The following is a 72,089-nucleotide window of genomic DNA, read 5'->3' on the forward strand; positions in this document are numbered from 1 at the left end:
ATTATCAGATCATATGTGATCAGCGGTGCCTATTTATCTACTTGCACTGGTGTGCTTTCAAACTGCTAGGTTGGCAAGAGCTGGGACAGAGCAATGGGAGCTCACCTTGTCGCGGGGATTCGAACCACCAACCTTCTGACTGTGAAGCCCAAGAGGCTCAGTGGTTTAGACCACAGCGCCACCCACTTCCTGAATAAACAAGCATCACTGATAGGTCCACCGCCATTGTGAGGCTCAAAGCAATGAAGATGATGCCTCCCCAGCTGTTGCCATTGGCTGTGGGTTTCTTGTGATGTCACAAAAGCACTTGGCAACTGAGTGGATATGAAGGCAGGCCAAGGGGAAAGCCCTTTTTATTTCCAACTGGACACACCTGGCACTGGATGTGACATTCAGCACTGCCCAGGTTTCTTCCACTTGGAGGAGGCAAAGTGGTGAATGGAAGGAGACAATCCTCTGGCACAGGGGTGTCAAACTCAAATTCATCGGGGGCCACATCAGCAGTTTGGTCACCCTCAAAGGGCCGGTTGTGTCTGTAGGACTATGTGTCCACTCTTTATTATCATAAATTATTGTCACTGCATTTAATTATTCTTTTTTTATGTAATAATGTAAGCTCATTCCCGCCCCCACGCGGATCACATTCCTGCGTCATGGCGCGTGTGTAGGAGGGGATGTAAACGAGGGAATTTTGAACAAAAGGTGGGGATCGACGGCTTGCGGGGGGGGGGGGCTCAACTAAACCTTCGGCAGGAAGGAGAAAGCCACTGCTGGGATTAAAAACCTGCAGATGGCTTCCCTCTCCTGCCCTGCGCACACCCAAACCCCGCTAGGCAGGATGCCACACGCTGCAGTGCAACCCACCCCATGCTTTGGAGAGGGGTAGGAACATGCAGTGCAGCGCCAACTCCCTGCTTTGCTTTTGCATCCTCCCTCATCAGCGCCAGAGTCCCTTCCCCTCGCGCTGAGGGAGGGCAGCGGATTTCCTGAGGAGGAAGGCGGCGGCAGCCCCAGCGGACGTGCATATTCGCCTCAGAGCTGCTCTTCCCCCCACCCGCGCTGTTGTCGTCTTCGCCGCCGCCTCTCCCTACCGGGACTGCAGGCAGAGGAGGCTTGAAAACCTCCCCCCCCCAAAAAAATTCCCCTCCCACCTACTCAAACCGCGAGGCGACTCCATCTGGAGCCCTACATCACGAGGGGCTGAGAGGAGGCAGCGGCAGAGCGGGAAGAGCAGGAACCCGTGCCGTCGTCGCCGCCTCCCTCCCGGCCGCCCCCCGGGGAGCAGCTCCGCCGGAACTGAGAAGCCAAAGGGCGGCTCGGGGGTGGGGGGCAGAGCAAAAGCCAGGCACCCTCCCGAGTGTCTATGAGGAGAAAACGGGGGAAGAGGGAAGAGAAACCCAGCTCCATCAAGAGAGCGGCTGTTGCGCTTCGCCTACTTCCCCCTCAGGCTCACTCCGCGTCCCTTTCGCCCGCTCGCTCGCCCACCTCCCGGATGCAGCCGAGGAGAGGAAGGGAAGCGGCGGGCGGCGGCTCCCCAGTGCCGCCTCACTCGCTCTTGGAGACAACAGCAAAGCCCGCCAAAAAAAAATCCAGCGCTGCTCCGTCCCGGCACCAACTTTGCCGGCGGCGCCTGTAGTAGGGCTTTCCTACCTCCTCGGCGGGCTTCCTCCTCCTCCTCCTGCATCTCACTTCCCCGTCTGGCCGCTGTGCCACCGCCTCCCTCAGCCTCATTCGAAATTGAAATTCCCTGGCCAAGGCCGTCAGCGCGGCTCCAGCGCCCCGGCCTCCGCCTGCAGCCCCGCCCCCGGTTTTGACCCTCGGCCAATCGCAGGCTCCAGAACTACTGTCAGTGGCTACTGGCGGCGGCTACGCGGGCCACATGACGAGGTCTGGCGGGCCGGATTAGGCCCCCGGGCCTTGTGTTTGACACCCGTGCTCTGGCAGTAGGATGCTATGGAGTGATAGTAAGGCACGTTTGCTTGCTTGAAGGCTGCTGGTATCTGTGGTTGGAAGTTGGCGGACGTCTCATGATGGACCTAAGAGAAGCTGGCAGATTGTTGGTGGATGGAAGCCAGTGGCTTTTGGATTCGGAAGTTGGTGGAGGCTACAAGGCTAAAGCAGGCTGATGTTTGTGGAAGTTGGCTGATGGAAGTTCACCTTTGGAAGACAGTCAACAGAAGCCAGTGGATATTTGTGGATTGAAGCCAGGGCACAAACGGCATGTTTTTGGATGTCGGCTGGTATGTCTGTGTGAGTACATGGAAGGTTTCAAATGTGGTTGAGGCAGAATGGCGTTTGCATGTGCACGAATGTGATGTGCAGAAGGTAGATATTCATGAATAGATGGAACCCATGGGAGGGGGGGATATTGGTTTCATGGAATCAGAGAATCAAGTTTTGGAGGGACTCCGAGGGTCATCTAGCCCAACCCCTTACAATGCAGGAATCTTTTGCCAAATGTGGGGCTCAAACCCACTAATGTGCTTCTGAACTGCTAGGCTGGCAGGAGCTGGGGCAGAACAATGGGAGCTCACCCCGTCGCAGGGATTCAAACCGCCAACCTTCTGATTGGCAAACACAAGAGGATCAGTAGTTTAGACCACCGCACCACTCACTCCCTGGATAAGTGAAGTGAAGACTGACTTGCAGTGAAAATCTCAGGAGCTTTGGAAGACAAAGCTTAAACTGGCTATTTTTTTCAACCAGGGCCTACAGCAGGGGTGTCAAACTCAAATTCATCGGGGGCCACATCAGCAGTTTGGTCACCCTCAAAGGGCCGGTTGTGTCTGTAGGACTATGTGTCCACTCTTTATTATCATAAATTATTGTCACTGCATTTAATTATTCTTTTTTTATGTAATAATGTAAGCTCATTCCCGCCCCCACGCGGATCACATTCCTGCGTCATGGCGCGTGTGTAGGAGGGGATGTAAACGAGGGAATTTTGAACAAAAGGTGGGGATCGACGGCTTGCGGGGGGGGGGCTCAACTAAACCTTCGGCAGGAAGGAGAAAGCCACTGCTGGGATTAAAAACCTGCAGATGGCTTCCCTCTCCTGCCCTGCGCACACCCAAACCCCGCTAGGCAGGATGCCACACGCTGCAGTGCAACCCACCCCATGCTTTGGAGAGGGGTAGGAACATGCAGTGCAGCGCCAACTCCCTGCTTTGCTTTTGCATCCTCCCTCATCAGCGCCAGAGTCCCTTCCCCTCGCGCTGAGGGAGGGCAGCGGATTTCCTGAGGAGGAAGGCGGCGGCAGCCCCAGCGGACGTGCATATTCGCCTCAGAGCTGCTCTTCCCCCCACCCGCGCTGTTGTCGTCTTCGCCGCCGCCTCTCCCTACCGGGACTGCAGGCAGAGGAGGCTTGAAAACCTCCCCCCCCCAAAAAAATCCCCTCCCACCTACTCAAACCGCGAGGCGACTCCATCTGGAGCCCTACATCACGAGGGGCTGAGAGGAGGCAGCGGCAGAGCGGGAAGAGCAGGAACCCGTGCCGTCGTCGCCGCCTCCCTCCCGGCCGCCCCCCGGGGAGCAGCTCCGCCGGAACTGAGAAGCCAAAGGGCGGCTCGGGGGTGGGGGGCAGAGCAAAAGCCAGGCACCCTCCCGAGTGTCTATGAGGAGAAAACGGGGGAAGAGGGAAGAGAAACCCAGCTCCATCAAGAGAGCGGCTGTTGCGCTTCGCCTACTTCCCCCTCAGGCTCACTCCGCGTCCCTTTCGCCCGCTCGCTCGCCCACCTCCCGGATGCAGCCGAGGAGAGGAAGGGAAGCGGCGGGCGGCGGCTCCCCAGTGCCGCCTCACTCGCTCTTGGAGACAACAGCAAAGCCCGCCAAAAAAAAATCCAGCGCTGCTCCGTCCCGGCACCAACTTTGCCGGCGGCGCCTGTAGTAGGGCTTTCCTACCTCCTCGGCGGGCTTCCTCCTCCTCCTCCTGCATCTCACTTCCCCGTCTGGCCGCTGTGCCACCGCCTCCCTCAGCCTCATTCGAAATTGAAATTCCCTGGCCAAGGCCGTCAGCGCGGCTCCAGCGCCCCGGCCTCCGCCTGCAGCCCCGCCCCCGGTTTTGACCCTCGGCCAATCGCAGGCTCCAGAACTACTGTCAGTGGCTACTGGCGGCGGCTACGCGGGCCACATGACGAGGTCTGGCGGGCCGGATTAGGCCCCCGGGCCTTGTGTTTGACACCCGTGCTCTGGCAGTAGGATGCTATGGAGTGATAGTAAGGCACGTTTGCTTGCTTGAAGGCTGCTGGTATCTGTGGTTGGAAGTTGGCGGACGTCTCATGATGGACCTAAGAGAAGCTGGCAGATTGTTGGTGGATGGAAGCCAGTGGCTTTTGGATTCGGAAGTTGGTGGAGGCTACAAGGCTAAAGCAGGCTGATGTTTGTGGAAGTTGGCTGATGGAAGTTCACCTTTGGAAGACAGTCAACAGAAGCCAGTGGATATTTGTGGATTGAAGCCAGGGCACAAACGGCATGTTTTTGGATGTCGGCTGGTATGTCTGTGTGAGTACATGGAAGGTTTCAAATGTGGTTGAGGCAGAATGGCGTTTGCATGTGCACGAATGTGATGTGCAGAAGGTAGATATTCATGAATAGATGGAACCCATGGGAGGGGGGGATATTGGTTTCATGGAATCAGAGAATCAAGTTTTGGAGGGACTCCGAGGGTCATCTAGCCCAACCCCTTACAATGCAGGAATCTTTTGCCAAATGTGGGGCTCAAACCCACTAATGTGCTTCTGAACTGCTAGGCTGGCAGGAGCTGGGGCAGAACAATGGGAGCTCACCCCGTCGCAGGGATTCAAACCGCCAACCTTCTGATTGGCAAACACAAGAGGATCAGTAGTTTAGACCACCGCACCACTCACTCCCTGGATAAGTGAAGTGAAGACTGACTTGCAGTGAAAATCTCAGGAGCTTTGGAAGACAAAGCTTAAACTGGCTATTTTTTTCAACCAGGGCCTACAGCAGGGGTGTCAAACTCAAATTCATCGGGGGCCACATCAGCAGTTTGGTCACCCTCAAAGGGCCGGTTGTGTCTGTAGGACTATGTGTCCACTCTTTATTATCATAAATTATTGTCACTGCATTTAATTATTCTTTTTTTATGTAATAATGTAAGCTCATTCCCGCCCCCACGCGGATCACATTCCTGCGTCATGGCGCGTGTGTAGGAGGGGATGTAAACGAGGGAATTTTGAACAAAAGGTGGGGATCGACGGCTTGCGGGGGGGGGGGGGCTCAACTAAACCTTCGGCAGGAAGGAGAAAGCCACTGCTGGGATTAAAAACCTGCAGATGGCTTCCCTCTCCTGCCCTGCGCACACCCAAACCCCGCTAGGCAGGATGCCACACGCTGCAGTGCAACCCACCCCATGCTTTGGAGAGGGGTAGGAACATGCAGTGCAGCGCCAACTCCCTGCTTTGCTTTTGCATCCTCCCTCATCAGCGCCAGAGTCCCTTCCCCTCGCGCTGAGGGAGGGCAGCGGATTTCCTGAGGAGGAAGGCGGCGGCAGCCCCAGCGGACGTGCATATTCGCCTCAGAGCTGCTCTTCCCCCCACCCGCGCTGTTGTCGTCTTCGCCGCCGCCTCTCCCTACCGGGACTGCAGGCAGAGGAGGCTTGAAAACCTCCCCCCCCCAAAAAATCCCCTCCCACCTACTCAAACCGCGAGGCGACTCCATCTGGAGCCCTACATCACGAGGGGCTGAGAGGAGGCAGCGGCAGAGCGGGAAGAGCAGGAACCCGTGCCGTCGTCGCTGCCTCCCTCCTGGCCGCCCCCCGGGGAGCAGCTCCGCCGGAACTGAGAAGCCAAAGGGCGGCTCGGGGGTGGGGGGCAGAGCAAAAGCCAGGCACCCTCCCGAGTGTCTATGAGGAGAAAACGGGGGAAGAGGGAAGAGAAACCCAGCTCCATCAAGAGAGCGGCTGTTGCGCTTCGCCTACTTCCCCCTCAGGCTCACTCCGCGTCCCTTTCGCCCGCTCGCTCGCCCACCTCCCGGATGCAGCCGAGGAGAGGAAGGGAAGCGGCGGGCGGCGGCTCCCCAGTGCCGCCTCACTCGCTCTTGGAGACAACAGCAAAGCCCGCCAAAAAAAAATCCAGCGCTGCTCCGTCCCGGCACCAACTTTGCCGGCGGCGCCTGTAGTAGGGCTTTCCTACCTCCTCGGCGGGCTTCCTCCTCCTCCTCCTGCATCTCACTTCCCCGTCTGGCCGCTGTGCCACCGCCTCCCTCAGCCTCATTCGAAATTGAAATTCCCTGGCCAAGGCCGTCAGCGCGGCTCCAGCGCCCCGGCCTCCGCCTGCAGCCCCGCCCCCGGTTTTGACCCTCGGCCAATCGCAGGCTCCAGAACTACTGTCAGTGGCTACTGGCGGCGGCTACGCGGGCCACATGACGAGGTCTGGCGGGCCGGATTAGGCCCCCGGGCCTTGTGTTTGACACCCGTGGCCTACAGTGATCCTTTGCATAGGACTGCATTTGCCGCCTTAGATGCTTTTACTGAAGAATTTAGAGGTGGAAATAATCCTGAAAACAGTGACGTTTCCCTGTTCTGTTCCAAATGAGTGTTAGAAAGTGAACAAGTGTACTCCATATAGAGGAATGAAGTGGATGAAAAATGGAACACAACAACAACAACAATTTATACCCCGCCCATCCGGCTCCCAACAGAATATTAAAAACATGATAAAACATCAAACTTTAAAACTTCCCCTAAACAGGGCTGCCTTCAGATGTCTTCTCAGATAGTTGCTTATTTCCTTGACATCTGATGGGAGGGCGTTCAACAGGGTGGGCGCCACTACCAAGAAGGCCCTCTGCCTGGTTCCCTATAACCTCACTTCTCGCAGGGAGGGAACCGCCAGAAGGCTCTCGGAGCTGGACCTCAGCGTCCGGGCAGAACGATGGGGGTGGAGATGCTCCTTCGGGTATACTGGGCTAAGGCTGTTTAGGGCTTTAAAGGTCAGTGCCAAAACTTTGAATTGTGCTTGGAAATGTACTGGGAGCCAATGTAGGTCTTTCAGGACCGGTGTTATGTGGTCTCGGCGGCCACTCCCAGTCACCAGTCTAGCTGCTGCATTCTAGATTGATTGTAGTTTCCGGGTCACCTTCAAAGGTAGCCCCACGCAGAGCACATTGCAGTAGTCCAAGCGGGAGATAACTAGAGCATGCACCACTCTGGCAGGACAGTCTCCAAGCAGGCAGGGTCTCAGCCTGCCTACTAGATGGAGCTGGTAGACATATTTCACAATGGAGCCAAGCAGGCAATATTCAATACCTGGATGATACAGAAATGTCTGAAGAACCCACAGATGTAATTAAGTGTTGAACCTAATGCATTCTCAGCTGTCATGTCTAGATCATGACAATGTGGCATGCCCTTCCTGAAAAAGATTTGGTTGGCTCTCCTCAGCTTGTCAAGCTGCAAAGAGTCCCACTGCAGAAAAGGGTGGGTATCACTGGATGTCGCCATTAATTTCCGTTTATCTGCAATAAGGTTACACAGATGGGTAATTGCATCAATGACTATGCATTTCCCATTCATCATAACAGAGTGAATTGCTTCTATGCTAAGAAATAGGAAATCTTTCGGAAAGAGTCATCCTATGTAGTGAAAGATAAAGTTCCTGCTCTTCCTGCAAAGGTTGGTTGGCCTTATTTTTAGTTTTCCAGTGCCAATATCTTCCCCCCTATTTACAAAGGAAGTGTAAGGAACTGCCAGTACTAGAAATTAAATTGCCTTATTTACAACTCTAATACAATGCAAACCATTGCACTTCGGCTTCATACGGTTGACAGCAATCCAGCATTTTTCAGGGGGGGGGGGGAATTGCAGGATTGAAAGCTCATGCATATTGAAGTGATATTTTAAAAGGTGCTGCAGTATTTGTCCTCTGAGCCAAGACCAAGGGAAGCTGAATTTAATTGTTCATTAAATCAGTACTAGGTAACTCATAGTTTATAGTTTGTTTGTTTGTTTTTTTAAAAAAACCTTGTGAATATTCATTGGTCTCTCAGTAGAGACGCCAAGAGCAAGAACACTACGTATTTTTGGCAGTTGCTATTAAAAGAAAAAAAAACTGCTCAAATTTGATTGAAAAATAAGCAAGAGCATAGATTGTTCTAACCAATCATTTAATGAGTGCATCGAAAAAATGATGCTATTAACTAGTCTCTTCCAATGACTGAATCATTCTCTGCTCCACTCCTAGACAACACTGGTGATTTTATATGGATAGATATAGACTGTGCTATATAGAGAACTATAATAAGCAAACAATCAAGCAAGACCAAAGTCAGAAAACATAAAAAGGTGCATTGTGGGTCAGATCCATGGGAATAATAATAATACCGTAATACAGTTTTACCTCCCAGCTAGAAGAGCAAACTATACACCATGAAATCGAAGTTCTACGTAAAATGATTAGGAGCCCAATAAGATTCACTGATAAGGATGGCACACTTTTAATAACATAGAATCCAGCATTTTATGTGTGTTTTAAATTAGATTTTACGACATTTCCATTTTTACTTCAAAACTTGGCTGAAATGTGACACATTTCCTTAACAGGGGAAATTCTTCAGAGAGAGAGAGTTTGATAAAATTTCATACTTGATCTTTGGGGTGAAAATATAGATTTATGAAGTAAAATTCTGAAAGAGGATGGTCTAATGGCCAGATATGGTATCTTTAAAGTCCGGGGATCAGGTTTATAAGCATATGCAACAGTGGCTGTCCCCGTTGCCCCAGGGCAAAGCTAAAAACAATGGCTGGGGTTAATACAAGTTGACTGAAGAATGCGCATGATGGCCTGTTATTGTGCACATTCACCAGAAAGGAAGAATAATGAGCATGTATAAGAAGCAAAAATAGGGAATTGGGCACATCAACACGCATAACTTCCAATTAATATTGAAAGACGTGAGAGTTTCACACCTCAGTAAGTAAAGGTATACATTGCCCAAGAAAATAATAGGCTGAATGATCAAGCAATGTGTGAAATGCCCCACATGAAATACCCAACATTTTAAGCTTGGCTAATATGGGAAATCAAAATTTATGCTGTTCTTTTGTGCACGTTCTCCAGTCCAATGATTCAGCACAATGGTTGGTTTTATGCACATTCTTCAAGGCAAATCACATTAACCACAAGTGAGTGTGTGTTTGTGTGTGTAGCAAGCACATATCGACATATCAGCCTTTTTTCTTTTTTGCCTCCACAGGGCTATTAAATTATACACCGTTTTTAAGAAGATGAGGTGATGACAGAATAGTAGACGTTAAATGCAGTAACAAAGGCACAGGCTAAAATATCTTAATCTTATTTTCGATTAGTCTACTGCAAGCTCTTGCACAGAGCTCTTCTCCTATAGCACATACCGGCATTTCAGCAAACTGAATTGCTGACAGATGCCAGTCATAGCTGCCAAGTCTCCCATATTCCCCGGGAAACCCCCGTTTTTCCAGCTGCCCCCAGCTGAAAAAACAGATTTTTTTGTTTCCCCCCGGTTTATTCTGGCGCGACGGCCATTTTAGAACTGGGCGGAGCATGCTCAGAAGAGACTTTTGATGCTGCATTGCCCAGTTCCAAAATGGCTGCAGCGCATAGCTGCCAAGTTTTCCCTTTTCTCACGAGGAAGCCTATTCAGCATAAGGGAATTTCCCTTTAAAAAAGGGATAACTTGGCAGCTATGCTGCAGCGTGACTTCTGGTGCGGCAGCCATTTTGGAACAGGGCAGAGCAGCATCAAAAGTCGCTTCTGAGCATGCTCCGCCAAGTTCCAAAATGGCGGCAGCGCTACTTCCGGTCTGCTACGTCCGGTCCAGTCCCTTATTTCTCAGGCCGGAACTTGGCAGGTATGATGCCAGTACAAAAAAAAACCATGCAAGAAACCCAGATATAAAAGATACTTATGGAAAGTCAGGCCTTGACATATGAAAAATATGGAACATAATGAACTTCTATGCTGAAGCTTCCTTGGGATATTTTCTCTCATAGCCATGAAGTACCTTTCAAATTAAGGTATCAGGCCCAAGCTTCTTTTGCAATAAGAGTTAGGCTAGGGGTGGGGAACCTCCAGCCCAAGGGCCAAATTTGGCCTCCCAGGCCTCCCCATTGTGCCCATGAGTTGTTTCGGGGGAACCATGACTACCTTTGGGCCACGTAAAAGTGGGGCTTGGCTCAAAGGAGTTGCGTAGGCACTGCAAAACCTCTTGCACACAGCTTCCCAGATGGCCAACAATCAGCTAGTTGTTGAGCATTTGGGAAGCACTGGGCAAAAAGGCAGAGCAAGTCAACCCACGTTATATATTCTATATAGGGTTGAGGAAAAGAGAATGTATGTTGCTGGGATGCTTCAGAATCAAGCATGGAGAGCCTGTGGCCCTCTGGGATGTTGCTGGACTAGAACTCCCACCATTCCTGGCCATTGGTCAGGACGACTGGGACTGCAGCAACTGGAGAGCCACAGGTTCCCCGTTCATGGGGACAGAATCCTCTATCACTTTCCCAGCAAATACCTCTCGATGCTCAAAGACACAAGCGGCAAAAAAATAGACTTATCTCTAAGTACTGTATAGGGATTAAGGAGCTAAAACAAAGAGGGCTTAAAAATAATTTGATAAATTGTGTGTCCTTGTTTCTCAATTTGATCCTTTCACATGGTTTTGTATGCTCTGTGATATTTTGTGCTGTTATTTTCATCGACGATAGTTTAGTAACTCTTTATTGTAACTGATAAGTGTCAACAGTTCAATTATTATTTGCTGATAGTTATGTTATTTTTACTGTTTACTATTATATTCTAATGGATTACCAACTATTGCTTTATTTGATATAAGTTGTTTATTTTAAAATTACTGTGACTTTTTTTGTGTGTGTGCATTGGATCAGATTGTTATTATGCGTTTGACCTTTGCTGTTTATTTTGTTGTTTCTTCAGCTTGCAAACTGCCTTGTGTATACAAATTAAAAGTGAAATGAAATTTAAGCCTGCAATCTTATTTAACCTTTCTGCGAAGTAAGCTTCCGTGAACACAGACGGGCCAACTCGTTTAATAAAATATTTCCAAACTCACCTTTTGAATTAAAGGCAGCTACTTACTACTAGGTGTAAATATGCAGAGGAAGCAGTTCTGAATTCATTTCAGAATTCGTTCCCTGAATATAGATATGGAAGAGCACCACCTGCTGTAGACATTGAGAAGATTTTTAGAACAAGTCTTTCTCAACCATCTGTTCCCACAGATACTAAAATTTAAATTGAAATGACATTTGGAGGGGGTACAGAGTTAGGGAGGGTTCTTTGTTAAGCCCCTTCAGTGATTGGCTGGCTGCACAGTTCCCCCGCACAGAGAATCTTAGCTGGCTTGTTCTCAACGCCAATCATATGATGAGAGAATTTTGTCACCTCTGCCTCTCACCTGATGTCACAGATGATGTCAGAGATGATGCCACCTATCGGGACACATGCTGGACCTGATTAGTCCCATGGGCTGGAGGTTCCCCAGGAAAGAAATCTCAGCATGCAAGGAAAGAAATCACACTACATTTAATAAGTACCATAAAACTTTATTCTCCCCAATTCATGACTTTTGCTTCGGTGTGTCGCTGAAAGGCACGTTGTCCAGAAGCAGCTCTTTTCTTGGTACAAGCACTAGAAGAGAAAAGCGTTACCTGTAAGAGTTCATGCGGTCTTTACAAAGGGATGTCAGCTGTTTGTCAAACTATAGCAACTTTCTTTTTCTTAATGGCATTTGCAGAGGGGATATATACCTATACAGTGGAACCTCGGTTTATGAACACCTCGGTTTACGAATTTTTGGTTTATGAACGCCACGGACCCATCTGGAACGAATTAATTCACTTTCCATTACTTTCAATGGGAAAGTTTGCTTCAGTTTATGAACGCTTCAGTTTATGAACAGACTTCCGGAACCAATTACACCCATGCTTCGGGTTAAGTACGCTTCAGGTTGAGTACTCCATGGACCCATCTGGAACGGATTAATCCACTTTCCATTACTTTCAATGGGAAAGTTCGCTTCAGTTTATGAATGCTTCAGTTTATGAATAGACTTCCGGAACCAATTGTGTTCATAAACTGAGGTACCACTGTATCTTGTGCGTTAGAAGCATCCATACGTTTGTGCCATGGCAATAAGTATAATTAGTAAGGACTTGACCAACTTATTACTCTGGCAGTGTGCCAATTATCTGGGGCCAAAGAAAAAACAAATTTTAGCATTTAAATCAGGCATAGGCAAACTCCGGCCCTCCAGATGTTTGGGACTACAACTCCCATCATCCCTAGCTAACAGGACCAGTGGTTAGGGATGATGGGAATTGTAGTCCCAAACATCTGGAGGGCCAGAGTTTGCCTATGCCTGATTTAAATCAAGTGCTCCATTATATAGGGAGGTTTGCTGCCAATTTATCTGCAGTTTTCTTAAAGGGGGGGGGCAGGAGGAGGGCAAGAGAGAAAGGCAGCCAGTTTATTTTGCTTGACTGCGTTGTCCTTTATCTGCCCTTGTCTCTACTGTAGTTCTGACCATCTGGCACCTTAAGCACCCTCTCGAGGGCTGGTCTCTAGGTTATTTAACCTAATCTGACAAAGGCTGCTACCCTAATATACACCTCCTTTGTAACAGCATTTAGTCTAAGGGTAGCATGCACAAATCAAAAGGCCCAGATATCCCTGTTAGGAACAAGGGGAAAGGGAAGGGGCTACGGTTCAGTAGTAAAGTCCATCATTGGCACACAGAAGATCCCAGCTTCATTTTTTGGGCCATTACCAGCAAAAGGAAAGGGTCTGTTAGCAGATGATGGGAGAAGCCAGCCAGAAACCCTGGTGAGCCTGCTATCAAACCATTGATCCACCTCAACCAGTATTGTCTACTCCAGGGGTTGCCAACTTTTTTGAACCTGTGGGCACACTTGCAAAATGGAGAAACTGTTCTGGACACCCACACACCCTGCAACCAAGCACACATCACAGTCTATTACGTTAACTGCAATATACTGCTTCTTTCGAACCTAATTTCAACGTAGGGAGGGGATCTGAGTGCCAGGAAAGGCATATATGGGCGCATGTGGACCTGTGTGGACCATGCCGATAGCTCCTGGAGTAAAAAAAGGTAAAGGTAAAGGACCCCTGGACAGTTAAGTCCAGTCAAAGGCGACTATGGGGTGCATAGCTGCCAAGTCCGGATCGTAAAGATCCAGGATCGGCAGCGCGCGCATGACCGGAAGTTGCGCGACGCAACTTCCGGTGGCGCTTCGCCCTTCTATGGGCACCAGAAAATGGCGGCGCCAGCGCCGGAAGTCGCTTCCACGCATGACCGGAAACACGTAAAAGCGACTTCCGGCGCCGCCATTTTCTGATGCCCATAGAAGGGCGAAGCGCCACCGGAAGTCGCGTCACGCAACTTCCGGTCATGCACGGAAGCGACTTCCGGCGCCGGCACCGCCATTTTCTGGTGCCCATAGAAGGGCAAAGCAGCACCAGAAAAATGGCCGCCGGGAAGAAGCGAATTTAAGGGACAATGCTGGGATTTTCTGCCAAATGGGAGACCGCCGGGAAACGGTGAGAAAAAATGGGTTTTCCCGGCGGATACGGGATACTTGGCAGCTATGATGGGGTGCGATATTCATCTCACTTTCAGGCCTGGGGAGCCATTGTTTGTCCACAGCTTTCTGGGTCATGTGGCCAGCATGATTAAACCACTTCTGGTGCAACAGAGCACCGTGATGGAAACCAGAGTGCACAGAAACATGGTTTACCTTCCCGCCGCAGCGGTACCTATTTATCTACTTGCGTTGGCATACTTTTGAATTGCTAGGTTGGCAGGAGCTGGGACAGAGCAACGGGAGCTCACCCCGTCGCCAGGATTCGAACCGCCAACCTTCTGATCGATGAGCCCAAGAGGCTACATGGTTTAGACCACAGCGCCACCCACATCCTATTAGCTCCTGGAGTAGACACTATGAGACTAGGTGGACCTGACTCTGCAGAAGGCACTTTATGAAGTTTTATGTGCCACCTGGGCCATGACAGACATCCATAGCTAGACCGATCGCGATGGATTCCTGCTTTTGTAGGAACGCAAGAGCCCTTTCTGAAGTCGAGCTTACATGGAGGAGAGAACGTCTTCAGAAAGGAAACTGCATGCAGCCAAATGGTGAATCAGATAGATTCCAGGATACTTAATCGTTTCAGCATGGGGGGGGTATCGTAATCCAGCAGCACCACTGTATATCCTGTCCCCTGAACAAGACCACTTTTAAAGGTAAGATGTCACGATGCAAGAAGGGAGATTTGATATGGTTTGGGGCCTAGAGGGGCAGCATTGCTTTTTTATGCAACGAACAAGTGTATCCCATATGTGGAAATAAGAGGCATAAGGCAGCTGCCTATGCTCTGATATTAAAGATTCTGGTTCTATACGGAGGACTCTTCGCGCTCATGCAACGTGGCATGACCCGTTTGCCGAGCTGAGTTGCAACCTCCCCGCATCTTCAGTCCATGTTTTTGTCTTGCTTTTCAAAGGGATATGGGGGAAGCCAAAGATGGACAAGAGGAATAATGGGTCGTAGTGAGCCTTATATGGAAGTAGGCAGTTGGGAGGGGTGTAGAAATGAAGAGAACGTCTCCGGTTGCCAAGGAAATGGGAGAGAAGGCAGGGAAGGGGGGGGGGGGAAATGTCAGAGCAGGCAGTTGAGAAAGGCGGGTGGGAAGCAATGAGAGGTTCGGGGACACGGGAACTATTATGTGACTTCTTCGAGTGATTCTTGCTTACTCATGTTATACAGGGCTCTTTTCTTCTCCCTTGCTGATCCAAAATACTCTGATCCCATTTTCAGCTAAGGAAATCCTATTCCTGTTTTTGAGAAAAGGCCAGTTTGCGTACTGTTGGTTTTTTTTTAAGGCCGTTTGTTGATCTGAATCCTACTCTCTCTTCAAGGATCTCAGAACACTGTTTTAGCCACTGCCCAGTGAGGTAAGCTCAGGTTATGCTCAGCGGCAGAGGCTTCTAAAACCTTTCAGGGAGTTTCAGGACTGAACAGAGATCTGGACTTTCTCCGCATTTATGTCCAATATGCTAAATGGCTGCTGACTGACATATCCATTTAGCTGATATTGTGAAGAACTGGGCAAGTTTTTGCTATGTCTTTCAAATGAATGCAACATATTGGGTAACATCCTATGATGTCCACCCACTTGCACAATGGGAACACCAGTTTCCCTTCATCCCAGAGTGCCCTGCGCACTCCTCAGAGCTGTTCCAGAGGGTCTCCCAATCCTCTAGAGCAGATTTTGGGGTAAAATAGGGCAAGGAAGACAAACATTGTTGTGTGAGTGAACACCTGCTTGAGCAACCTTGGTTCTGATCTACTGTTAGATTAAGATATTAGTGGGAAAAGTATAACAACTGTCAATATCAAGGATAACAGCAATGCCCTAGCTAGATAACAAAATAGATAAATTGAAAAATACATATATACAGTGGTACCTTGGTTCTCAAACACCTTGGTATCCAAAAAACTTGGAACCCAAACACTGCAAACCCAGAACTAAGTGTTCCGGTTTGTGAATTTTTTTCGGAAGTCAAACATGCTCTGTTTTGAGTGCCACACTTCTATTTTGAGTGTTATGCTGAAGTCTGTTTTTGCTATTTATTTTGAGGTTTGTTTTTGTTTTTGCGGCTCATTGTTTTTTGTGACTGTGTGGAACCCAGTTCAGCTACTGATTGATTGAATGATTGTGTGATTGCAGTACATTATTTATTGCTTTCATTTTATGGATCAATGGCCTCGTTAGATAATAAAATTCATGTTAAATTGCTGTTTTAGGGTTGTTTTTAAAAGTCTGGAACGGATTAATCCATTTTGCATTACTTTCTATGGGAAAGCACGCCTTGGTTTTAGAACGCTTTGGTTTTGGAACGGGCTTCCAAAATGGATTAAGTTTGAGAACCAAGATACCACTGTACAAACTAAGTAAAGAAGAGCAATTACAGACAGAACTAAGAAAACCCAAGCACAATTCCTGTGGAAGTAGAAGATAATTTCAAAGTTATTTTGGTAGGTCCCCCAAGATCTACTGTTCCTTTTAAACGTTATTCAGAAACTCACTAAATTTCATAACCAGCATTGTTTTTCTTAGCAATTAACGGTACCGCTTGCTCATTCCAAACAAACCTGGCACAAATGCTGAAGGTAATCTTATAATGGAAGTAAACAGCAGTTAAACCTGAAACCTGCTTTCATCATTTGAAAGGTTAGCAAAATTCTGAATACATTTAATGCTATCTACCCAAGAGGAAGTAGCAGTGTTTGGTGTTTAAGCAGACATGAAGCATTTACAACTTTCCAACTTAAAATATTATTTACTTACATAGTTGGTTGGAATCCACATGAACACCTTGAAGGACAGATGTTCTGAGTATAAATTCTACATCTGAACCTATTTTTACAAGCTGTTCATAAAAGGGGAGGAAAAATAGAAGTGATTGAATGCCACAGCATTATTTTTGGAAGACATCCCCTACGCTTGTCGAGTATAAAGTACCAAATCTATATATATATAAAAATGTAAAAATTGTGAAACTGCGTTTTCCACTTTTCTCCATAACCGCTTGACCTATTGTCCTGAAATTTTGACACAACGATCCAGGCCACTCCCCGAGCGTTGTTGGGGACAAAAATCCCTCAAATCACACACCTGGGCAGGTATAGACCTGGTTTTCCATCAACTCAAACAGCGCCCTCAAGTGGCGTAATACCCTCCTCCACCCCCTCCCGTCCTGTGAAATCTAAGCCACACCCACAAACCAAATGACATCATCAACCAAGCAACTGAAACCACCAAGGCGGCCATTATCAGACAGACTAGGCCGCCCCCCTAAAAAAACCCCTGATATGGTCTCAATGTTATCAGACTAAAAAACCCAAAACCGTGGGATTTTAAGACTAACAAATGCACCCCCGAGGGCTGGTTTTGAGCTGCCTTGGTCACCTCTGTAGAAAGCACAAACATCTATGATTGGTTCAAACACAGCTGTTACTGGGTGGGGAGGGGAACTTACAAAAAGTGATCTCTTCCATTGCTACAGATTCTGCAAGTGGACTCATGAACATTTGTTCAGTGTTCAGTGCAAGGTATCGTTTTACCCATCTTGTGTTTGTATGAGAGTACCTGTCCTAGTTTTGCATGCAAATTACTGTAGAGGATGATTTAGGTTTATTTTACCCCGCACTCCCCCTCAAAAAAGAACCTCCAGGAACGCCACTCTTAAGAGCTCTTCTTTCCAAATTCCCATAATTGGTGTACATTTAGAAATGGAAACCTTTGCAAAGAAATAATTCAATGAATGAAAAATCTTTCCTGAATGGGAACCTCAAAGGCTTATTCACTCGCCCTCTGCAGGTGGCAAAACAGAACACCTACCTGTATGGTTAATGTTTCAATATGATTCAGCTCATAATTGAAGTAGTAAGTTATTTAGAAATGTGTTTCATGACCCAAAGGAGAGTTTGTAGGTGATTTAGCTTTGTTTTTTTTTGGTTCAGCTTTTTCTTGCTCCCGTAGCAAGGAGCAAGACACATGGGCATCAACCGTCCGTAGGAGGAAAAAAAGGAAGAGTTCCAACATACTAGTGTACCCCCTAGTGGTAGCAAAAATAAAGTTTTATGAAGTCACTCAGAATTATCTGCTAGAAATACCCCAAATTATAATTTGTGCATTAAAAAGCTTGGAGATGGAGAGGTGGTCAAAAAGGGGTACCTGTGACAGTTAAGCCAATTTAAGCTTGCAGTGGGCTGGAAGGGATTTCTATTAAAGTACCTCAGCTATTTTTTCGGAAGAAGTCTCTTCTTTATTATTTTTGAATTCTTCATTTATCTTAAGTCTTGCAGCTGGATAAATGGAAAAAAGGGGAAATGTTAATTTCTCTACATTTGGTCTTTACAGGTTCTGCTTTCATTTGCTAACAATATGCAAACCTGTAACATACCATTGCAGTCACAGAATTGATTCTACCCCGTGAAACAAAAACCTCATGCAAAAATCTATAATTCTTTGCATGTCATATTTGCATGCACTAGGATTGGGGTAAAAAGCTAGTTCATTTCCCCAACAGACTAACAATAATACAGGGTACCATGATGTGTTTTGAGAAGTTCAAATGCTGCTCTTCAGTGTACAGGTTTAAATCTAGCTACAAATTCCACTACATGATGCAATTCACGCAACTATAACCAACCAAATTTAATCAGTCTTTGTAGAATGCACCGGTTTAAGAAGAATATGCTATTTTGGTTCTATCTCGCACCATTTAAAATGTGTAATAAAATTGCTAGTGACAAGAACTATGTATCAATGGTCAGTCAGACATCATCATGTAAACACACAGCAGTCTGCTAATATACCACCACCTATTATGGTACTTATGACAAAACGATATGACAAAATCGATATGACAAAATACCACCACCTATTATGGTACTTATGACAAAACGATATGACAAAATGCTCTTGGTAGGTAAGACTTCAGAAGAAAACAGTTCTGCATATATGGAAGAGTCACTAACATTGCTTCATTACATGCTGGTACATACTACACTATATTAAAATCATGCTATAGTAAGTAACTTGAGAGCAACACAACACTCAGTCCTTCCTCTGAATCCAAAAAAAGTGCCCGAGAATGGAAGCCCCCTCCTCCAGCCTCTAAAAAGTTACTATAAATTTTGACAGGCCAAGGATGTTTGCAGGGTTATTTGCAAATCTGTTAGTCTGGCCAACACCCCAAGAAAGCAAACTTTTAGAGAGTACAGCCATACCTCAGTTTAAATACGCTTCGGTTTGAGTACTTTCAGTTTAAGTACTCCGTGGACCCATCTGGAACGGATTAATCCACTTTCCATTACTTTCAATGGGAAAGTTCGCTTCAGGTTAAGTACGCTTCAGGTTAAGTACAGACTTCCGGAACCAATTGTGTACTTAAACCGAGGTACCACTGTAGTCATGTTTGCCTCTTGTAGTAAAGCCTGCAAAAGCATATGCCACAAAAAAGCCAATAAGGTGCTCAAAGACAGCTCTTAGTGCCAAGACAACAAAAAAAATTACCTTCTAGGGCTCTAGTATCATTTTTGAAAACGCGTTGCCTTGTTCTGTGCAAAGTTTTGAAAAGCTTCAAGACCTGAAAATTCAACAGAATATTATAGGTTTTCTGTTTTTGCGCTGTCCTCAGCAGGAGACTATTCACCCTAAGGAAGAAAAGTAGCAACTTCCACATTTTTTAAACATGCAAGATGGTGCTGTTTCTTGCCGCTCTTCCTCAAAGTGACAACACAGACCGCAAAGAGTGCAGTACAATATGCACTACTTGGTTAATACATGCCCACAGGTGCATAGACATGGTGTGTACTTCTCCACTTTGGCACGCTAAAATATGCATTACCATATAAAAAGGCCATCAGCAGAAAGGAAGGCGTAATCAGTCTCTGGCAGCAAAATAATAATAATATGAAGAGCCATTTTGGATCAGATCAAGGGCCTAACAAGGGAGGGTTGCCACCTTTGTTTTGGCAAAATACAGGACAGGGTGGGGCAGGGTGATTGGGGGTGATTCCCCCCCCCCCAATCTAGTGCTGAAGTGACTTCAAAGCAATCCATTACAATCTATTGCAGCCTAACAGGATGGCCCCTCCGGAATTTGTCGCGCATGCACACGCATACCCATGAAATTGTAAATCTGTCAGTGCTTGGCTACCCAGAGCTTAAATACAGTCAAACCTCGGAAGTCAAACGTAATCCGTTCTGGAAGGACATTCGACTTCCGAAACATTCGACTTCTGAGGTGCAGTCGAAAGAGCCATTCGGAAGCAGCATGTCTGCTACGTCGGACATTCGGCTTCCAAAAATCGTTCTAAACCCAGAACACTTACTTCCGGATTTTCAACGTTCGGGAGCCGAAACATTTGACTACAGAGGCGTTCAGCAACTGAGGTTTGACTGTACACAACATTTCACACACCCTTTCACACATGTTTGGAGACGATCCCTAACTTGGCAGAAAGAGAGGGAAGAGAGAGAGAGAGAGAATTCCTGAAATACAGGACAACCTGTATCAATACAGGATATAGCATTTTACATTGAAAGACTGGACAATCCTGTAACAGGACAGGTAGCAACCCTAGTTACTTGGCTGACACATGCTCAGCTCACAGGATGGTGTGTATGTCTCCACTTTGTGCACATTAAAATTGCTTTCCCACCTAAAGGAGGCTATCAACAGAAAGGAGAGTGTAATCAATATCTGGCAGCAAAAGCAAACACCCAGCACTCTGTTCCGACAGTGGCCAACCAGGCAGCTGCAGGGAGCCCACTAGCAAAATGCTGAGCGCAGCAAAAAACTCTTCCCGCCTGCGATTCCCAGCAATTGGCATCCCTGGCCATGGAGTGGGGTCCCCAAATCAAGCAAATAAAATACAAATTCTTAACTAACAGTAGAAACTGTGGAAAGATTTTGACAGATTTTTCTGAGCGCTTGGGGTCAAAAGAAACTAATTATATATATATATATATATATATATATATATATATATATATATACTTTTCAAGTTTATACATTTCACTAATTTTCAAGTTTATACAATTCACTAATTTTCAAGTTTATACATTTCACTAATTTTACAATCATTTTGACATTTCAAAGCTTGACTTCCTTCCCTCTCTTTCTGCGGTTCCTTAAATTTGTCTTTAATATCTTCTGCAGATCCAAATTAACTTAATTTACTTGTTTGTTCATCTTCTTTAAATATATACGCTTATGAAGCTGCAGGTTATTACAATAATAAAAAGTAATTTGAAACCTCCAGTTGTTGAGACATTTCATTCGGAATCTGCTGGAAAGAGGCAGATAGAGGTAATCCTGACTACGCCCATGTCAACAGCTAGGGATGCCAATTTGAATAAAATATTTGGGGGGAGGTAAGCCCCGCCCCACATAATCAATCACATGACATGGCACAACACACCATTTGGGAATTCCCATCAACTCTTTTTTGGGGGGTGGGGTAGCCCCCTCAAATATATATACAGTATATATATTTGGGGGTGGAGGGACCTCTGCCCCAGGAGTTGGTTCCTATGTGCCCCCCAGCTCCCCAATGGAACCCCCACTCCCAAGCTCAGCTCTGCAGGGCTCTCAAACCAGCCCCCCACCTCAGTCTGGGCATGCAATGGGGGGCATGTGACAGGTCACGTCACGTGATTGCAGGGGGTATATTTACCTCCCGGCTTCTCATTGCAAGAGCAGCAGAAGCAGCAAGCAGGCTCAGCAGCCAACGCTTTCAAGGTAGAGGTGAAGCCACGCCCACTCACGCCCACTGCCGCTTCCCCGCGACCCAATAAAAAGGGCCTCCCCTTGAGGACGGCCCCTACCCTCCGATCCTCTTCTAAGCGGCTGCGCGCGGCGCCGGAACCATAGAGCTAGAAATTAAAACTGACCGGCGCTGCCTCGGATAGCGGGAATCCCTGGAGACTTAGGGTGGGGTTAGTTTGCTTTTTTAAAAAAACAACAACACCGCGTTTGGTTGATGTACTGTACAAGGTAGAAGTTGTTGCCAGCGGCCTTTTAGTGCTTAGGAGGATAAGACCTCCGGAAACAGCAGCATGGCTCTAGGTCCTGCTTTCCAGAGGGCATGGGTCCCCTGTTTTAAGGTGATGTCTATTTGCAGAGCTTTCCGACAGTAGCCTAAGTTAAAGAGCCGTCAGAAGGGAGAGCAGGGGCCTCGAAGTTGATGGCCAGGCAGCACCTGGACAGCAGCCTGACAGCGAGTCACACGGTCATAACCTTTCCCACCAAAAGGAGATGTGTTGCATTTAAATAATAATTATTTCTTACACTTATATACATTATTTCTACACTTATATTTTTGTGATGCTCACCTGCACCAAAAATAAGCCCAGTCTTTAGCTAACTGCTTCTGGCTTGTGCAGACATTATTGGCTTTAAAATGCAGCCAGGAGGAGCTCGTCCTTTTTCTCAACTTGCCTTGAAGCATGAATGCCTTGAAGCCTTGAAGTTTGAATGAAGCACAAAGCAGTGGGGACCCTTTTCCCTAGATAAGCATTACCCCCTATTGGAGGAATAGCCAGGCCCCTTTCCCCAGTCCCAAAATCTGAATCGGAGGTAGATGTTTCATGGGGACCAAGACGTAGGCAGGGCGACATACATTTGCCTCCCCATTAGCTGTCGTCTCATTTTCGACTGAGGCCCCTTTGCAAAGTGGCAACATGTATTTAGCAACAGTCCTACCTGGAAAGCGAAGGGTTAAAGTCGTAGAGATGCGCGCTAGAAGGGGGAAGAACGAACCACGGAGAAGAAAAGGCCTAGAGCGATCAATGCGGACCTCGGCTCCCTTATCGGCTCGTTGCTCCTTTATCCCCGCCCCCTTCCCGCGAGCACGCGTCCTGATTGAGGCGTAGTTAAAAAACGGCGCGAAAGGCGGGGAGAAAGTTGATGGGCGGGAGGACAAGCCAATAAAGCCATGGTATCACCCTACGCGAGAGGCGTGGAGTGGTCCGCTAGCTCATGAAGGTCTATCATTGGTTGGATGGAACCGGAGGGGGTGGAGCCGGGATACGAGCCAGAGAGAGGGTCGCGTGAGGCGGCGGTTCGTGATGGCTGACGAGATCAGCAAAGCGCAAGTGGCGCAGCCGGGAGGGGACACCATCTTCGGGAAGATCATCCGCAAAGAGATCCCGGCGAAGATCATCTTCGAGGACGAGAAGGTGAGGAAGTGCGGAGGGCGGGACGGGCTGAGCTGAGACCCCGGCGGGGCCTGTTAGCACCGCGAAGGGCCAGCGGCTGAGGGAGACCTTCGCTGACCGGGTTGTGAGGACTAGGTAAAAATAAACCCAGGGCTACATTTAGGTTTGATGAGGCCCTAAGCCACTGAAGGTAACGGGGCCTTTTATATGACCAGCTGTCCTTTGTCAACAACAAATTGTCACTGTTTTTTGTGTTAAATATATGCTATCTGGTAATTTATGGACCTAATAGGTATCTCAAGCCATTTGCACGTAACAAAATAGGAGCCTACACAACACAAAACACTGTTGCTGTATGTAGGTTTTATTTGTTTTTTAATCTTATATTTTGGAAATGTACATCCAGTTTGTTTCCCTTTATTTTTTTTTGGGGGGGGGGCAAAGAGAGTGGGGCCGTAAGCTATAGCTTGTTTAGCTTACAGTACATGTAAATCCGGCACTGAATAAACCACAGCAACAATAATAATTGCATGCCAAAAAAGAGGAGTTAAATAAAACTCACTTTCAGCAACAATAATTGCAAGCCAGAAAAGGAGTGTTACTGTACATAAAATTCTCTTTCATCTGCTGAGATGTGACAACTCATCTCTGCAACCTGAGTCATTGATGCAGTTGTCATAGCTATATGAAATTGATTTGAAATGGTTAATAGCAAGATGGTATTAAAATGTGTATTGTGTGGCTCAGAATGGTGGACTGCATGATGTTTTATTACCCTTGTGCAAAGTTAACATGGGATTGGAGATGAATACGCTGATATTAAAATCTCCCTGGCAATGGCATGAAAGGTTTGGACAACTAACGCCAACATTGCAGCAACAATAATAAAATAGGGAAATGGGTACTACACATTTCTTCAGTACTTAGGTTAACATTTTGAAGCATATCCTTTGCATCATAAACTAACAGCAAATAATGTAATATTTGAAAAAGGAAAAGAAGTGTTGGTGTAACTGTTTTTGAATCCACAGTATCTTGGATTATTAGCTTGACTAGGAGGACACATAGCAGTTACCTACCCTTAAATCTTTGAAAACTCAGCTAGATAAGTCTGAAAAAATCTGCCACAGAAATGTGTGTCAGCCTTGGGCAGATATTGCCCAGCCCTCGCTGATACTCACCATGAAGTTGTTACAGTAAGTGCCACACTTTTAACAATTGGAAAAAGTGCCAGTTCTGAGTACACTTGGGTACCCCCAGAAAAAGCACTGAGAGTTAGGATCTCCATCCTTGCCAGCTGTAATAGTAATAAATAATGGGGTGAAACATGAAACCAGAGCTCCACTTAGCCCACAGTATTTCTGGAGATCAACTGCTTATGTCATAATTTAAGATGCTAAGTCTGTTCTGCTCCCTTGCAAAGTGACTCCATTCCCAAATACAGTGGTACCTTGGTTTACAACCATAGTCCGTTCTGGAGGTCAGTTTGTAAACCAAAACAGGTTGTAACCCAAGGCGCGCTTTCGCCAATGGGGCCTCCAAAATTTTTTGTTTGTAATTAAAAAAAAAAAGGGTTGTAATCCAAAAAAAGGTTGCAAACCAGGACACACACTTCTGGGTTTGACGTGTTTGTAATCCAAAATGTATGCAAACCAAGACGTATGCAAACCAAGGTGCCACTGTAATGAGCTCCAGCGACTCCGTAAAACTGTGTTCTAGTAAAAATTAGTTTTTAGTTATGGGAAAAATTAAAATTGCTCAAAAAATTCTTGCATGTGTCTTATCTTTGGCTTTTAAAAGAATGGTGTCTTAAAAAATTGATTCTCTCTCTCTCTCTCTCCCCTCTCCCCTGCAGTGCCTTGCATTCCACGATGTTTCCCCACAAGCTCCAACCCATTTCCTAGTAGTTCCCAAGAAGCCTATTGCTCAAGTATCTCAAGCACAAGATTCTGATGAAGCTGTAAGTATTGCACAGAGGCTTTTAAGTGGTGTTCTGCTTTTCGACTTTTCAGTAAAGCTAAGAATAAATGCTGCTCTTATCTCGCTTCCCATTACAAGCTTTCCAAACAAATCCTAAAACAATTCTGTTGCATGTCTCAAACCTTTTTTGCTCTTGTGTTGCTTATAAGAACCACAACAGAAGTTGCATCTTCCTGGTGCTCTGTGGACTATAGTTTGGCTCAATTTTTATTATTATTTTTATTTGCTTGCATTTCTATCCTACCATGCTTTCATTGCAGAAATTAGGTAGTGAATTAATTTCTGATGTTACCATCAGAATTACCATATATGTTTGCTCATGGGACAACTTTATTGCATCAGAAATTATTCTCGGATGTACCTTCAAATTCCTGAAATTAGGAATAGATAGATATGGAACCTGTGCCCCTTGAGATGTTGGACTTACACATCCCATCATTCCTGACAATTGTCCATGCTAAGTTCCTCGTCTCTGCCTTGAACCCATTCTGAGGAAGTGGAATGTACTGCTTGGGGGTGTCTGGGTTCAAATCTCCATTCAGACATGAAGCTCACTAAGTGTCCTAGACCAGTCACCAATTCTCGGCCTAATCTACTTCACCGCCTGTTGTGAGGATATTATGTTGGAAGAAGGCACATGTATGCCATCTTGAGCTCTATGAAGGAAAGGTGGAATATAAATGCAAGAAATAAAATCTTACTCTCTGTTTTGAGTTATATAATTATGAATTTTTTTAAAAAAATCAGATTATGTCCTCATGGTCAGTCTTAAAAGTGCACAATCCATTTATATTGGACAAGCTTGCATCACTACTTTAATAAACAAAAGTCAGGAGACATGAAATGTCAGTCGCTCTGATATGAGGCACTATAATGTAAATGGTTTGCCCATTTTCCAGGTATAGTTGGTTGGAACTATACAACTATTCTGTGCATGCCAGGAAAGAGGAGAGTTAAATAAATCCCACTTTCATATGCTGAAATGTGAGAACTCATCTCTGCAACCTGGGTCATGAATTTGACAATTGATGCAGTTTGAAATAGATTTGAAATGGTTAATAGAAAACAAAATGGTACTAAAATGTGTATTATGTGGCTCAGAATGGTGGAATGCATGATGTTTTATTTCCCTTTTGCAATGTTAACATGGGATGGGAAATGAATAGGTTGATATTAAAATCTCCCTGGCAATAACATGAAAGGTTTGAACAACTAACGCCAACATTCCAGCAAGAATAATAAAATAGGGAAATGGTTACTACACATTTCTTCAGTGCTTAGGTTAACATTTTGAAGCACATCCTCCTCTTTGGCCCTTTTGTATCATAAAGTAACAGCAAAGAATGTGATACTTGAAAAAGGAAAATAAGTATTGCTGTAACTTTGCTTTTGCATCCAAGATTATTAGCTTGACTAAGAGGACACATGGCAGTTGGATAGCTACCCTGAAATCTTTGAAAACTCAACTAGATGAGTCTCTGAAAAAATTGCTCCTGAAATGTGTATTTGATTTATGTATACACAAAGTCTTGGCTCAAGTTCTTTTTCCATTATTTTGGTCAACGAATGAGCCCCAGGAGTGATTCAGGAACTTCTCAAGAAGGGTGTGGAAAAACACAAAACATTAGGGGCTGCTAGATCAACCTGTGTGTGAACTTTGACGATTATGTTTCTAGCTAGTTCCATGATCTATGAGTCCAACTTTAAGCAGTGCTTGAAAAGGAGTGAATTGACGTCCATCTGAGGGATGTTGAATATCTGAAACTTCTGGTGGCAGTGTATGTGTGCACTTTTCCAACTGAACTCTTTTACTTTAGTTGCTCCATAAAATCTGAATGTTTGCATTATTGGTGTGTTTTCCTTTTCCTTTCCCCAGCTTCTCGGACACATAATGATTGTGGGCAAGAAATGTGCTGCTGAATTAGGCTTGACGAGGGGATACCGAATGGTGGTGAACGAAGGGCCGGATGGCGGCCAGTCTGTCTACCATCTGCATCTCCATGTCCTTGGTGGTCGTCAGATGGGTTGGCCTCCAGGTTAAGAAGGTGGGAAGAAAGAATGTTGCCTCCCCAACTATCTCTTGAACACCCTGAATAAATATTTTCAAAATCCAACTATGATCAATACCTTCAGCCACTTAACCTTTCCTGTGGAGTACAGTAGAAGTTTGCGCAATCATTGTTCAATAAAGTTATAAGCATGTCGGCTCATCTTTTTTGTGTTCTTCTTCCATGTTGTCTAACACAAGCTTCCCCAACTTGGTGACCTCCAACAGTTTTGAACCATTGGCCGTGCTCACTGAGGCTGATGGGAGTTGTAGTCCAAACCATCATCTGAAAGGCATGACATTTCTTGAAGGATGCTCTGATGGTTCTATCCCTTCAATACGTTAATGTCCTCCCATAGAAGAAGGTGGCATAAGGAAATTCCTGGATCATCTCCCATCTAGGTAGTGACTATGCTTTTGGTATAGCATTACTGCAGCTGAAGCCCTTAGCCTTTCCCCCTTTACCTTGTGCCATAATGTCTTTCCTTGCAGCAACCTTCTGTAATGAGTTGTTGCTATTTTACAAATGAGTTACGAAATCTCAGGCGGGTATTGCCTTGCTCCAGGTCATTCCCTAAATGCAATGGTCAGGGATTTGAACTCTGCCCCTGAGCTGAAGCTGCAGGCTTTCCTGAAACCTTTGGAGCCTCATCATTAAGAAGAAGAAGAAATCTGTGCAAGCCAGGTACTCTTTCAGTATAAGATTACTGTTTTCCCTGATTAAGGAAAAAGTTCTACTTGCCCACATCCAGAGAAAAAAGCAACTGAATATTACTTTGTTAATGGTTGGAGTGTTACGGAGTTCATATAGAAAAAGATATATACAGTATAGCCCATATCACCTAAAGGCCTTTGCGTGATATGCCAAGCAGGTGGGAAAGTATTTTATTTAATGTATTTATATGCCACCTTTCCTCCAAATTGAGATTCAGGGAAGCCAATAGAGTTTGAGGATCGTGATGCTAACAGCATTAAACAAAGTTGGACCATTCATTATATGATAGAGGTTGGAAGGGAACATGGAGATTGTCCAGAAGCTGATTGAATGTTCTGTGCCAGTGCAGAAAATGCTGGATCGATAATGACACCTGACCTGCTTTCTTCAGATGGAGGTGAAGTTCTGGGGTTAATTAACAAATGAAAAATGCACTTTGTGTCTAAAGATCACACACCTGAGTTCTTAATGTTCTAATGAAAATATGCATTTACAAAAATAGCTTACTGGATAACTGCAAACCACCCAGTGTAATAATTTGCCCACATGTGGAAAAGAACCCAGAGATATGACTTCGTAGGAAAATTACCTCAGTACAAATCATAATCAAAGTTGAAATTATTAAGCATATCAAAACTTGTTGAATAAGAATCTACATAGCCTCTGCAAAGATATATTAAATTTATCAGTTGCTTTATCTTGCCCAGGGCATCCCAAAGCAACTTACAACCAAACAAACAGACACACCTAAACCACAGAGATGCATTAAAATCTGGAGGAAAACACTCCATGGCAGTGGGGAATTTTCAGGAAAGGGACTGGGCCCCCTCAAAATTCCTCTTACAGGATACCAGATAGTGGCGCTTTCAGCTGTAGCCAATTTATTTATTTTACAAAATTTATATACTGCTTGATTGTTGTTTTTAAATGTAGTTTGACTTTTCAATACTGATGCAAACCCCTTACTAGTCTGTTGTTCCAATGCAAAGTTGTACGTGTGAATTCTGAATAAAAAAATTCCTTCAGTAGCACCTTAAAGACCAACTAAGTATTTTGGTATGAGCTTTTGTGTGCATGCACACTTCTTTCTGGTAATCCTTAGTGCTTATCTAACTTTTGGCCTTGCCAGACATACTATTTTTAGCGTTTATAGCTGTTCAGTGTGTGTGTGTGTGTGTTTTTAATTCTATATGTTTCCATAGGATGCTGTTATCATTACATTGCCATGCCTGAATATCACAGTCATGAAACCACCTGGCATTTTTGAAAGGTCTGAACTGGTTCTGCGATATTTTCATGGCGTGGAAGGTGTTTTGCACAATACTATGCATTTTGTGTGGTATTCAGAGTGTGGGCCTGGAGTAACTTCCATTTCACGACACCCCTCCACCAGCTTTTCTTTGACAGGAGGTTAGTCATAGCCAGTGTTAGAAACCGAGACATGAAAGCTAGGAGCTAAATGACACCTTAAAACTAGGTTATGGGTGCAACAACGGAATGTCTAGGAGCACTTTTTAAAATACCAAGAATACAAAGCTAAAACTGAATGAACTGCAGCTAAAATATTGTGTTCATTTTTCACATGGTCTAGTCCTTCCCCTTCCCACTCCCCTAAAATTCTTTGATAATACTTTTTATTAATTTTCAGTTACCATCCAATAAGAGCCTCAATACCAAATTATAATACAGTTACTAATACCAATCATTCAAATACCGAATTATATAATTTAGGTTCCTCCCCCCCCTGCATGCTAGAATTGATGGTTTGATTATTTTCTTTATAGGGCTTGCTGATCAGAAGGTCGGTGGTTCAAATCCCTGCGACGGAGTGAGCTCCTGTTGCTTGGTCCCAGCTCCTGCCAACCTAGCAGTTCGAAAGCACGTCAAAGTGCAAGTAGATAAATAGGGAAGGTAAACGGTGTTTCCGTGTGCTGCTCTGGTTTGCCAGAAGCGTCTTTTTCATGCTGGCCACATGACCTGGAAGCTGTACGCTGGCTCCCTCGGCCAGTAATGCGAGATGAGCGTGCAACCCCAGAGTCGGTCACGACTGGACCTAATGGTCAGGGGTCCCTTTACCGTTACCTGTGTTCCAAAATCTTGCTAATTTCAGTTACATTCCAGTCAAAATAATAATCCCTTATACAACAACTGCAATATTAATAACTTCTGTTTGTGTTGACACATTAAATGTTTTATAGAACTACAAGTGAGGCACTCAAACTATATCCTTGTTCTTCCTGTGCATGGCAATTAGTAGGCACCCCGCTAATATTCTTAATAGGGTCTCTTCTCCCGCCTTCAGAGAGTAGCTGGAAGTGGGGAGGCAGAAAAAGCTCCTCCTTTCCTTCCACTCTGCAGTTTTAATCTGAAATTTTAGGCGCAGTACTGCTCCCAGAAGCCACTCTCGCTGATAAAATGCCCAGTCACAAAACATGCCTAGAACAATGAGAGCTGGTCATAGCTCGGGTCAAAATAGTCAATGTCCTGCTTACTAATTTTTGTCACGAACAGAATTTCAGGATAGCAGCTAGTTAAATACCAAACAACAAGAAGAACAACAACTAGCAACCCTGTGAAAGTACTGTTGGTATTTTGCTGCTTGGAGGAAGCAGGGATTGTAACCGAGTGTGATGACAGCCATAGAACTTTTCTCAGTCTGAACACATTCCATCATTGCTGTGGACACAGGAAAGTGCAATGATACTCTAAAGAACAGAAACACAGTAGTATAGATGACCCACTCCCAAGATTTGCGACAGAAAACATCAGGGCAAACAGCAACTAAGATAAAGGGACCCCTGGCTGTTAAGTCCAATCGCAGATGACTTGGGGGGGTCAACCGAGGGAGCCAGCGTTTGTCCGCAGACAGCTTCCGGGTCATGTGCCCAGCATGACTAAGCCGTTTCTGGCGAACCAGAGCAGCGCACGGAAACTCTGTTTACCTTCCCGCCGGAGCGGTACTGGCACTTTGATGTGCTTTCAAACTGCTAGGTTGGCAGGAACTGGGACCGAGTAACAGGAGCTCGCCCCATCTCAGGGATTCAAGCCGCCAACCTGATCGGCAAGCCCAAGGCTCAGTGGTTTAGACCACAGCGCCACCCGCGCTACTACAGTGCGACAAATGGTACACCGTGGTACCTTGGTTTAAGAACAGCTTAGTTTATGAACAACTTGGATTAAGAACGCTGCAAACCCGGAAGTAGGTGTTTTGGTTTGTGAACTTTGCCTTGGAAGCAGAACATGTTTCACTTCCTGTTGAGTGTGTTCCATTTGTTCGTTTGAGCCCCCCACTGCTATGGGAAAGCACACCTTGGTTTAAGAACTCTTTGGTTTAAGGACGGACTTCTGGAACGGATTATATTAGTAAATCAAGGTACCACTGTATTAGAAAGCACCCCTTATATTTCATTTCTATACAAGGTAGAGTTTATTGTTTTGCCTTATCATTGGCTTGCCCTAATTTATTTGGAAGTATTATTACAGACTTGATAGGTGATTGTTGCATTTGTTGGGTTGACCACACGAGGGCAGAGCAAGACTATTGCTAGTAATTCTTGGATGGTTTGGAATTCCTTGCCTCTCGAAAGCAGCGTGGAAACATTAAGCTGACTGGTGGGAGGCTTGAAAAGGGGTTATAACTAAAGGTAGGGCAGGAACAAGTCTTCTCACTGAAGGAAACAGGGCACGTTACAGGAAAAGACAGATCACTGTGTCTTCTCCCAGCCACCCCAAGTTCATGTCCAACAAAAGTTTGAAATGTGAACAGGAGCTTGTGCTAGCTCTGTAAAGGGCAACCCAAAGATCTCACTGGTATAGAAAATATCAAGTCAGAAAAGCATGGCAAGTTAAAAGCAATTTACACCACTTGGTTTGCTTCTTCGAAAAAGCTAGCAGACCTTGGTTACACAAACCCCAACAAATATAATTATGCCTGTGAGGCTTCTGGTTCTGCCACTTGGATGGGCACCAATTCTTTCCCACTGTTTCAACGGCTTTCACAGCAGCTTCTGAGCCATGGCTGAAAAACTCATGGGAAGAGACCTTGAATGAATGAATTTACTTTATTCGGTCACAGACCAGCATAAGCAAAGCATCTAAATAAATAACAGTATGAATCTAAGTGAATAATTATTAAATAAATGGGAGCAAAAACCAACCGTAGATTAAAACAAATACATAGAATACTTGATTAAGCATAAATAATGGGTGAATAAAAACTAATAAGAATTTTAAAAAGATCAGTTAAAACAGCTATATGGCGTGGGGTTAGATACAGATCTAACAATATGGGCCTTCATTTTAGGACTGATTTGTAGCTTGGACCATCCTTCGATGAGTATCATGGCAGCGCAGAATCTGGCGACTGAATATGTGACTTCTGGGCTTTCGTTCTGTAGTAATAGGGAGATGTGTTGTTCTGAACGCCCTGGGAATTTATATAGGATGGGCTGGATAAACCTGGCTCGAATGTCTATGTAATACTGCACTGGCAATGAAGAAGGGCACGCTCCGTTGTTTCCTGCTGCCCAGAGCCACATGGGCATTTCCTCTCCTTGTATGGTATGGAAGAGACCTTACAATCTGGCCCCCAAAGGCTCAGCCAGTCCAAACCACATGCCAGGACCCTCGCTCCTCAATTTCTGTGACTTCCACATTGCAGAAAAGCATGCACTTGTGGGAATTGGTGTTTACTATATCCATATCATTTGGTTAGCGTGATATTTGCCCATGTCAGCAAGCAACCGGGGATTGCCTGCATTTCAGATGCATTGTGTGGATAGCTGCGTAATTTGCTTGCTGGGACTTTCTAAGTTAGTGCCCAGTAATCTCGAGATCTATTGTAGCTTTCTAGAGGACCTTTTCCTGTCCTTGAGGGAACTGGCACGAAACCCTCCCAGATGCATTTATTTAATTGGATCGTTCGGAATGACTTTTCCCACCAACCATCAGTTTGATGTTGATAATACTGGGTGAAGTACACAATTTAGTGTCTTTAGTGCCACATCCACGTAGATTCAGTACAGGGGGCTAAATAGGACTGTAGTAAATGGGGGGGGGGCGCGCGAGTTAATAGGATGCTACGTGACTCCAGCCAGAACTTTACTGGGCTTCTAACATATATAGAAAACATAATAAAATGTTAAACATTAAAAAATTTTCCTGTACAGTACAGGGCTGCCTTCAGATAGCTTGGGGGTCAGATAATTCCATACCCTCCAAAATTTCTCCAATGAAAATAGAGATGTCCTACCATTCCCTGAACATTTTTCTGATGGAAATAGGGGCATCCTCTTTTTAATAATAATAGTTATTATAATTATAATCATATTCATATTCTGCCCATCTGACTGGGCTGCCCCAGCCACACTGGCCGGCTTCCAACATATATAAACATATACTAAAACAAACTTCCTTATACAGGGCTGCCTTCAGATGTCTTCTAAAAGTGGTCTACTTACTTATCTCTTTGGTTCGGGGGTCGCATAGCTCCATACTCTCCAACATTTCTCCAATGAAAATAGGGATGTCCTAAGGTAAAATGGGATGTCCTGGGATCAAATCAGAAACCGGGACGGCTTCTGTAAATCCGGGACTGTCCCTGGAAAATGTCCTGTGCACATCGGGGCCTTTTTCATGCATTTAGCTGAAGGTATGTCAGTCAGAGGTACGGCCAGGAATAGAGTCCTGCCCCCTGCCTCAAACTCTAACGTGTTCAGTGAACATGTGAGGAAGTGCCTGAACAGGACTAAGAACTCATCTCTGGGATCATTTCATAGAATCATAGAGTTGGAAGAGACCACAAGGGCCATCCAGTCCAACCCCCTGCCAAGCAGGAAACCCCATCGAAGCATTCCTGACAGATGGCTGTCAAGCCTCCGCTTAAAGACCTCCAAAGAAGGAGACTCCACCACACTCCTTGGCAGCAAATTCCACTGTCGAACAGCTCTTACTGTCAGGAAGTTCTTCCTAATGTTTAGGTGGAATCTTCTTTCTTGTAGTTTGAATCCATTGCTCTGTGTCCGCTTCTCTGGAGCAGCAGAAAACAACCTTTCTCCCTCCTCTATATGACATCCTTTTATATATTTGAACATGGCTATCATATCACCCCTTAACCTTCTCTTCTCCAGGCTAAACATGCCCAGCTCCCTAAGCCATTCCTCATAAGGCATTGTTTCCAGGCCTTTGACCATTTTGGTTGCCCTCCTCTGGACACGTTCCAGCTTGTCAGTATCCTTTTTGAACTGTGGTGCTCAGAACTGGACACAGTACTCCAGGTGAGGTCTGACCAGAGCAGAATACAGTGGTACTATTACTTCCCTTGATCTAGATGCTATACTCCTATTGATGCAGCCCAGAATTGCATTGGCTTTTTTAGCTGCTGCATCACACTGTTGACACACGTCAAGTTTGTGGTCTACCAAGACTCCTAGATCCTTTTCACATGTACTGCTCTCAAGCCAGGTGTCACCCATCCTGTATTTGTGCCTTTCATTTTTTTTGCCCAAGTGTAGTACTTTACATTTCTCGTTGTTAAAATTCATCTTGTTTGCTTTGGCCCAGTTCTCTAATCTGTTAAGGTCTGTTGGCAGCAATGCATTCTGATTCTTCTCAATTCAGGTTTTATCTTCTTTCTCGTCACGTTTACATCCTTTGTTCTAGTACAAAAGAAGCAAAGACTGCTGAGTTTTAAAGACAGATCCAGGGGGGCAATGATTGCCAGCCTCTTTTTCTTTCCTTTTTTTTTATTTGCATACAGGTTCAAGGTGGTTAAATGATGCCAGGAAGAGAATTCAGTTGTCTTGTGTGATGCGCCATTGACATCTTCATCAGGGTTCAATTCTTGACTCTCATTGTTTTTGTGTATGATGTGCTTAGAGACCGTTAATCTAGCAAATAAGAATGTATGGATGGCGTCAGTACTATTTGAAGCACTCCACAGTTTAAGATCAGGTGTTAGAAAATAGAGCTCTTTTTAATAAGTGGAAGTGACTAGAACCTTACTGACAGTGCTTCTTTCACCGACAGTGAAATGAACAGAAAGAAACACCTTCTGAGATCCAGAAAGGAGACAGGTAATTATCTCGGAGTTAGATGTCTCTGCACTGTTTCTCAAGTAGGAGTTAAAGCACTTGCTGTAAAGAGCATTGTTGAAAGGCTACCATCACTTTTAGTTCTACAGTTTTTGTTGCATATTCCAGGAAAATATCAGGTTGATGTTGCAAATGAGACTCTTTTGTTCAGATGCAAAGTGGAGAGTTTTACACATGAAGGCTACATTCCTTAGTCTGCCTACTCCGTAGTAGTCAGGCTACAGTAAATGGGACAATTTGTGAGGAAAGGGGTTGGAGATTTTGCCACATTTCTGCACACTGCAATATTCTCTGACACCATGGAAAGTTGGGTCATTACTAGGGCTGGGCGATGTCTGGTTTTCAACATTGTGATATATCACCAGCTAAACATCGCGATACACTGATATATCACAGTGTTTGAAATAAGGTGTGGCTCTAGACACAGGAAAAACCTGCTATAAATAAGTCAGAATTTAGATCGTTATAACAAAAGAAAAAAAAATCTCTAAGGAAAATCGTGTTTTAAAATTTCCTGCTCTTTGGCACCATCTGGTGTTGCATGTTTATAATGCATTCAAATCGCTGTTTCTTTACTACTTTAGCTAAGTCCAAAGATGGATGGAGCTATGTAGAGGCATTAGCTGGCTTCACGGTTTTTCTGTCATTGTTATTTTTGAATAGCGCTCTCTCTCTCTCTCTCTCTCTCTCTCTCTCTCTCTCTCTCACACACACACACACACACACCATTATTTGCAATACATTGCCAGGTCAAAAATTATGAAACCAATGTCACGATATGGACTCAAAACCAGTTTTGGATGATATATCGTGCAGCCTTAACATGCATCATGATTCACGATACATTGCCAGGTCAAAAACTATGAAACTGATATCACAATGTGGACTTTAACGTTTTGGACGATATATTACCCAGTCCTAGTCATTACTAACGTAATGGGGAGTCTGGAATCTGTTAGCCTCCTTCCAAAGAACTGAACAAGGTTGGAGACAAGTGATCTGACTTTGGAAGTGTGCGCTCTGCAATTTCAGTGTGCACATATCCTCCAACCGGATTTGCATAGCACTGATTACCTGGCCCTTATCTCAGTTATAAAGAGCCTCTTGCCATTTCTTGGAAAAGGGCATTGCACGGTACTAATTGGCTGGCCATTGTGTCAGTCAGGAAACAATCTCCCCGGCGAGACACAATTCTGCAGTGGAGCTTCTGCTAGCAGATTTTGAGTATAAGGTTGTGCTCTGAACGAAATGCCCATGCGCTGAGAATTTGTGCTAGGCCTGCATGCCAAATCCCTTTCCTCAAGAAAAGGTGATCATTTAACTTGTGTTGATCGCATTGCTATAGTTACTATGTAATATAAAAAGAGTAAGCATAGCAAATGCTCTTAAAATACACCCATTTCCCTCCCTCCCTCCCTCCCAATTTACTCTTCAGTACAGCCAAGAACAGAAGTAGAAATGTTGCTGAGAATCTTCCTCCATAAACCCTGAAATCTGAAATGGAGTGTTTGCCTTTCAAGAGGTGGATTAAATTCAGAAGAGCACCGAGGATACTAATCCTGGAGGACTACCTGCTCTTTGGGTAACCCACAATTGCGCAGTCAGGCGGAGTCCCCCCAGCCCCCCAGGGCAGCCCCGAGTGGAATAATGACACAGGACCACGTATTTATGGGATTAAAAATTGGCCACAACTTTATTAAAATTCAGATGTAGGAAGACCTTGGCGCAGGCATTGGGCGTATATCCCTCCCAGCCCCCCGCAGGGGGTGGGGTGATCTTCAGGGTTGTCCAGCATGAGTGGGGGTTGGGCTAACTCTGGAGAACATATGTTCAAGCAGATAGCCCGCCCCCCGGATCGCCGCCGCTGGAGGGGGAGGGCAATAACCAGCCAAGTGGCATCGCCAAATGCCCCCCCCCTTGATGCCCGATTACGGGAACCCTGTTATCGCCGCTGCAATAGGGCGGGGGGTCACCGCCCCCACGCCCCTCCCCTTTGTGTAAATGACTAAAGGATTCCGCCCAAGGCCTGCATCCGCCAAAGTTGTGACGAATTGCTACGGGAAAGGCGAAACCTGCCAATGCAGGGAAAGTCCTTTCCAGCCCTTTAACAGCGACCGGTCGTAGCAGCGCCTGCGTGCGTGTACGCCTGTGGAAGAAAAACCTGAAAAGCAAGAGGCCTGTGGAAGAAAACCTGAAAAGCAAGAAGCCTGTGGAAGTAAATATTTTTTAATTTTTAATTTTTATTTTATTTTTATTGTCTTTTTATTTATTTTATCCTTCTATGGACCTGTAAAGCAAGCACAAGGTTAGGGAGTGGAGGGTGGGAAAGCTCTGAATCCGTCGGCTGCTTCCCAAGAATGGCTCCTCTTCTTTGTGTGCAGGTAAGCCTACCTGATCCTACCTGGCCAATCCCCCTGGCACGCCCCCTTCGGCCGGATTGGTCGGCTGATGGAGTGGGCGGTGACTCCAGCCTCCAGCCTCAGGTAGGCAGTGCCAGCCTCCAAACTTCCAGGTCTGCCCTAGGGTTCTCAAGGGGGGGCTGCGTGCGACTGCGCAAAATGCGCCTCCCCTTTATGTTGGGGAAGCGGTCATTATGCCTTAAAGTGATGGATAGTTGAGATTTTGGTGTGGAAGGCATCTGTGTGAAATTCTCCTTCCTTCACATGCCTGTCTCTTGTGTTCTGCCTCCTTCACCTCTGAAAAAGCACCTGGCAACTAACTAACTAAATAAAGCCCTAGATGCTTTTTTGAAGAACCGCTGTCAGTTCTTTTCTCTTATCCTATCGTTGCTCCCTTTTGAAAATCAGTTGACAAATACTGCTTTAATGTCGTCTTATTTTATCTTTCCCTTCCTGTGTGACACAAGCTGAACTTGCCTCTGCTACACAGCCGACATTAAAGGCACAGGGACTCACCACCTTCCTTTGCCGGTTTCTCCAGCAAGCGCAGTGAAAGGTAGAGCCCGTTCCATATTGAAATACAGCTTCTCCTCAACTGCATTCAGATGAGGCTGAACAGTTAAATCTTCATGACACAGAAGAGCAATCTAATTGGATGAAAAACAGAATCCGAGGTGGATTTGGCCAAGCATGGTTTAAGAGAGTATTCCATTTTCAGGACATCAGTAAATCAGTAAATGTTAATGAAACATCTTGTTTATAGCTTCTGTGCATGCTGGGCAAAATATAGACCAGGAAAGTTCATGTTATGATGTTATGATAAATGTTTTAAGTTGAAAATCCTTAATAAACATTATTTTTTTAAAAAAATATTCACCAGGAAAAACCTTTGGAACAAATTTCTTCTTCTTCTTCTTCTTCTTCTTCTTCTTCTTCTTCTTCTTCTTCTTCTTCTTCTTCTTCTTCTTCTTCTTCTTCTTCTTCACAAAGTAATAATCATAAATAAATAAGAATAAAAATGTGCACCCCACCACCGAGACCATTCCATTGTAACTATTGAATCTCCCAAAATTTCAACACCTCTTGTGATGGTTTGACCCCTTTCCCTTTCAACAGTACAAATTCTACAAACAGCCCCCATATCTCCTCAGAATCATTTCTCCTGCATATTCCCCATCTTACCTTAATGGCACATGTTAATTTATCCCACACCTCTTTAAACCATTATTCCATTTTATACTCTGCTTTCCCCTTCCACCTCCTAACTATAATAATTTGTGCAGTTGTTAATAAATTTATGGACAAGTCCCTCATAGCCCGTGAACCTTCCACCCCTTTGTAAATTGATGATAATGCTACCTGCTATCTGCTTTAACTAAGTTCGGAGCAGACTTGTCTCTAGCTCACTGTGTGACGAAACGGATATTTGCGAATGTGGAAGCAACTCGGATTAACACTGACATCAGTTCTGCTCACGACAGTGGAGTGAAGGGTCAGAGAAGACGCCATGCTGTAGATCTGTCATCATCTGAATCTCCTAGTTGCCTGCTTGAGTCTAAAATGATCCTGTGGGAACGAGCAGGGCAAGGTGATGATGCTACAAGGGCTGGCAGCAGTTCTGAGGCAACATATGACTGGTTTAAGTCCAAAGAGAGGCATTTTCATTGTGCAGAAGGTTTCCAAGATGGCGACAGGAACCCTTGCCAACCAAGGTTCCAGTGCTCATGTTGGGTACCCCATGCACAAATAAGACTTGGCCTATCACCTGTCAGCTCAGATGTGTCACAAGCACATGTGGCATCATCAATGGGGCAGACCTAGTTCTGCTTGCTCTAACAGGCCTGAAGGTGCTGGTCTTGTGTGCTGGTCTTGTTTGCTAATGAGCAGTCCTAGCCTGTTCTTCAAAGCAGCCGCACGGAACTAAAACCAGTTAGAACATGACCCCAGCTAAATTGGCTAAAATAAATAAATTAGTAACAAATGTTGGAGGTGCAATCAAAAGGAGGGGAATCTTTTCCACATGTGGTGGACATGCCCCAGAATAAAAATATTCTGGGACATGATATATGAAGAAATAATAATAATAAAATGATTAGACATACTTTTTCAAAAAACCCAGTTACTTCTATTAGGAATTTTCACAATGGACATTCCAGAGTCTATCTATATGCAGTCACGGCCAGTAGGATCGTGATTGCGAAACACTGAAAAAGAAATATATTACCAACAAAAGAAGATTGGCTCTTAAAACTAAGTGAATATTTAGAATTGGCTAAACTTACAGAATCAATAAGAAATCACTCAAATAAGGAGATAATGGGATGTTTTTATAAATTACATTAAAAAAGGAGGTTCCCAGGACATTGCTTGGCTTAGTGTAAAATCCCACTGGTAATCAGAATGTTTCTCCACAGACTTACTAGCTGAATAGTGGAAAGTCATGTTACAAATCAGGGAGTCAAGCCAGAAATTGCAGAAAGATGGCTTGTATTCCCTACAAAGAAGTATATTTGAAAATGTTTGCATTTGAGTTTTTCTTTCTCTCTTTCTCTTTTCTCTTTATTTTTTCTTTTCTTTTTTTCTTTTTTCTTATGCTTTATTTTTTATTTTCCTTTGTATATTCAATATGTATAGGTATATGTATATGTAATATCTAAATGGCTAGAAAAAGGGGGAAGGGAAAAAATAAGTAAGAACAAACATTAAAAACAACAATCTTGCAAGTGATGCCATTCATGGCTCTTCCATGGCACATCTACTTTAGCCACAAGGGCAGCTGTGTTTTGTTCACCTATGCGGAAGTCTTCTTTCTTTGGCGATCACTCATAGCCAAGTAAGATTGTCTTTCATGAACACAGTATTAACAGTGAGTCCATAAGTGAAGGCCAATTCTGGATCCACACGCCCTTCCACAGTGGGAACATAGGTTTCTGGGCAGGAGTTGATCATGGTGAGGGTATGCCAAGCGTTTCTCCCTTTCATCCTGAGTTTGAGTGTCGTCAAAGTCCATGACACCTTTGGTAAAGGCTGTTCTCCAACCGGAGCGCTCGTAGGCCAGTGTTTCCCAGTTGTTGGTGTTTATACTACATTTTTTTAGAGTTGCCTTGAGACAGTCTTTAAACCTCTTTTGTTGACCACCAGCATTACGCTTTCCATTTTTAGGTTTGGAATAGAGTAGTTGCTTTGGAAGACAATCATCAGGCATCCGCACAAGATGACCAGTCCAACGAAGTTGATATTGAAGAATTGTCGCTTTGATACTGGTGATCTTTGCTTCTTCCAGTACACTGGCATTAGTTTGCCTGTCTTCCCAGGTGATGTATAAAATTTTTCAGAGACACCGTTGATGGAATCTTTTGAGGAGCTGGAGCTTGCGTTTTTAAGTGGTCCATGTTTCACAAGTATACAGTAAGATTGGTAGTACACCTATGAGGAAGTAAGCCCAGCTGAAATATGAGGATTCTTTCTAAGTAAGAGCACAATGAATCAGACTGCATACCAGGTTTTAATCCATGCACTTGGAATTAGATGGATCTTGTTCGGCTTGTTTTTTGAGATCTCGCCTCCCTACCCCAACACACACATATTTAGACAACTATCAATTTCAGTGTTGGTGCATGAGAAGCTGCCTCCATTGTGCAGTCTGGGCAGCTAAGAAATTCAGATTCCTGTACTGAGCTACTATTGATTATGGGAAGATTCATGTTGGAATTGTGCATGCCTCCCAAAACACAGCTATTAAAAAGGAAATATCTGACACCTCAGAATTTGCAAAAGTAATATGGTGTACCTAACATAATAATGCTGAGCTACCAAGATCTCAATATTTAGAAAATGCAGGTTGCTGGTGGTCTGACATAGTGAAAAGCAACACATTTTTATTAGGGTAAGTGAGCTCCATCATTGTGGGTTATCCATCACAACCATCATATTTTCATTTACCATACAATAATCACAGATTTAAAAACTCAGACCTTATTATTATTATTATTATTATTATTATTATTATTGCTTACTCAGTCTGCTTAGACCTTTTCTTTGTTTCAGCAGAGTCGTGCTATTTCTTTCCTTGCTCTTTCTGGTACATAAAATGAAAGCTCCAGGTGCAATATTGGCATTGTATTATTGCTTTCAGAGCATTCAGTGACTGAACTTCTAAAATATTGATTTATTTTCTGTATAACAAGCCAGTTTTCGAATGGGAAGGAAAATTAAAATTCTTTATCAAACACAATAACAGCATCCTGGGGGAAATTTCTGTGAAGGATTTTCATCCAAAGGAAATTATTCGTATTTAATTATTGGCTTACCAGCCAATGCCAAGACTTGCTGTGCCAGCAAATAAAAGCTGGCACTGTGCTGTATTGATTTCTGAACCACTGCACTGCACTGCCCAGGCCAAACCCAAGCTCAAGCAATCCAAGGGTGAAGGCACATGTAGTATTTAAAGAATAATTCCAGCAGGCTTTTCATTGGTCTTTTAGGAATTCACATAATGTAACAATCCTTTACTTAAGGTCACAACATATTAATAGCACATGGCTACCCCCAAAGACTCCTGGGAATTGTAATCTGTGAAGGGTAAACTACAGCTCTCGTGATTCTTTAGGGAAAACCACTTGCTTTAAATGTACAGTGTGGATGCATCCTAAAATGCTTTCCCCCCCCCTGAGGATAACTAAGAGGTAACTGCTTTCCAGCCACAGAAAGCTACCTGGACCTGCAGCCCTGTTAAGTCCAGTCAAAGGCGACTATGGGATTGCGGCGTTCATCTCTCTTTCAGCCCAAGGGAGCCGGCATTTGTCCACAGACAGCTTTCTGGGTCATGTGGCCAGCATGACTGAACCGCTTCTGGCGCAATGGGACACCATGATGGAAACCAGAGAGCATGGAAACGTTGTTTACCTTCCCGCCACAGCAGTACCTATTTATCTATTTGCACTGGCATGCTTTCGAACTGCTAGGTTGGCAGGAGCTGGGACAGGGCAATGGGAGCTCGGGGTTTTGAACCACTGACCTGATCGGCAAGCCCAAGAGGCTCAGTGGTTAGGACCACAGCGCCACCTGCAGCCCTAGCCCTGCAATAGCTGCCTGGGGTCTGCCATCTCCCCCACCGAGAAGACTATTTGCAGCTGTTGCTAGGGGGTTGCTAGTGCCCCCCACTCAAGGGGGACTGCAGAGAGTCCTGCAAGGATCAGGACTCTGGATGGGTGGGCAACTCTGGAAACATCCGCTGCCCCTGCAAAAAATACATCAGCGGCTGGAGCAGTTCTATGAAGGCAGATAGACTGCCCGCCCTGGAGGTGGGGCCAGCCCCAGTGGGAAGACACCAAAGGGAGTTGTTCCTTGGGTGGCAGCACTTTGAGGGGTGGAACAAGGGCAAGAGCCAGCCCTTTTGTTAGCAGCAGCAGCAGCAGCAGCAGCAGCAACAACAACAACAACAACAACAACAACAAGTTTATTATTTATACTCTGCCCATCTGGCTAGGCTTCCCCAACCACTCTGGGCAGCTTCCAGCACATATAAAAACATAATAAAACATGCAACATTAAAAACTTTCCAATACAGCGCTGCCATTTAACAGGGATGGGTTTTTAATTTGTGTAGGTGCTGTTTTTTTGGTGGATGGGGTTGTTTTCGATTGCTGTTAAACGCTATATGTTAATGAAGTCCGCCTGGCGCCTTAATTATACACCTTTAGGCACCAGGCAAAAAACGTTCCTTTTAACCAGGCCTTATTGACATCCAACACCCTTTTAGAATGTGGTTATTCGGGTTTTTTTTTAATTGGGTTGTTGTTTTTGGTTTGATTTTATATGTGCTTGTTTTGTTTGGGAAATGCCCTGAGACCTCGGGGTGTAGCCTTATTAGCTACTAAGGGTTCTTAAGTTGCGCCCAGGCAGGGACAGGGACAACCAATAATGACACCGGGGGTTGAATCCAGAGAAAGAGTTTAATTCTTAATTAAGAGACTCTTGGTGATCAAGCTTCACGACAAGAGTAAAGAAACACAAATTTGCAAAGGTTCTTATACACTTCTTGGGCTCCTTTCCCCCTCCTCTGTAAATGTGCGCACGCAAGGGGGTCACAGGTTACAAATCCATATTAGGAAAATCTGTATCCTGTCCTTCTAATGAACACAAAGGGGGTCACAAGTACATATAAGGAAGATCCGTGTCCGGTCCTGTGCATAAACACATGCTGACTCATGCTACCCCGGTAGCATCCTCACTCAGCCTTGAGTAAGACCATGCGTGAAGCATAGCAGCTTCCAGCGTCAAGCTCATCCGCTGATAAGCCTTTCCCTGTGTTCCAGACAAGGCCAGCTTATTCGGCCTTGATAGGAAGCTGTCTCACTTACATTACACTTTGGCACACAAAGAGGAAAGCATTTTAAGAAGCATTTTAGGAGGAAAGCATCCCAGAGATATGGGGGGCTAAGCCATACAATCAGAATTATACAATGCAACTATATGATCAGATTTAGCTCAATAATACAATTGGCAAATCTCTCCCTTCAGGGGCAGAGGGCAGTGTATAAATTGAATAAATGATGATGATGATGAAGACAACGATGATGATGATGATAGGATTTTTGTATTTGTGGGCTAGAACATTGTTTAGGGGCTTTTGTTGGGGAGTGTACTGTTGTTTAGTGTGCATACATTCGTATTGTTGACTGTTTTGATTATTTTTTTGATTGTTTTTATTCTGTATTTTGTGCTTTGATCGTCTTTAGGATGTATTTTGTGCTTCGTATATTGCAACTTGGTGTTGTGAACAGCCCTGAGACCTACGGGTATAGGGCAGTATGCAAATTTAATAAAAATGAATTAATGAATGAATGAATGAATGAGTGAATGAATGAATGAATGAATAAATAAATAAATAAATAAATAAATAAATAACTGCAACCCTTTAGCTCAGGGAGGTGGCCCTCCAGATGCTGTTGAACTCCAACTCTCAACAATCCCAGCCAGCAGGGCAGATGGGAGTTGCAGTCCAACAATATTGGGAGGCAACTGGCACATCTTCCGTCAAGTAAATGTAATAAAATTGATCTGTTTAATGTGCTGGTGGTACATGTTGCCTCCATTGAGAAAAAAAGAGGCAAGCACAGCATAGTCCAATTATTATGCTCACCTGGCACAGAGGACAAAGGTACATTGAACTGTGCTTGAATAAGGAAGTTGATACATGACTGATCAGTCAGATGGAGCATGTAGAGGGGAGCAGAAAAACCACATGTGCTTGTTGTTGTTACATCCAAGTCACAAGACATTCCAGTGACTGAAGTATGGACTCAGCTACATTGGTCCAAAAAACAGCGTTTTAAATCCATTCTAAACATGCAATGGCAGATGGCGCTGGAGAGCAAAATAAATCGCGATTTTCCATAGCGGTTTTTTCCTTTTGTTATAATAATTTAATTTCTGACATTTACAGCATTCCCCCACCCCCCGTGTGTAGATCCACCCTGGGTATACTTTGGTGTAGGCAAACACTACAGCTATAGCACGGGACATGGAATTTCAGTCATTTTGGACTTTGGGAAAGCAAAATGGTTAACTATGTGCATTCACTGGGTGTAATGTATCCTCGTTCTTTGCTAGGAAACGGAAGAAGTCAACCTGGGACACATGGAACTTATTTCCAGATGTTACAGATGCATTTGCGACGCTGGCAGAAGACCCAGCACATAGCTCTTGAAATAGTTTTATGCTATTTGAAATGTTTCTCGTATTCTGTATGATAGATCTGGTGAATTGTGCAAAGCGATTGAGGCAAGGCAACATCTGTTTTTTAAGCCATGGTCCTTGGAGAATGCTCCAAAAACACAGGTGGCTTGCAAAGAGTACACAGTGTCTATCAGGAAATACATTTATGGGGGAAGAGATTTCAAAGTTGCCAAGACCTGCAGAATGGCTTTGGGACAGGAAAACTGGATTTCGGGGACAACCAAAGGAACAGCTCTTCGCCAAGCTAATCAAAAGGTTTATGACCAGACACACTGTATCTGCAAGAAAATATACATAAGAAGCCTTTGCAAGTGCAACAAGCCAGCCTTCGCTGTGTTGCTCATTGCCACTTTGAAGTCCATATCATGATATTGGTTTCATAATTTTTGAACTGGCAATATAGCGCAAATCATGACGTGTGTGTGTTTGTGTGTGCTATGGAAAAATCACAATGTGGGAAAAACCATGAAGCCAGCCAGTGCCTCTACATAGCTCCATCCTTGTTTCAAACATATATCAGTATATTGCGATGTTTAGCTGGTGATATATCGCAATGTTGAAAACCGGATATCGCTCCTCTCTAACGTGAAGGACATTGCTTTTGGAAATAATTCAACTTGAATAACAGTAATCACAAAACATATGCGGCAAATAGAACAAATTTCTAGAGTCCCAGTTGATCCATAAATCAGGTACATGCCCGAGATCATATTTATACCTTGATAATAAAGTATCAATTTGTACATGCAACCAAGATGTTTGCAAATGTATTTTTGGGCTACAAATGCTCAGCGTTAATATTAGGCAGCTTATAAACGTAACATTATTTTTCAGAGACTATTTTGTATTGCTTACCATTTTCTAGTTAATGATTTTTGATGCATTTAGGTGATGTTACAGGATGCACACCATTTGTTTTATGTTTATTGTCTACATACAAAGATTTTCTGTTTGTTATCTGAATCTACTGGGACCTTGCCTTCACTGTTGGGAATGTTGTCTTGATGCAGAGAATATTGAATGGTGTAGAAACATGATGGATCCATATCAGGAGATGTTTATGAATGATGGCTTCATGTCCATGGTAAGTTCAATGTTTTTAACCCAAACTGTATGTTTTGATTAAAAAATCCTAGGTTAACTGTTCAACACGGGTGTCACTTCCTGTCAGTTCCCTTTTCTGTGACACAATTGACACATTCTTGTCTTAGAGAGGAAGCACTTGCCTTTCATCTATCCCTTTACCCATAAGAAATAGATGGCAATAATTGTCTGTCAGAGAGACCTTTACAGTGGTACCTCTACTTACGAATTTAATGCGTTCCGAACACACATTTGTAAGTAAGTCGAAAAAATTTGTAAGTCGAATCCCATAGGAATCCATTGGGAGAAAAAATTCGTAAGTAGAAAAAATCCTATCTAAACAGCATCCAAGATGGCGGACGGAGCTCCATTCGTAAGTAGAAACATTCATAAGTCGAGTCATTCGTAAGTAGAGGTACCACTGTATTCATAACCTTTTCCCTTGTGCATTCTTGTATACATTTAACCTTAAAATCCACATTTTTGTACACGGCTGAACCTGAAACATGCACACGTTTTGGAATTTTTTTGAGTTGGGTTGTAAAATGTGGAAACCTATAAAAATGGAAGGGCCACTTCTGTCCTGATCTATATCCTTTCAGTTTGGAAAGCGTGAATCAGACACTCTCATGTAAAAATGCAGGCTGAATATAATCTGCACCCTTCCGTGGCGTAGGATATTGGGGACTGAACAAATATTGCTTTCTGCTTCAGTTAGATTTCAATATCCTATCATAAGAATCATTGCGTGATTCATCCTGGCTGTGACAGTGTGTGATGGGGAGAGGGAGGGGGGGAGAGAGATGAAGAGCCCCTTACCTGAAAACAGATGGCACAACAGTTCACCTATCAAACAAAGTGTTGCAGCTTTCCTTATTAAATAGCATGAGGAGGCTCTATGAATGATAATTATACTTAGTCCTCTTTCTCACTCTTCCTTGTTCTCCATAGCAACAGTAAAGAAAGCGTGACAACCCCAAAATCTGTGCCGAAAAGGGTACACACGATTATTCTCAAACCTTTGTGTAAAAAGGAATATGCAATTAGCCGAAGGAAACAGAGAGAGAAGGGGGAGCACTCCGTAGGGCTGTGAGCAAACAGGATGCTACGTTTCAGCTCACACTTTACCCTCGCTGCTAGGGATGAGCCTTTTCGAAGCCTCCTGTTGTGCAAGATGTCAGATGTTTGAAAATAACAATGCCTTCACATTGATTGGCAAACGCTGAGCAAATTTCCTGCCAGGGCGCCTATACAACCTTGCATAACCTCTCGTAAATAAATTGGCAGAAGTTATCGGCAGCAGGGTGAACGTTCAGTAGCCAAGCTTCCGTGGACCACACAAGAGGGGTCATTTGACTGAAGGCCAGGGGTCATCAGGAATGGCCTCAGGCGGAAGGCAGCTTAGTCACCCCTGCGCTACTCCTCTTCCTAACTGGTGTTAGAAACATTACACCTCAAGAGTGTCCCTCATTGCTCCCCTGGCAGCTTCAGCAAGCTTGGGTCTAAAGCAGCCGTCAGTCATGGCCCCTGGTCTCTCGGTGCAACCTCCTCCAGCCAGTGCCCCTTGCAGTTCTGCCTAATTTCCTCCTCCTTCTTCCCAGAACCCCTTGCCAGAAAACCTCTGTAGACAACGTTTTTTTCCGTGTGATATCACTCCCAAGTTGCCCTGGCAACCTCCTCCTGGGTTACTGATACGGTTTTCGGCTTTTGCAATGGGCCACCATCTTCCTCTGCCCCTCTGTATGGCAGAACAATAAGCTCAGGCAGTTAGCATTACAAAAGTTGGGCACCTACCCTTCTCTTTGCCGAGCAGTGGCAAGAGCCCAGGGGGTTCCAGGCACTCACCCAGGGTCTGTGGTCCTATGAAGAGCTGAAACACAGTGGAGATTGTCGTAGCTTTAAGAAATATGGTTTACTCACCTTATTTGGACCTTCAGCCTGCATGGAGGGAGTCCAGATCTTACAGCATGGTCATTTCAAGAGGGGCTTGTACCCCACAGCAGCCAGCCTGCCCAAGATGGATCCCAGTCCATCTTCCTGCTTCTTCTTCCCAGCAACCCTTGCTCAGGACACTCTTCCTACCGGTATCACCTCACACCTTGGCAACCTTCCAAACCCCTGTTCACACCTCAGAGCAAGGGGGAAAGACAGCTAGCTCTCTTGCCAATGGCCCTCAACATCCCTGGATTGTTTCTTAATGGCCTGAGTTTGGCCAGATTGTTCTGCATAGGCTAGCCCAGGAATTCCTCTCCAGCTTGTATTTCTCCCTTCACATACCAAATAATCGAAAATCTACCATTTACAGTGGTACCTCTACTTACGAATAACTCTGCTTACAAATGTTTCTACTTACAAACGAGCTCCGTCCACCATCTTGGATGCAGTTTAGATAAGATTTTTTTCTACTTACGAATTTTTAGATAGGGTTGCTTCGACTTACGATTCTTTTCTCCCAATGCATTCCTATGGGATTCAACTTACAAATGTTTTCGACTTACGAATGTGCGTTCGGAATGCATTAAATTCGTAAGTAGAGGTACCACTGTATTAATTTATAGAGCCCCCCCCCCGTTGATTAAAACCCAATGCCCAAGAATCTAGAGGAGGCATCCCCAAACTTCGGCCCTCCAGATGTTTTTTTTAAAAAAATATATTTTTATTAATTTTCCAATTAAAACCAATTATATCACATTCATTATTTCAAATTATACACATATATATCAATCAAACCGAATGTTATGCCAAATCATCTAGAAAATTTTTTTGGGTTCCCATGCTTCAAGAAATTGGGGATTCCTCGCAACCGTCCACTGCCGTCTTTTTTCTAAAGTTCAAATCGTCTCTCCGAGTTCATAATAATCCAGATCTTTCCCTTACAGTCACATAGATGTTTTCCACTTTCAACCGATTGTTTCCCAGCTGCTGAGATAAATATCAAACAAGGTTTCACAGATGTTCTTCTCCTGTGTGGGTTAATCAGTCCAGCCTCCCCATAAATCTTCTTGGTCTGGAGCTCCCTGTTGCGTCGTCAACACGAAGCAGCGCCATCTTAAAAAGCTCAAATCACTTTCGTTTTCTCTCATAACCATGTAGATTAACGATCTTTGTAAAACGATCTTTTGTAAAATTTACAGCTTTTCCAGGCAGAAGACCCAAACATCAAACCATAGACTCTTGGTAAATTAATGGATCTCCTTGCCCTATAGCTGAACTTAGCTTCAGGTCGCTGCTCCAATTCAAAGTGCGTCACAGCTCATAAATCCTCCGAACGCGTCCAGGCACTCCTTCCGTCCAACTAGAGGGGGGCTTTTCTCGTCGGCAACTCCACATCTTTAAAAAATATGCTCAGTAATAACAGTTTATAAAGTTCAACTCACACAGTCTTTTGCTTCTCTTTCACTCCAAACAAGCCAGGACATCGCGTCTGGGAAGGTACGAAGTAACTCATATGAAGAAAAATAAAAAAAACTCACTTCCCTTATCGCTCCGTCCCCATCAATCCTTCTTCCAGATGAAATACAGCCTTTGACTCCTCTCCCTCAGCAGCATAAATTTCTCAGCAGTAAACAGCGCTTCTTCCCCTCCTTCTGAAGTATGTCCATAGATTTAAGCCTAATTATCTTCTTTAACCATGGAAATCCCCGCCATGCAGATTAGCGTCCGGGAGTCCTGGCCCTCGTAAGTACTTTTCAGCCCAAGCTCCCCCCACTCCATAAACAGTCGGAGTGGGTCTGGGGGCATCGCGGGCCAGCGCCCCCTCTCTGTAACCCCCGGAGAGGGTAGGGGGTTGCCATTTACTCCCCTAGCAACCGCCAAATTCCTCACGAAGGTCAGAGGGATGGAAAACAGGTCCGCCATTCCTGCCGGCGGAAACCGGAACCCGGCCCTCCAGATGTTTTGAACTACAATCCCTATCATCCCTGACCACTGGTCCTGTTAGCTAGGGATCATGGGAGTTGTAGGCCAAAACACCTGGAGGGCCGCAGTTTGGGGATGTCTGATCTAGAGGAAGAAATCTGGCGCTCAGGGTGATCCCTGCTCCCCCACCAACCCATAATACTAGAACTGATGCTGCTGATGTCCTGCTAAGCCACAAAGGGATCTTCCTTAGCCGGTGGTCTCCAAACCCTTCAGTGCAGCTGCTAGTCTTCCCTTGTTTTTCCTGCCTAGGTCTTGTGGCCTCAAGAACTACACCCACTGGCTCAACTTCTCCCACCCCTGCCAAGCCTTATGACGGTGTGGGGTTGTGTCCACACTTTCAAGGCAACTGAGCAAGCATGTCTTACTATGCATTCAGTCATGGATCTGCTGGCCTTGTCTTTTCAGATGGCAGCTCAGCCAGCCACATCATTCTGTCCTCTTCCTCGTTGGAAGAGCGATCTGAATTTTACAGCATGCTATTCTTTGAAGGAGAACTACTTGAAAATGATTTACGGATGGTATTTAACTCCAAGTAGGCTTGCTAAGAAGTATCAGACTGAATTAGATAAGTGCTGGAGATGCAATGAGGTTGAGGGTAAGTTCTTTCATATGTGGTGGACCTGTAAAAGGAGCATTGGGAAATAATTCATAATGAAGTGAAAAAAATGTTTAAAAGTACTTTCCCCAAAAAATCAGAGTCCTTTTTGTTGGGGATAGTTCAGATGGAAATTCCCAGGTGTCAAAAAAGGTTGTTTATGTATGCCACTACTGCGGCCCGTGTTTTGTTAGCCCCCAAATGGAAAAGGAGCGAGGTCCCAACCAAAGAAGAACGGCAACTTAAGTTGACAGGATATGCACCACTTGCAGACTTAACATATAGAATAAGAGAATAAGAAGAACATACATTTAAAGGAGATTGGAAATCGTTTATTGAATATATGGGAAATAATTGTGTACAGCTGAAAACGCTGGCAGCATTAAGATAAATTCAACAGCGTAAACAAGTTTTGATGGAAGTAATAATTGAATACTGAATGGTTTAGTTTATGTAAAATATGCAGGGGTTTATGAGATGTAAAATGAAAGATGGAAAGAGAAGAAGGGAAGTCACTGACATTTTAAGTTTGTTTAAATGAAAATGTTAAATTGTTAAGCAGAAAATTTAATAACACACACACACACACACACACACCACTGCCCTCTTGCTTTGCTGGAACAAATGCCTACCCCACATGTAGACTTGCGCTGTTTGTCCCAAGCATGCGCCCATGTCTATTTTGCAATGAGACCACTCTTTCTGCATGTATTTGCTGCCTATTTCAGGCTCTCTCTCTTCCTCCCAGGCTTACATATGTGTTGTTTGTGGCAAGGGAACAAACAAAATGGAATCTGATATTGAGACAGCTACCTATATGCAGTTGTGCACATTCGACCTTTTTCAGGGCCAGTATTTTTGGCTGTGTTTTGGCACTGTGTCAGAACGTATAAGATCCTCACTTATTCCAATGAGATGGCAAAAAGTGCACCTTGAAATTAAACTCTGCTTCCTAGGCATTTCTTTTCCTACTCTGCATGAGATTCCAAAGGAGTAGGAAAAAGACACATCTAAAGTAACAACGCTTGTTAAACATTATAGCTATATACCATAGTGTTATAGCTAGTCCAAGCACAATTGGCACCAGATGGGAAATTATGGTGGCAAATCATTCCCCTGGAACAGAGCTATAAACCAAAGTTCATGAAAACAACTGTATGAAGGAACCTGCAGCAGAAATATTGTCAAGTATGGACAGATTTTTCCAGTACTTGGACTTCCACATGTCACACTGATGGTGGGAAATTTTAAGTAAGGGCTACTAGTAATGAGTTAAGTTCAGATGGCTGGACAAACCAATCTTTGGCATCACCAGGAAGGGGTGAGATACTCCAGAGAGCCAATGCCAGCCAGTGAAGGCAACAATGGTCTAGATCAGTGTTTCCCAAACTTGGGTTTCCAGCTGTTTTTAGACTACAACTCCCATAATCCCTAGCTAGCAGGACCAGTGGTCAGGGATGATGGGAATTGTAGGCCCAAAACAGCTGGAAGGCTGAGTTTGGCCACCACTGGTCTCTAGACAAACCAGTGGTCTGACTCCATAGAAGAGTAGTTCCCGGCGTTGGTAAGTTTTTCTGTTCTCAGGTGAGTCAGTTATTCAAGCAAAAGCATGTAAGGAGAGCATTGCCTCAATAAAGAAAGACAAACATATGCCCATTTCCCCAAACCCCAGCAGAATTACTGCCCTGCTGCCACCAGCTCAAACTATATTAATTGCAAGACTGAAATGCTTGACACTTCATTCCCCACTGAACAGAAGGAGGCTCTGTTTTAAATGGCTGTGCGGGACAATAAAAATCAGCAGCAAAATGACAGCAGGCTATAAATAGTGGTAGGATCCAATAGGTATTATAACTAAAAGGGACAAATCCCAGATGCTGAGCGCAAACAACTAATAAATAAATGCTTGACACACAGAGCTCCATCAAATAGAACCAAGGGGAGCTCTACGAGGCACATTCACCCCATACATTTAAAGCACTGTGACATCACTTTGAACAACCAGGCCTTTCCCCAAGGAATTCTGGGATCTGCAGTTTGTTAGAGGTGCTGAGAGTTGTTTCAGACATCCTGTAAACTGTGTGAGTTTAGTTAGATGGCCTTTCTTCCCTATAATTTCATGCCCTCCAACATCCCGATGAAAATAGGGACGTCCCATTCCATGATGGTGATGATGATGATGATAATAATAATAATAATAATAATTTATTGAATTTATATACCGCCCTATACCCAGAGTTTTCAGGGCGGTTCACAGAAAAGATCAACATAAAACCCACAATATATATAATCAAAATAAAAACAACAACCCAATAACACACCCCTAAAAAAAAAGAGCCACATTTTAAAAAGGGCATAGGATTTTTTTTACTGTTTATAGCCCACACATCTTGCTGGGTTGCCCCAGCCACTCTGGGCATCTTCCAACATATATAAAAAACACAATAAAACATTAAACGTTAAAAAAATAAACACTTCACTATACAGGATTGCCTTCAGATGGGGGTCGGATAACTCCATACCCTCCAACATTTCTCCACCATAGCTGCCAAGTTTTCCCTTTTCTCGCGAGGAAGCCTATTCAGCATAAGGGAAAATCCCTTTAAAAAAGGGATAACTTGGCAGCTATGTTCTCCACTGAAAATTGGGATCACCTTAAGGAAAAGTAGGACATTCATCACTGCATTGTCATGGAAAAGGGGCTTGAATAAATCCAAGAAGCTATGAGCTATCCCGTGCAGGGCCACCCAAGATGGACAGGTCATAGCCGAGAGTTTAGACTAAATGTGATCCACCTGGAGAAGGAACTGGCAAACCACTCCAGTATTTTGCCAAGAAAACTCCATGGGCATAAAAAAGGAGAAGCTTTGAGAAGAAAGGGAGAGTTTCCAAGGCATGGTCTGGTTCATGGGGTCACGGACAGTCGAACACGACTAAGACAACTAAACAACAACAACAAAGGAAAAGTGGAACATTCTGGGATCAGACCAGAAACCAGGACAACTTCTCTAAATCAGGGACGTCTCTGGAAAATAGGGAGGCTTGGAGGGTCTGCAATTTGAGAACACGCAGAGTGCATGTTATGTTTCTGCTATCCCACATGCCATAAGTACCACAATAGCCCAATTGTTCCTATGCCACTTAGCCTAGCCATTGAAACGATGGAGAGGGAAGATGACCCACTGACCACCTGGCATTGTCAATTTGGGCTCCATGAGCCAAAAGAAACATCACACCAGTCTTGCGGACACACACAACGATGCATCATTTATCAGGTAAAAGGGTTTCCCTTCTCTGATTAATATGCTACCCTTTTTGCTGCTGCGGATGCGTCACTGCTTTGCCACATAGAGACCTGCCATTAATCAAGTTTTTAATGAGCTCTGAATGGGATGTAATTTGGTCAGGTACTATTGGCAAACAACCAGCTTGGACACCCCATCATTAGCAGGAGGTTATGCTACTGAACAGGTGCTTGTTTGTATCTTGAAACAGCTTTCGTCCTTCCCTTCTCCTTGTCTTTCCACACACAAAAACACACCTCCCACCTGATTATTCACTCTAATTTGCACCTCTCCGCTGTGTCTAGATATAAACAGGATGGATCCTTGACCTTCAGTGTCCAGTTTTTTCTTCACAGACTTCAGGTTGTTTGTTTCTGTGAAATTATCTCCGGATTTAGGGCGGTGCTTCTGGAAGAGTAATGTGGACTTTCCAATGACGGGGTGGACAATTAGTTTGACAGGCCAACCTCCTCCTTGATTTCCATACCCTGCTGCTTTTCCAGCATATTTTGATGAGCCAAGGAATGTAGTTTTGGAGACCAGTTTAGAATTTCAAAACAACAGGATAGACTTCTTTTTATTTTTAAAAAAGTATACGTATAAAGCTCTACTTAACCTCCCGCATCAGTTTGAAAATGTGGAGGCCCATTGGATAATGTTGCAATTTTTCTGCAGACCTCTTGGAGTGTGTAACATGCCATGGACCAGCATAGCTGCCAAGTTTTCCCTTTTCTCGCGAGGAAGCCTATTCAGCATAAGGGAAAATCCCTTAAAAAAAGGGATAACTTGGCAGCTATGTGGACCAGCCTTTCCAGGAGTAAAAGGTAAAGGTAAAGGTAAAGGATGCCTGGACAGTTAAGTCCAGTCAAAGGCGATTATGGAGTTGCAGTGCTCATCTCGCTTTCAGGCCGAGGGAGCCAGCGTGTGTCCACAGACCAGGGCCGTCTTAAGCACCTTTGGCGCCCTGGCGCCGTGGTGTGACGGATCCCTCCGCGGCCCCCCGCCGTCCCGTTTTCCAGCACGACAGGCGGGCGGGCTCAGCGTGCAGCGCAGTCGCCGAGGGCGCTGCTGTGCGACGGGCGGGCGGGCTTGGTGCGTGGCGGAGCGGCCGGCGGGCAAGCAGGCACGGCTGGGTGGTGCCCCCCCCCCTGGCGGGCCGGCGCCGTGGCGCCCTGTGCCACCCAGCCTGGCCGTAGAGCCGGCCCTGCCACAGACAGCTCTCCAGGTCATGTGGCCAGCAGGACTAAACTGCTTCTATCTCAATGGGACACTGTGACGAGTGCCAGAGCGCACGGAAATGCCGTTTACCTTCCCGCCACACCTATTTATCCACTTGTACTGGTGTGCTTTCGAACTGCTAGGTTGGCAGGAGCAGGGACAGAGCAACGGGAGCTAACTTTATCGTGGGGATTTGAACCGCCAACCTTTCGATTGGCAAGCCTAAGAAGCTCAGTACAGTAGTTTATACCACAGTGCCACCTGTGTCATTGCCAGAAGTAATGCAGACTGAACAGACCACTCTGGACCTTGCTTTAAGCCTCATTTTCTGAACAGATGGACGAAGCTTAGCTTAATACACTTGTGTATCTGCTCTGATGACCCTCTGATCACCTCCTTACCCAGCCCAAATATATGAGAACTGTATTTACTTGCAACCTTGACAGGTAGCTATGGCTGTGTACACCATACATTTAAAACACATCATGGGTACTATAACTATAATTCCTAGCAACCTTGACAATCTACGGATTCATTAGTAGTAGGAGGGGAGGGAATCTGCTTTACAAGTATGCTATGCAGACAGCACTCGTCTCTTCAAACCTCCTTATTCTTTCACTGCTTATAGAGCTGTAAGATTTTCAAAGGACGGGATAAGGATTTGCTTGTTCTGCAAACGGAAATAACATTTTGGTTTCATAACTGAAAGCTATTCCACAGACCTGCATTCAAATGAAATGATGAAATGTGATTTGGAACCCCAGGCCCGCTGCATTGCAATCTCACTGAAAATAGCAGGTTCCAGAAGTTCTAGAAGCTGTACTTGTGCACATGCATTGGGCAGCAGAAATGGGTGGTAATGGCGAAATTACTTTTTTTAAATAAAGTGATTTTTAATAAATTTTATAAAATCACACAATTAGCATTCTTAAAAAACATTGCAAATAAAACAAGATTCTTTCAAATCTTAAGACTTCCCTCTTCCCTTCCATGGATTATTTAAATATCCATTTCAGCTGCATATTATAATTCATCCAAATTTCAGTTCTCCATTGTTTCCAAAGTTTTTGTAACATTGCAGGAGTTATTTAAAGCCTGCCAAAGAGTTCAAGTGTTTACGGTGTTCTTGTAAATACACTCTATATTTATCCCATTCAGCAAAGTCTTTAGAATATGTGCCGCTGGGGTGCAAAGATCTGCCCAGCGCCCCCAAATTTAGTTTAGCCCCCAAATAAACTTTTATTATGATGTAAGAGTTAATTTCGTGTGTACACCGCCGTTGTGATTGACAAGCACCACCGCTTGCGTGGCACGGCTTTGGTAAATGAGTGCACAAAGTCAAAAGTCCTTTAGTGAAACCGTAGGCATACATTTCAGTAATACCTAGGTATATATGTATTTTGTTTCTCTAGCTTGATCAAAATGATTTATTATTTAATAACAGGTAGATAGTTAAACGCTTACGTGGCTTCAGTGGCGGATGCCTGGCGCCCCACAGAATTTGGCACCTGGGCTTACCTTCCAAGTCCTGGACTGCAGAATCCGGGACCGGCAGCCGTGTGACACCGTAAGTTGCGTCGACGTAACTTCCGGTGTTGTTTTGCCCTTCTATGGGCACCAAAAATGGCTGCCGCCGACACCAGAAGTCGCGTCTATGCACTTCCAGACATGTGCAGATGCCGGTGGTGGCCATTTTTGGTGCCCATAGAAGGGCAAATCAGAAAGAAAAAAAATAGCCGCCGGCAGGAGAAAATAACAGAGAAAAACGGGAGACGAAGTGATACGGGGGACCACTGGGAAAAGGTAAGTAAAAACGGGGGTTTCCCGGGGAAAACGGGGTACTTGGCAGCTATGCACCTGGGTGCCCCACACCCCTTGCACCCCTGGGTAAAGATGGCCCTGATCCCACTCTTTATTAAAATTTTGATCTTCCTGATTTCTGATTCTCCTGGTCAGGCTTGCCATCAGCTATACTGGCCTGTCAACTGACTCCCTCCAACTTTAGCCAGTAGCAGGAGACCAGACCTGTTCTTCTCTTCTTGTCGTTTGCCACCAGTGGTAGATTTTGCCTCATTTCATATTACATAAGAAAGCAGTCAATAGATCCTGAATAACATGTGTGGGGTCTAATTAGAATCGACAGTGCCATCAATCTGAGAAATTGGGGAGGGCCTCATTTTGTCTTTCGGCGGGAGATTTTCCAGCCCGATGGGCTCGAAAGATCCAATAAACTAGGATGCTAGATAACTTTCAGAGCCCCCTCCCCTGTGGAAATCCACCCATTTTGGTGGCAAGCCGAGCAGTGATGCCAGGCTGTCAGACAAGTGTGGCTATTACCCAGAATGGGTGGACTTACAGCTGTCACCCCCGGTTGCTGCATGGAAGCTCCTGGTTCATTGTTATTCAGCTATGCTGCAAAAAGGGTTACAAGGCCATAGTTTTTTTAGGCACAGGCTTAAAAAACCCAAACAGGATATGTGTTTATTGTTGTGGTCAAGAGTATATGCCTGTGAGACAACGGATGAGTTTTACACTGCGGAGGAGGTTTTTGTTCTTGCTTCCTAGGTTCCAATCCTGACATGATTTCGACACCGATTCTGAAGATACCCCAGTGCACAGTTCCAGTCTGGTACAGAACGGTCACTCATGACAACTCTCCCTGCATGGCTTTTTAGCAACCTCCTGATATGAAGCTGCGAAGCCATCTGGTGCTTTCGAACGTGCACTTTTGCTACGGCATGATAGCTTATAAGTGGGCAATGAAAGTGGCATTTTGTCAGGAACAGCAAAATGCCATTCCACTGCAGCCGCGAAGAAAAGGCAGGCTTTGGTCTCGATTAACTCAGAACAGCTGCACTTAGCAAAAATGGTGCCTGAAACAAAAGTAGCTGAAATATACCGCTCAACGGTCCTCATTGAAGCAGGACACCCCAGATTAACAGAAGCCATCCCAGCGTCTGAACAGATCCTGGAATATTCCCGTGTTGTTGTTTTTTGGTCCAGCGCTTTGGCATGAGTCAGCTGGCTCCTGTGAGAGCTCAGGAACAAAACCCCCAAGCATCTCAATTTGGATTAGCTGGATGTTGTAGGGTATAGCTAAAAGTCACTGACAGTAGCATGACTAGAAAGAGCAGGCCATTGGAAGATCATAGAATCATACAACTTTAGAGTCGGAAGGGCCTTCCGAGGATCATCTAGTTCAGGCATAGGCAAACCCGACCCTCCAGATGTTTTGGGACTACAATTCCCATGATCCCTAGCTAACAGGACCAGTGGTCAGGGATGATTGAAATTCTACTCAATATTGATCCAGAACAGATTCCAGCGTATAGTTAGCAGAGAAACAACTTAAACACGTTCCAGGATTCCCAAACAATAGACCAGAGGCAATTGTATTCCATCCAGCAGAGCTTTACTGCTACTGAAGGCAAATGAGCATCATGGTCACAAATCCAATACATTCAGGATTGGCACTGTCCATAAGAAATCCAGTTGCAGCCAGGGAGGGGACATTCTCTGCAGCAGTTCCTATGCTGTGGAATTCCCTCCCCATGGAGGAGTGTCTGGCTCCTCCACTATGCAGTTTATAATGAATTCCTTGGCCTCAGGCATCTGAGATGTGTGTTTTCAGGGCCCATGCTACTCCTATGACTGTAATCCGGGCCGTTTTACCCATAGGCACTAGGGGTGCGTGTAACCCGGGCACCAGGCTCTTAGGGGTGCCATGCCGAGAGTCCGGGGCCTGAGAGTTGAGTGCAGGGAAGAGCCCGCCCATTGGTAGGGGCACCGCGGTGGGCTCTTTTGCTGCGGGCAGCTCTGCGCTGCGAGTTCGGGGGCGGGCTATGGCCAAGTGCCACCCGGGAGCGCATCCGCATTGAGGCCTTCAACCTGGGCTTCACCAAGCTGCACAAGCTGCTGCTTACACTGCCCCCTGACAAGAAGCTCTCTGAGATTGAGATCCTGCGCCTGGCCATCTGCTACATCTCCTATCTCAACCACGTCCTCGATGTGTAAGACAGGCACGTACTTCCCTCCAGGGGTGGCGCGAGGTGGGGCAGAGAGGGGAAGAAACCGAGGGCCGGGGGTGGGGTTGACGGCAGTGACTGGAAAGGTGGTGGGATGCCGGTAGGGGTCCCCCAAAGTTCTGAGGGCCGTCCCAGGCTCCCTTGGTGCTTTGCAGAGGCGTTGCCCCCCCTGGAAGCCAAGCTCACGGTGCGCTCCACATGGCATCCTGCGTCCCCAGGGAGTGCACTCTTGGTGTGCCTCTTCCTTCTGATCCCCGCTCTGAAGCAACTCTCCCACTCTGTGGTAGGGTCCCAATTCAGCACAGTTTTAAGATCCTAACGGCCACTTGGCGGGAAATCCCTTGGCTTTAAGCTTGTGCCTTTAAGGGCTTTCATGAATCGGGCCCTAACAGAGAAACTTGAAATGAAAGTGGAGCTCTTCTTTGGGGGGGGGCAGGCAGTTGCAGGAGGAAACAAAACCCACAAAAGACCCTGAAGTGTCAAAGTGCCACTTTCTCTAGATCCAAAAAGTCTCAACTAAAACATGTGATCCCCCTAAAAAAAGGTTGACAACTCTGGGCAACCTGGGGGGCAGGGGTGGGCAGATCTTTGCACCCCGGTGCCGCATATGCATAAAACAGCCCTGACTGTAATCCAATGCTATTGTTCTATAAAGTGAGGTGCCGTAACTCACCACGAACACCTTGCTCCCTTAGAACAGCAATGGCACCCACCTGAGAGGTGCCAGAACTGAATACCAGGGAGTTCCCGCTGGGGAGAAACCCCTGATCCTAGGGCTTGCCGATCAGAAGGTCGGCGGTTCAAATCCCTGCGACGGGGTGAGCTCCCGTTGCTCGGTCCCAGCTCCCGCCAACCTAGCAGTTTGAAAGCACATCAAAGTGCAAGTAGATAAATAGGTACCACTACAGCCGGAAGGTAAACGGCGTTTCCGTGTGCTGCTCTGGTTCGCCAGAAGCAGCTTTGTAATGCTGGCCACATGACCCAGAAGCTCCCTCGGCCAATAACGCGACATGAGCACTGCAACCCCAGAGTTGGTCACGACTGGACCTAATGGTCAGCGGTCCCTTTACCTTTACCTTTAATAATAGTACAGTCGTACCTTGGAAGTCGAACGGAATCCGTTCCGGAAGTCCATTCGACTTCCAAAACGTTCGGAAACCAAAGTGTGGCTTCTGATTGGCTGCAGGAAGCTCCTGTAGCCAATCGGAAGCCACAAAAGCCCTGTCAGACATTCGGATTCCAAAGAATGTTCACAAACTGGAACACTCACTTCCAAGTTTCTGGAAGCCAAAACATCCAAGTATCAAGGTGTTTGGGATCCAAGGTACGACTGTAATAGAAATAATAACACAATGGAAGAAAGGAATCCCTGTAACTTAAGTTTCCACAACTTGGTGCTCTCCAGATGTTGTTGGACTCCAACTCCCATCAGCCCCAGCCAGTGTGGCCAATAGTCAAAATGATGTTTGTTGCAGCACAACACCTGGAGGGTCACAGGTTACCCCCAGGCCTGCTTTAGATGCATTCCCCCAGTTTTAATGGGAATTGTAGTCTCGCCTGGAGGGCACCAGGTTGGGGAAGGCTGCTAGAGCTAGTGCAGTGGGCCTACCTCTTATTGCAACAGTGAAGGTCATTTTCTCCAGTTAGCCCAGGGGCCGTACCTATGAATCACTTGTCTGAAAAGGCACTCTGCCTCCAAGACTGACTTGAAATTAACTTATTTCCATTAGAAAGTCCTGTCATGTCAGGGATATTCTGCTCTTCAGTTGGAAAATGGCTAAAAGCAGTATCAAAACACTGGGGCATCTCTGTGTGCAGTCGATACCAGATAGGAAGCAAGGGAAAATGTTTCCGTTATATCACCTAATGCTGAATTTCTTTTCTCCATTCCCGCAGCTATAGGGAGTCTATAATATCTGACCGGCAAACCGTGCTAGGATTTTAGATTCACTCATCACTCTGCTGTTTATTGAATGTGATGAGAGGGTTCCCTCTGCAATTTTGAAGGAATAAGGTTAAAAATAATCTCAACAGAGGCAAAGCCCAGGGTCTGATAAGCACAAATAAACATCATCTCTGGGTTGTATCCAGCGGTGCTACTTAGCTGATGGTAAGGCTTATGCAAGTGGAACATGTAGTGTACTGGGCCCAGGAAATCCAGTTGGCATCTCTGCAAGAAACTGCCAGAGACTTGGGCTTGTTGACAGGGTTGGATCTCACATGTCACAGCAAATGGCAAGAGGCGGTGGGGTTGGCTATTTAAGGAAGCCTCACCTCTTCCGACTAGCTTAGATTACTGCAATGCGTTATGCATAGGGCTGCCTCTGAAGATGGTTCGGAAACTTCAGCTAGTGCAGAATTCAGCGGCCAGGTTGCTCACCAATGCAAGATGGTTTGAGCATATTACACGGATCCTGGTCCGATTGCACTGGCTGCCGATTAGTTTCCGGGCCCAATTCAAAGTGCTGGTTTTGTCCTATAAAGCCTTAAATGGCTCAGGACCACAATACCTCAAGGACCACCGCTTTCCATATGAACCTACCTGGACCCTGAGATAATCTTCTGAGGTGCCTCCTCGAGAGGTCTGGAGGGTGGCAACACAAAAACGGGGCCTTCTCTGCAGTGGCTCCCCATCTGCAGAATGCTCTCTCCAGGGAAGTTCACCTGGCGCCTTCACTATACACCTTTCCAGGCAATAACGTCCCTTTTTAACCGGGCCTTTGGCTGATCTGATTGACTTATTATGCCCTTTTAAAATGTGGCTCTTTTTTGAGGGGGGGGGATGTCATTGGGCTGCTTTTATTTTGATTATATATATAGTAGTTTTTATGTTGATCTTTTCTGTGAACCACCCTGAGACTTCCGGGTATAGGGCAGTATATAAATTCAAATAATAATAAAAATAATAGCCTTGTGTCCTACTTTACAGAGGGTATTTCTTTGAATATAAGGAGCCATAAGCATGGAGACCACAACCACAAGACCACTGACAGCAGTGGTGGGCGTGTAGTAAGGTTAAAGCTTACTGGGAAATGATATATAATGAATTGAAAAAAAAGATGTTTAAAATGACGTTTGTAAAAACCCTGGAAGCTTTCCTTTTGGGAATCATAGGGACAGAATTCCTCAAACTGTATAGAAATTTATTCATGTACTAGCTGGCCCGGCCACGCATTGCTGTGGGTTTTTGTGTTAAATGGACCTTTTTGTGTTAAATGGACCCTTTTCTGTTAAATGGACCTTTAGAGTCCCCTCACCTGCCCTGTCCCAACCCTGACTCCCCTACTGTAAGTTTCAAAAATAAGTCTCCCCCACCCACGCGTGTTCCTGAAAATGTCCCCACCCCACACTGCTTTGGCTGACTCAGGGTCCTACCTCCCCCCATGGCTATGTGTTTCCCCCCTCCCCATTGTTGTGCCTTATCCCTGTGATTCTCCCACCCTGTGAAAGGTCCATTTTCTGTTTGTTTTTGCCTGTGGCCTACTGGGCAGTGTTGCCTACTCAGTTTTCCCTGTCCCAACCCACCCCCCACTGCTTTGGCTGACTCAGAGTTCTTCCTCCCCCCCATGGCTATGTGTTTCCCCCTCCCTTTGTTGTGCCTCATCCCTGTGAACCCCCCCCCCCCATTGTGAAAGGCCCTATTCTGTTTGTTTTTGCCTGTGGCCTACTGAATGGTGCTGCCCACTCAGTTTTTCCTGCTTGGCAATGCTGCGGCCTATTGAAAAAGCTGGGCCTTGTTGCTGCAAAAGGACTGTTTTCAGTTGGATGTTGTGGAATTTTGTGATGTCATCTGGCAGCACAGCTTTGGAGACGGCAGGGTGCGACCTGCCTTTCTGTTGGATGCTGCTGGAGTTTTCAGAGCTTCTGGTGGTGACGTCGAATTTGGGCACCACTTTTTGTGTTTAATCATTATTTTAGGTGTGAAAGGTGTGGTTTTTGGATTTTTTTTAATGCCAGATCCCTCCCTGATGGGCATGGAACGCTGTGGCCAAATTTGTTACATTATGGTTCAGCAGTTACGGAGAAAGGCTGTGACCTCCGTGCATGCAATGCCTACATTTTTATATATATAGATGTGACTACATGGGCAAGAACGTTACTTGCCCCAAAATGGAAAGAAAAAGTCCCAGCAAAAAAAAAAAAAGGACACAAAAACTTATGGAATATGCAGAAATGGTGAAACTTACCAGAAAAATAAGAAATCAAGATAACAAACTTCTTATAAAAGAATGGAAATGGTTTACTAAATATTTACAAACAAACTGTAAACAGATAAAAACGTTGGCAGGATTATTGTAATAACCTGCAGCTTTATAAGAGTATATATTTAAAGTAGATGGATAGATGAGCAAAGTGACTCCCTCCTTGCGGTCCGAAGGTGTAAATAGGTGAATAAACCATCTTTCTTAAAGCTGCGACAGTCTCTGCTGTGTCTCAGTTCTCCAAAGGAACGTAGACCCTGGGTGAGTGCCTGGAACCCCATGGGCTCTTGCCACTGCAAGGCAGAGCGAGGAGGAGGAGGCATCCAGCTTTTGGAACAGAATATGCAATGCTGACTGGCAATGACTTTCCAGGGCTTCAGCCTGGGAGTCTCTCCCAAATTTACCTGGACACTGCGGCAATTGAACAGGGGACCTTTTGTATGCAAAGCAGATGCTCTACCACTGAGTTGTGGCCTGTCCCCTTGTCTGCTGAAATGTCAACTCATGCACAATTTCTTTTTCTCTTCCATCTTTCCTTTGTGCAGCAAGGTTTCACCACCACCTCTGTAATACTGTACAGTCCAGCATGACAAAGAATAACCAGTCCAAAGCTTATGCATTTTTTCTCATGCTGTAGAAACCAAAGCTAACCCTTAGGTGGCGCCAGATATCAAGAGACATCCTGAAGGTCTGTAGCGGATGGTTTGCTGTGGTACCCTGTTGAATTCGACGCATGGTGAGAAAATATGTGGCTGAAAGGCTCATCTTGTGGCATCAACCACCACCGTTTAAAGTAGCTTTTATAAATCTACTCTGATTTTGTACATTAGCTGTCGCAGAGCTGGCACGCTCCGAAATTTGGTATCTCTAGGAATTGATAAGATATTGTCAGGGGTTGTTGTACATATTCATGTAACTGTTTGTTTACAGGTAGCTGCTGCCATGTGGCACGGTTATGTTCAAGGACAAACCTTGTTTTTACATTGCAAATCCAATAGGTAAAAATAAAGGTAAAGGACCCCAGGATGGTGACTATGGGATTGCAGCACTCATCTCGCTTTCAAGCCGAGCGAGCTGGCATTTGTCCACAGACAGCTTTCCGGGCCATGCGGCCAGCATGACTTAACCGCTTCTGGCGCAACAGGACACCGTGACGGAAACCAGAGCGCACAGAAACGCAGTTTACCTTCCTGCCACAGCGGTACCTATTTATCTACTTGTGTGCTTTCCTGCTAGGTTGGCAGGAGCTGAGACCGAGCAATGGGAGCTCACCCCATCATGGGGATTCGAACTGCTGACCTTCTGATCGGCAAGCCGAAGAGGCTCAGTGGTTTAGACCACAGTGCCACCTGCTTTTACCTTTTACCAATCCAATGGAAGCATCCCACCTGCACACTGAATTGAATGGTTTCTGTCCCCAACAGACCTGAAAAAGCAATAATGTCTGTTAAGCTGTGGAGAGATTTTGGCTTCTCATAGACAAATTCATGGATGGCAAGGCTGTCAACAGCAGCAAAGTTACAACGACGGTGTTCTACCTCTCCTTTCTGAGGCACCATATCCGTTGCTGGGAATCACAGCTGGGGAGGCTGGTCTTACCCTCATGTCCCGACGGCAACCTTCCCATAGGCATCTGGGCAGCCACTGTGAGAACAGGATGCCGGCCTAGATTGGCCAGTGGTCTGATCCTGTGGGCTTGTCTTAAGTCTTATGTTCTTTCCTAGGAAGGAAGGGGAGTTAGCAAAAGCACTGCAGAGGCTAGTCCCATCTGTGCTGCTGAAGGGGTTCTGCATGCAGGGGAAAGTTGCACGCATGCATGTTGATTTTTTCTTCAAGGTTCTCCTTTTCCCCATTTGACCCTTGTCAGGGCTGCCTTAAGCATATGCGACGCCGGGGTGCAAAGATCCGCCCGGCGCGCCCCCCCCCAGGTTGCCCAGTGCCAGGCATGCAGGAGGTGGAGCCGGCTGGTCACCTCAGCGTCTCGCTGGCTTGCTCACTCCCAAACTCGCGGTGCAGAGCTGCCACAGCGCTCTGACAGACTGGCGGGCTCTTCCCCGGACTCAACTCTTGAGCGCCAGACTCTCGGCCTGGCACCCCTGAGAGCCCGGCGCCCGGGTGCCCTGCACCCCTAGTGCCTACGGGTAAGATGGCCCTGACCCTCGTAACCAACCTGTGAGGTAAGGTGGGTAATGCCGAAAGGCAGTTACTGGCCCAAGGTCACCCAGTGAGTTCCATGGCCAAAGGGATCCCCCTTTGAACCCTTGTATCCCAGGTCCAAGTCCAGGCATAGGCAAACTTAGCCCTCCAGATGTTTTGGGACTACAACTCCCATGATCCCTAGCTAACAGGACCAGTGGTCATGGATGATGGGAATTGTAGTCTCAAAACATCTCGAGGGCCGAGTTTGCCCATGCCTGTCCTAGTCCGACAATCTACACCACACTGGCTCTGGTGCATACTGTAGCAGGCAACTCCTGATGGGGCTTTGGCCCTCCAATAAAATATTTGAGGGGGTTGCCCCCCTAAAAAAAGTTAATGGGCATTGCGATTCAAATGGTGCATGTACACTGCATCATGTGATCAATTATGCTGGGCAGGGATTATCTGCCCCCCCCAATATGTTATTCAAGTTGGCACCCCTGCTCTGGTGCATGTTGTTGTCTGAATAGCCACCGCTGCTATGACACACCACCCACCAGTTTTTAACATACTGTACAGTGAAATGAACGGTTGTTGTTTTTATAGCTGGGAGCAAACGTTTGTGAGTGTATATATATATATATATATATATATATATATATATATATATATATATACACATGAGATTACATTTACCACTCATGCTCTTTCAAACAACCTAACATCTGTTTAATATCATGTACAGTATGTTAATAACGCTGTAGGGTTTCCACCCCTGTTCAGGGTTTTTTTTTTTAATCGCAGGTGTGAAATTTGGCAGAACGTAGGTCCACCCAAATTCAAAAGGATCCACCTTGAGGAGACCACACAGGCAACATAACATAACATTCCATACCAGAGTTGGATACATTCAAAGTGGGGAAAGGGTGGCCTCAAGGAACAGGAAATCTATTCAGAGTTAATTATCACTGTATTAGATGACCAGCGTTCCAGGTGTTGCCAATGAGGAAAGCAGTAAATCAGCAGTCTGGACACTGTTTGTTCTGTTCAAACTAATGATGCTGATTTATTGCCCTCGTTGACAGTGATACAGTACCTTTGTGGCCTGTTCAGCCTTCCAGAAGTATTGCTTGCTGGCCAGGCCTATTGGACCTTTCGGATGAAAAGCCTACAGTATTCCAGATGTTGGGCTCCAATTCCCATCAGCCCCAGCTTGCATGGTCAATGGTCAACGCAATGTTTGCTGTAGCTCAACCACATCTGGAGGGCAACCGTTTCCCCTGTGTCTTTTATTAATTCTGTACGTCTTCATACCATGGGATTTGCAAGGCTTTACTGTCCGAATCCCTCGTATTTTTGCCCTTTGTTAGGGGAGGTGAAATGTGTCTGATGCTGCGACGGCATTTTATTGGAACAACAATAAGAAGCAGCACAAAACGGTGAGAGGAGAACACAGGAAACGCCACGTTTAGATGGAATGACAAAGCTCTCGTCTGAGATGCTCCGTAAAATGCGAGTGGAAGAAGGCTGGCAATTGCACAGTGTGGAAGTAACTTTGGTGAAAACATCTCTGCTTCTGCCACCTGCCTGAATATAAATGTCAAATGCCAATGGCGAAAGAACTTGGTTTCCTTGAGTCTAATCTGCTCGCAGGCCGTGAGGCTCCCTGCTAAAACACAAAGTAATGCAGAGGAACGATTGCCTAACTGCAGTGTTTCATTAAGCACTGGGCGATTTTAACTCTCCTTTTTAATCACTCAAGTCTCATTTCCACATCTCCATTCCCCTCTTTCTTATACTTTCCCCTTTCTTTTCTTTTCATTTGCCCACAGAGGTTTCCCACTGGTGCAGCTATTATTAAGGGTTGGCTATTAGCTATTCTGATTAAGGAAACCTTAATGTGTTCATTATGTATATTGTTTTGGAGGCATTTGAGCTTATTTGCTTACAGCTCAGTGCTGGTGGCCCTTTTGCGTCTTTCTTTAAAAAAAATCATTGCAATTTGCAACTCTTCCTTAGATTGCACACATAAGTTTGCTCCACTGCATAATGTCACAGAGAAGAAACTGCCATAAAATAAAATAGCTGACGATTAGCAGATCAAGCAGAAGAAACTTAAAAGGTGGTGCTGGTGGGATAATTTGAGAAAGACCTTCAAAAATAAGTAACGCAAGTCTTCTGAGGCCACTGCTCTACATTAAAGACCACCTTTCTGAAAACAGGCATTGGATATGATCTAACAGGGAAATTCTTTACATGTTTACTCAGAAGTAAGCCACACAGAGTTCACTGAGACTTAAGTACGCAAATAGCAATTGTCCTCAACCTGGTGCCCTACAGATGTTTTGGACTGCAACTTCCATCAGCCCAAGCCAACATGGTCATCAGTGGTCAGGGATGATGGGAGTTGTAGTCCAAAACGTTTGGAGGGCACCAGGTAGGGGGAGAGTGGCGTACAAAATTGCAGCCTAAAGCATTTTGAGTGCTGTCGATTTAAATGGAAAAGGCTAACCTAAGGCATGTGCTTAAGGGTCTTAAACATGGACTATCATGCCTAATAAAGGTAAAGGTAAAGGGACCCCTGACCATTAGGTCCAGTCGTGACCAACTCTGGGGTTGCGCGCTCATCTCGCGTTATTGGCCGAGGGAGCCGGCGTATAGCTTCCAGGTCATGTGGCCAGCATGACAAAGCCGCTTCTGGCAAACCAGAACAGCACATGGAAACGCCGTTTACCTTCCCACTATAGCGGTTCCTATTTATCTACTTGCATTTTGACATGCTTTCGAACTGCTAGGTTGGCAGGAGCTGGGACCGAGCAACGGGAGCTCACCCCGTCACAGGGATTCAAACTGCTGACCTTCTGATCAGCAAGTCCTAGGCTCAGTGGTTTAATCCACAGCGCCACCTGGGTCCCTTTACTAGATTGCCTAATACTAGATTGCATGCCTAATACTAGATTGCAAATCAGCAAATGAGAGCTATGCATTTCCTATTGTTCTTTTCAAAGGGAGATAGTGCTACTAAGTTTGGGTGGCACAGCAGTAGAGTGTTTGGCCTCTAGAGCAGCTGCTGGGTTCCTTTGGCCCTTCAGATGTTGCTCAGGCACAAGTTCTTACCATCCCATACCCTCCAACATTTCTCTGATGAAAACAGGGACGTCTCATTCCATAATGATAATTTTAATATTTATACCCTGCACATCTTACTGGGTTGCACCAGCCACCCTGGGCAGCTTCCAACATATATAAAAACATAATTAAACATTTAACATTAAAAAAACCCTCCCTATACAGGATTGCCTTCAGACGGCTCGGGGGTCAGACATCCTACCAGACCTTCCCACATTTTCCCAATGAAAATAGGGACATCCTAAGGAAAAGTGGGACATTCCGGGATCAAATCAGGAACCAGGACAACTTCTCTAAATTAGGGACGTCCCTAGAAAATAGGGACACTTGGAGGGTCTGCCATCCCTGACCATTGGCCACATTTGCCAGGGCTGATGAGAAAACCAAAAGTTCCCCAAACCTGCACTAAAGTTCCTATAATATCTCCAGATAATGTGGCCACTTTTGCCACTCATCCATAATGATATTCATTTCATTGTCCAATAGGTGACTACAACGTACTTGCGATGACATTTCACGCTATGTTCTCTATGGAAAACAGTATTTTCTCCAGCAGAAAAATATCACACTCTGAGCACTAGCGATATGTGTTTCCACCCCCACAAGAGCGTGCAACCAGTGAATGACAACAGCCTATTTATTGTGCCAGCGAGGTCCGAGACAAATGTTCTGAATCAAATCAATGGGAATTCTGATACAGGCACAAAGCTTACAAGGCTGCTGTCTCCCTAAACCTCAGGACAATTATGCACACTTACGGCCTTCTGCCCTTGTGTGCAATTGTGTGCAATTGAGTTCTTCAGATTAGATGTTTACTTAAAAAAAAATACCAATGCACACAAAGGGGGCTTATAGAGAAAAACTTGGTTAGAAGCCTCAGAATCTGCAGCGTGTAACTGATTTAAGGTGGGTTGGAGGAGCGGACATAATAAGGACAGGCAAAACTACAACTAATCCAGAATGCGGCCGCTAGACTGGTGACTGGGAGCGGCTGCCGAGACCACATAACACCGGTCTTGAAAGATCTACATTGGCTCCCAGTACGTTTCCAAGCACAGTTCAAAGTGTTGGTGCTGACCTTTAAAGCCCTAAATGGCCTCGTTCCAGTATACCTGAAGGAGCGTCTCCACCCCCATCGTTCTGCCCGGACACTGAGGTCCAGTACCGAGGGCCTTCTGGCGGTTCCCTCATTGCGAGAAGCCAAGTTTCAGGGAACCAGGCAGAGGGCCTTCTCAGTGGTGGTGCCTGCCCTGTGGAACGCCCTCCCATCAGATGTCAAAGAGAAAAACAGACATCTGAAGGCAGGGAGGATTTTAATGTTTAATAGATTATTTTATTTCATTTTTCTGTTGGAAGCCACCCAGAGTGGCTGGGGAAACCCAGCCAGATGGACAGGGTATAAATAAACTATTATTATTATTAGGTGCAAAACAGATTCCAGGCTGTCCCGAGTAATAATAGGGCAGAGCTACAATGGTCTCTCTCTCTCTCTCTATTTAAAAATATAAAATTAGGAGTAATTTGAGTTTAGCTGTACTGCTTATTGGAGCACATGGTCCCCTGTAAGGTGCGGAACAGAAGGGGGAGAAGTACAACAATTGTTATATTAGTAAAGATGGAGATAGCTTTTAGGTGGTTCAGTAAGTAAAGAATTAATGGAAGTCAAATAGAGTTGTATTACTTTGTGCAGGGGTAGGCACACACCTGTCCTATAACTCAGCAGGTAAGGATGGGCTTGGCTGAAATGGGTGTTGAAAGCACTGCCCTTTATGCTTCCCAAGCACTTGGCAACCAGTTGTTGTTGGGCACTGGGAATTGCTGCACAACACACTTTGCAAGCCCCATGCCAGGTGTTTGAGAAGCACCGAGCACAGGGATCTAGATCTAGATCTGTAGATCGAGAACCCTTTGCAGAGAACTTCCAATCAGCTGGTTGCCTGGTGCTTGGGAACTCTCTCCCCTGTGTTCATCTGACTCAAACAAACTTGAATGCCTTGCTATCCCTGCATTCAACTGCCCAATCATGGAGGTCCTGTTAATTTGGGCAGATTAACATCACTGGTCCTGCTTTGGAAAAAATCTTGGAACTGTGCCGCCTTGTGTCCTCCCTTCACTGGTAACACGGTGCAACATAGCAGTTCTGACCTGCTTCCTACCAACCTTTCTTTCCTCCATTTTCTTCTCATGCAGCTGAAACGGAATGTAAAAGGGAGGATTTGCTTTTTAATTCAGCCTGATGAGATCGTTGTTATTTATTACTGTTTTATTAGATTTCTGCCCCTTCCTCCTAAAGGAGGCCAGGGTGTCAAACAGGAAAATGGTAAAAACAAGAGAATTAAAATGAAATAAGAACATATTTTAAGTGTTCCAAAACAATTTTAAAAAACCAAGTAAAACAGTAACATTATTTGATTTCTAAAAGACAGTTCAGTGGCAAGTCTTAAATAGCTTCAATGTATTCTCATTGACTCTAAGGCAATGACTCAAGGAAAAGCTGTTAAATGACTGCTGGTAAATTCTCTCTATTCTTTAGCATTTAATCTGACAATCCAGAATCAAGCAAATGTGGTGATGATCCTGCCTGCAGCACTGGTGAATTCAGGACCACTGACAAAGGGGTTCAGGGGGTGCTTGTGTACCAGCAGGCACCCCACACTCTTAGCTTTCATTGTCTGTGGTGCATCAAATCTTAGGGTGTAGCCACTCCATAGTAAGCTACAGGCTATTATTAACAGTACTAGAGTAGAGAGCTTTTGCACAGTATTTCCTGCCAGTTGGGACGTTATAAATACAAGCTCCTCCTTTCCGTGGGAGTCTCCACCAGTTCAATCAGAAATGCAAAAAAGCAGCTCCCCATCTGCTGATGACTACATCCCATTGTTCTTTCACAACCAGAGGTGAATCACGATCAAATGTTGCTATCCCTTTGTTCGCCAGACTTTTCCAAAGCAAAAAGTCTAAAGTAAAAAAAGACCTAGATGTAGAGGTGGTTCAGGGGTATATATTAAACTGCATGGGTTCGACAATAAACAGTCATCGACTTTAAAACCTGGAGGAACAATAAACAACTGAACCACCATGATCCTAAAAATATGTTGATGTTTGCATGAAGGTAAAGGTAAAGGTAAAGGGACCCCTGACCATTAGGTCCAGTTGTGACCGACTCTAGGGTTGCGCGCTCATCTCACATTATTGGCCGAGGGAGCCGGCGTATAGCCTCCAGGTCATGTGGCCAGCATGACAAAGCCGCTTCTGGCGAACCAGAGCAGCACTCGGAAACGCCGTTTACCTTCCCGCTGCAGCGGTTCCTATTTATCTACTTGCATTTTGATGTGCTTTCGAACTGCTGGGTTGGCAGGAGCTGGGACCGAGCAACGGGAGCTCACCCCGTCACAGGGATTCGAACCGCCGACCTTCTGATCAGCAAGCCCTAGGCTCAGTGGTTTAACCCACAGTGCCACCTGGGTCACCTATGATGTTTGCATAATGTTAATAATATGCTATTTGAAGGTGGTGGTGGGGAGACTTCTCCACTACTCCAGATTTTTAGGTCTCTTGAGGAATTGCCTTTTATGTGCAGCAAGGAGTTAAGATTAAAATGTGAAGCAGAACATAAATGCCTATAGCAGTAAGAGATGAAAAAGCACGTCCAGAGAGTGGAGAGATTTAAGCAATATAATTCCATATGAAAAAAAATGTAGCTGAACAGTTTTGTTAAACACTTTCCACTTCCATCAGCTGTGGGAGGTTCT

At 45.1% G+C, this 72,089-nt stretch overlaps 2 protein-coding genes across 2 annotated transcripts; one reads left to right on the forward strand and one right to left on the reverse strand.

The window, feature by feature from the left end:
* Positions 1–8,021: 8,021 nt before the first annotated feature.
* On the reverse strand, positions 8,022–21,428 carry LYRM7 (LYR motif containing 7). The gene is made up of 5 exons (XM_035100282.2): positions 21,287–21,428; positions 19,119–19,191; positions 17,835–17,905; positions 16,386–16,467; positions 8,022–11,645 (listed from the first exon to the last, which is right to left on the reverse strand). Exons 1-5 carry the CDS (start codon positions 21,299–21,301, stop codon positions 11,575–11,577), a joined length of 312 nt encoding a protein of 103 aa, XP_034956173.1. The 5' UTR covers positions 21,302–21,428; the 3' UTR covers positions 8,022–11,574.
* Positions 21,429–22,621: 1,193 nt separating this feature from the next.
* On the forward strand, positions 22,622–26,959 carry HINT1 (histidine triad nucleotide binding protein 1). Its single transcript, XM_035100193.2, has 3 exons — positions 22,622–22,790; positions 24,625–24,729; positions 26,626–26,959. The coding sequence occupies exons 1-3, from the start codon at positions 22,680–22,682 to the stop codon at positions 26,788–26,790; spliced, it is 381 nt and encodes a 126-aa protein (XP_034956084.1). The 5' UTR covers positions 22,622–22,679; the 3' UTR covers positions 26,791–26,959.
* The last annotated feature ends 45,130 nt before the right edge of the window (positions 26,960–72,089 follow it).

Source organism: Zootoca vivipara, chromosome 11 (genome assembly GCF_963506605.1).
Source record: "Zootoca vivipara chromosome 11, rZooViv1.1, whole genome shotgun sequence".
Taxonomy (NCBI): domain Eukaryota; kingdom Metazoa; phylum Chordata; class Lepidosauria; order Squamata; family Lacertidae; genus Zootoca; species Zootoca vivipara.

Coding starts and splice junctions, on each gene's coding strand:
- LYRM7 (XM_035100282.2), bottom strand. Junction 17,906..19,118: donor TGATACTAGAGCCCTAGAAG/GTAATTTTTTTT, acceptor CCATTTATCCAG/CTGCAAGACTTAAGATAAAT. Junction 16,468..17,834: donor CTTCCGAAAAAATAGCTGAG/GTACTTTAATAG, acceptor TTTTATGAACAG/CTTGTAAAAATAGGTTCAGA.
- HINT1 (XM_035100193.2), top strand. CDS start 22,680: ATGGCTGACGAGATCAGCAAAGCGCAAGTGGCGCAGCCGGGAGGGGAC. Junction 22,791..24,624: donor TCATCTTCGAGGACGAGAAG/GTGAGGAAGTGC, acceptor TCTCCCCTGCAG/TGCCTTGCATTCCACGATGT. Junction 24,730..26,625: donor CACAAGATTCTGATGAAGCT/GTAAGTATTGCA, acceptor TCCTTTCCCCAG/CTTCTCGGACACATAATGAT.